Source organism: Nicotiana attenuata, unplaced genomic scaffold (assembly GCF_001879085.1).
Source record: "Nicotiana attenuata strain UT unplaced genomic scaffold, NIATTr2, whole genome shotgun sequence".
NCBI classification, from domain to species: domain Eukaryota; kingdom Viridiplantae; phylum Streptophyta; class Magnoliopsida; order Solanales; family Solanaceae; genus Nicotiana; species Nicotiana attenuata.
The window spans coordinates 229,964-302,052 of NW_017671085.1; the positions used below are offsets into that span (position 1 = coordinate 229,964).

Here is a 72,089-nt window from a genome sequence, read left to right on the forward strand (position 1 = left end):
GAGCCAAGTCAACTTAGCACAAACTGGTGTTTGCAACCACGCCAAGTCAACTTAGCACGAAACTAGTGTTTGCAACCACTAATTCATAAATTAAACCATAAAATTGACCCAAATAACAAACCCCCATAATCAATCTAACCTTAAATCACAACACCCATCAATTACCCACACTATGGTTGAGCCACAACCCTAGCTAATGGGTTTAGCTACTCATGCTTGAAGATAAAATCAAATAAATAGATGAAGAAAAAGATATAATATTAAATTACTAAAGTAAATATAATGATTCAATTGCTAAAACTACGTTAAAGTGCCCAAAATGGCTACAAGATAGCTTTTCACGAGCGCAGCTTATGTCTGATAATAACTAGCTACCCTAAAAATGGAAAAATGTTCTATTTATACTAAGCTGGAAAAACTGGATAAAAATTCCCATGCGGTGTTAGTGCGGACCGCACAAAATGGACTGCGGTCGCACTAGGCTCTTGGACTTAAAATCTTAGCTCTCTGAACCCAGGCTCCGCGGACCGCGCAGAATGGACTGCGGCCGCGGAGGCAGCTAGCGCGGTCCGCACAGAGTCGACCGCGGACCGCTTAGGCTTGATCATAGCACTGGACATCTCTCTGAAGTTGGCTTCCGCGGACCGCACAAAATGATAGTGCGGCTGCGGTGCCTCTGTGCGGATCGCACAAAACCTTCTGCGGCCGCACTGACTTGATGCCTGAAAATCTACTCTCTGAATCTCCCTAGTGCGGACCGCACAAAATGGACTGCGGCCGCACTAGTCTGTTTCTCCTGAGTTTTGTCTTGTCTTTGGTACTTGTGCAGGTTTCACTCCTTTTGAGCCGATCTTTGACATCTCGTCACTTTGTTGCTCAAACCTACAATCAAGCACAACTTATGAGCCTTTCGTGACTATTTTTTAGGAATTTATACTCAAAGCGTAAGCAAGAAGGAGCATGAAACACGTCAAAATCCCCAGTTATCAACTCCCCCAAACTTATGCTTTTGCTTGTACTCAAGCAAACAAAATAAGGCTCACCCCTTAAGGTAAAATCCAAGAATTTTCAGCTATCCTAAAGTAACCTCAACTAGCCTCAATTGGGACTAACAATTGCCCTCAATACAAATGAATCATTAACAACATTTAACCTTTGAAAAACCATGGATCAAGTACGACACAAGAGCATCAAGAGTTGACTCAACACATCAAAGAACTCTTTCAATTACTTTGGTCATTGTGGAACCCAAACTCACACATCCTCAACTTTCCCTAAGCAAACCTCACCTTTAGAATAGTGGCACACAAAACGAGGTTAATGGGAATTCACTCATCTCTCTCAAGGAAAGGTCACAAGTCCGGCTCTAGGTACCATATTCTTGCCCCTTATGTAAGTATCCACTAATGTAAGCTTCATTCAGCTCAAGATCATATAGGGCTTTTGTGGAGTCATTGTGAAGGCTTTTGGTTTAGGGTAGGTCATGTTTTTGTTCAAGTGGGTTCCATCTTCCCTTAAGCACTTCTTTTGATTCATTTGGCACAATTCACTTGACTCTTTGAGTCATTTCACTTCTTTCTAAGGGGTTAGAGAGACACATTGTCACTCTTTCTTATGCATTTCAGACCTTTTCTCCTTTTACAACTTTCCACACCTTTCTTCTTTTTCATTGCTTTCCTTGAATCCCTTTTTATTCTTTTTCACATTGAAATTTCTTTTTGTCTTTTTGCTTTTCTTTCTTTTTCATTGCCTTTCCTTTTCTTCACTTTTGTGCCTTTTTACCACTTTGTTGCAATCCTCATCTCTCCCCCCAAACTTATACTTTTGCCATGTGCTAAAGGAAAGATTTNTCTACTATGATCAAACTACAAAATATAATTGCAACTAAATTAGACTAAGAGTAAATTGCTACAAATTGTATCTAACGGTTTAAAAGGCACTAGGGTAGTGACCTTCACCTAGGTGGCTAATTGACGGGTAATTGCATCTAAGGCACGATTGATATGATTGGGGAAATATGTTATAACCGTTGCTCAATACTACCCACTCTACACCTCTCGGTAGAAAGAGTGGTTTTGCCCAATTGACTCTCGAGAGACCAATTGGGTATGCATGATTGCCCGAGCAACTAGGGTTCAAATCGGGTAATTACTCTCTCGAGGTTTAACCCTTTAATTGGGACTATCAAATCTCTTGAGTCCATCCCAATTCCTTGTTGAGTCAATTTTGGAGACTTAGGCTCTCTTTCTCAAGAAGAGCCAAGTCAACTTAGCACAAACTGGTGTTTGCAACCACGCCAAGTCAACTTAGCACAAACTAGTGTTTGCAACCACTAATTCATAAATTAAACCATAAAATTGACCCAAATAACAAACCCCCATAATCAATCTAACCTTAAATCACAACACCCATCAATTACCCACACTATGGTTGAGCCACAACCCTAGCTAATGGGTTTAGCTACTCATGCTTGAAGATAAAATCAAATAAATAGATGAAGAAAAAGATATAATATTAAATTACTAAAGTAAATATAATGATTCAATTGCTAAAACTACGTTAAAGTGCCCAAAATGGCTACAAGATAGCTTTTCACGAGCGCAGCTTATGTCTGATAATAACTAGCTACCCTAAAAATGGAAAAATGTTCTATTTATACTAAGCTGGAAAAACTGGATAAAAATTCCCATGCGGTGTTAGTGCGGACCGCACAAAATGGACTGCGGTCGCACTAGGCTCTTGGACTTAAAATCTTAGCTCTCTGAACTCAGGCTCCGCGGACCGCGCAGAATGGACTGCGGCCGCGGAGGCAGCTAGCGCGGTCCGCACAGAGTCGACCGCGGACCGCTTAGGCTTGATGATAGCTCTGGACATCTCTCTGAAGTTGGCTTCCGCGGACCGCACAAAATGATAGTGCGGCTGCGGTGCCTCTGTGCGGATCGCACAAAACCTTCTGCGGCCGCACTGACTTGATGCCTGAAAATCTACTCTCTGAATCTCCCTAGTGCGGACCGCACAAAGTGTACTGCGGCCGCACTAGGTCTGTTTCTCCTGAGTTTTGTCTTGTCTTTGGTACTTGTGCAGGTTTCACTCCTTTTGAGCCGATCTTTGACATCTCGTCACTTTGTTGCTCAAACCTACAATCAAGCACAACTTATGAGCCTTTCGTGACTATTTTTTAGGAATTTATACTCAAAGCGTAAGCAAGAAGGAGCATGAAACACGTCAAAATCCCCAGTTATCAACTCCCCCAAACTTAAGCTTTTGTTTGTCCTCAAGCAAACAAAATAAGATCCACCCCTTTTAGGCAAAATCCAAGAATTTTCAGCTATCCTAAAGTAACCTCAACTAGCCTCAATTGGGACTAACAATTTCCCTCAATACAAATGAATCATTAACAACATTTAACCTTTGAAAAACCATGGATCAAGTACGACACAAGAGCATCAAGAGTTGACTCAACACATCAAAGAACTCTTTCAATTACTTTGGTCATTGTGGAACCCAAACTCACACATCCTCAACTTTCCCTAAGCAAACCTCACCTTTAGAATAGTGGCACACAAAACGAGGTTAATGGGAATTCACTCATCTCTCTCAAGGAAAAGTCACAAGTCCGGCTCTAGGTACCATATGCTTGCCCCTTATGTAAGTATCCACTAATCTAAGCTTCATTCAACTCAAGATCATATAGGGCTTTTGTGGAGTCATTGTGAAGGCTTTTGGTTTAGGGTAGGTCATGTTTTTGTTCAAGTGGGTTCCATCTTCCCTTAAGCACTTTTTTGATTTATTTGGCACAATTCAGTTGACTCTTTGAGTCATTTCACTTCTTTCTAAGGGGTTAGAGAGACACATTGTCACTCTTTCTTATGCATTTCAAACCTTTTCTCCTTTTTCATCTTTCCACACCTTTCTTTCTTTTTCATTGCTTTCTTTGAATCCCTTTTTATTCTTTTTCATATTGAACTTTCTTTTTGTCTTTTTGCTTTTCTTTCTTTTTCATTGCCTTTCCTTTTCTTCCTTTTTGTTCTTTTTACCACTTTGTTGTAATCCTCGTCTCTCCCCCCAAACTTATACTTTTGCCATGTGCTAAAGGAAAGATTCGGGTGCCAAGAGAGGGTATCTTTTAGAACGGGTATAGGCTTGTATCGTGGTTCTTGTAAGAAGAAGGTCTAAGGCTCAAAGGGTTGACTAGGGATCTTATCATGGGTAGGCTATGGAATTGTTCAATCTATCTTTTGGATCAAGGAGAGCCTATAGTCATGTCTTAAGTCAAAATTCACTTAGGATTTCGCCTCAACAAACATTCAGGGCAAGTTCTAGACCAATGGCCCGGGACTTGGACTTGCAATTCAATTACTCACCACACAAGCTAAGAGATTGCTAAAGATATAGAGTCGGTGGCCCACAACGACCTTAGATACGATTTGAGCACACAATGGTCCCGAAAAACCACTTGATGATTATTGGTCAACACAAGAGTCTCAAGGCCACGACTTTCACCATCCTAAACACAATAATTGTTTTTCACTATAAGATCAAAGGCAAATGTGCTAGGCCCAAGTGAAGCTTTGCTTGAGGTACCCTTAACTATAAACTACTAAAAATAAAAAGAAAAACAGACTCAAACCCTTAAGAAGGTTGTCACGCCATCTACCATTGGGAAGAGCCACCCGGTTCACACAACACTCCACCTTTGGAAAGAACCGTGGCATTAAGAAAACCAAAGGCTTATTGCAAATTTCAAAAACAAGAAGCTATGAATCACAATTAAGAAGCTAAAAACAAATTTTTTTTGCGGAAAATAGAATAAATATATGCAAGAGGGGATTTGAATATACAAAAGACGGGATGAATATATATAATAAAATATAACTTTATATACAGACCAAAGGAAAGATAAAAAGTGGAATAAAAGTAACTAAATATAAAATTATATACAGACCAAATGAAAATCAAGAAAGCATAAAATGGTATCAATATATATACAGTCATCCAAAAACAAAAATGAAGGGCGCACCCCCTCGAATAAAAGCTGGCATTGTCCCCAATGCCAACTAGTCCAAATAAGCACCAAAAAGAGAGAAAAAGGATATAGAGGGCTCCCTAAGCCGTGTCTGTCTGCATCGGATCATGGGCGGTCCCTGGGTCCTTTGTGTGCTCGGGAACCTCAGACTGGCTCCTGGTGGTTTGCTCTGCTGCAACTGGGACCTGGGCCTGGACCTCGACAGGCTGTGAAACTGGTACATCCTGTGGCTGACTGGAGGAAGCCTCCGGTGGGTCCACCAACTGAATGATGGCATCATCTGCTCTAGGGATCGTCCTCCTCCTCTTTGGAGGCCTCTGTGCCTGTTCTGGCTGTGTATCTGCTGCTGGAGCTGGGTCCTCAAACAACAAGTCTAAAGGCAGATGGTCTGCCTTCAATATATCCACATCCGCCCGCAGCTCCTGCACGAACTCCTTGGAGGCCCGTGTCTTTCTTAGCTTCCTATGCTCCTTAGCAAGCTCTTTGAGAGCCTTGTTATATGAATCCACTACCTTTGTCAATGCATCCTGAGTATCGAGGATTTTCTTCTGGTTCTCAAGAATTTCCTTCAAAGCATCCTCTATTGATTGGGGTACCTGTGGGGCTGGTGGAACTGACTGAGTTGCTACAGTAGCACTCAATGTGGACAACTTAGATGACGCAGTGGACATCCAATTGTCGATACTGACAAGGGCCTGGCTCAGTCGGTGGGCAGTGATGGGGTGGGCTCGGCTAGATGGAATCTCCGGGCCTGCTGATGTGGAAGGGCCAGGAGGAATGGCTGCAGAAGTGGAAGGTCCGGGAGGCAAATCGGCAGCAATGGAAGTGGGCTCAGCAGGGACCTCTACCACAGCTGGCTCCTCAGACTGGCCAGTTGGGGCAGAAGTCGGGGCTTTGTAGTTCTTGTCCTTGGGGTTGTCATTCCCATTCAATCTATACCAGGAGAACGGGGTTGTTGCCTTGACCTTGACGTCATAAGGCTTCTTGGCCACCTCCAAGTCCCGAAAGTACATGGTGAGAGTGCTCGGGAAAGGGTAGTTCCGGTCATGCTCCACTCCCACTAACGAAATAATGCGGCACATCACATTTCCCACATTATGGGGTACCCCTCCATAATTGAAGCAACCAACACAGCCCGGTGGAGAGGAAGAGTCTGATCATGTGTAGTAGGGTCCAACCGGCTGCAAACAAAGGTCTCCCAGCCCCTAGACTCAAAGTTCAGGGTCCTCCTCAAGATTCTCACCCCAGCAGTCAACCACTCAGGGACAGTACCTGGGATTGCCAGGTACTGAGCTAACCATGGGCGGACCTCCTCGCCCATCTCCAACTTTGCCATATAAAGAGTCTCATCCTCCTCATTGAAACCCAAATATTCATTAAGGTATCTCCCATCAAACAACACTTTCTTGTTACAGACTTTGGTCACTTTGGAGCCCTTTTTGATGTGGGCTACATTGCAATAGAACTCTTTGACCATGTGTTCGTTGGCATCTACACACTTCTCCATAAACAGTTCCCAACCTACTCTAGTTCTGAATTGTCTCTGCAGGTCAGGGTTGTGGGGTAATAGATCATTGTCAATGAAACTCCGCTCCGGTATCAACTTTCTCACCGGCCACCACTCCCTAAACTTGTGGTACGCTACCTCACTCACGAACCTATCCCGCCAAACCTCCGGCTTCCTAGTTCGGGCAATGCCTCCCACCTAAGGTTCACCACCCTCAGCTATCTCCTCATCCCCTTGTACTTCCTCTTCACCTCCGACTGCACCCTCCCCAGATGATGAAGCTGTGGGAGAGGTGGAGTAATCACCACTGCCGGCTGCTGAGCCCTCAGACGACTCAGTGGGAATATGCTCTGGTGCTTGGGCAGTGGGTAATTGTGGAGGGGTATCTCTCAGCCTGAATCTCTCCGGCCAGTCTTCAACATATTCTGGCACGGAGTCTGAAGATATTTCCCTTGACGGTTGGTACTCACTCCCCGAGGAATGGGAAGCAGCTCCGTCTGCAGCTTTTATTATCTTCCTAGTCTTTTTTATGTTTTCCCGAGCTTGGGGAGTGAATTTCACCATCTTCTTCTTTCCTCCCCGAGAGGGTTCTCCTTTTCCCGGTTGTTTTGAGCCCTTTCTCACCATTGTATGCAAACATCATTCAATGTATTTGTTTGTATCAATCAAGGCAGTTCAAATTATTGCAGCAGAATAAATTGCAGAACAGAGAAACACAGTGTTGCAGACAGTAGAAGGAATTACCCAGTGCGGACCGCACAAAATGGTAGTGCGGCCACCCTAAGGCCACCGCGGACCGCACACAATTGACCGCGGTCCGCACAGGTATAGGGCCCCAAAAACAAGCTCTCTGAATCTCACCAGTGCGGTCCGCATAAAACCAACCGCGGTCGCACGGGGCAAAGGTCACTTGGACACACAGATGGCACCGCGGATCGCACAGTAATGACCGGGTCCGCGGTGCGTGCCCAGACATGGAACTGAGTTAGGCTTCATTAGATTTTGCTTTTAAGTTCAAATTTTTACCTAATTAGGGTCCCTACTCAATTACCCAGTCCATTATACTCACCATGTCCACAAAAATTGCCATTTAAACTAACCTATTCTAACAATTAGAGAAATATGAGGAGAAGAAGAACTACCAGTTAAGGAATATGAAAATAAAATGAAATTACACAATTAAACAAAGATGAAATTGAGTGAAATGTTACTAGATAATGAGATGAAGTGCAACTAATCAATGTAAGCAAGAGTTACGATTAAAATGCTCAAAATGAACAGTAAAAGGGGGCTCTGAGAGTTTAGGGCTCGAAAAGGGTAAAAGGAGGCCCTTGGGGTCTATTTATAGAGAGACCCCTGGGGCCATTCTCACCTACCAGTGCGGCCGCACAAAATGGACCGCGGTCCGCGCTGGTTTGTTTTGATCAGTTTGATTAGTAACCTCTGCGGTCCGCATACAATGGACCGCGGCCGCGGTGGTCCACCGCGGTCTGCACCAAATGTACTGTGGCTGCGGTGGCGAACTTCAGAGAGCAATTTTACCCTTGCCAGTGCGGACCGCACAAAGTGTAGTGCGGCCGCATTGGAAATTTCAGAGACTGTGCAATTTCTTCAATTATGTCCTGCATTGTATCAACTCAATCCTGCAACATCTCACAACCAGTTAGCCCAAAAATCAATCCTCTACTACAAAGAAAATCAAAGAAAACAAAAAGAAAAACACATGGGTTGCCTCCCAAGAAGCGCTTGATTTAACGTTGCGGCACGACGCGGGTTATCATCACATCATTTGAAATGAACAACAGCCACCATATGGCTATCATCAAACTTCCCAAGATAATGCTTGACCCGGTGCCCATTCACTCTAAAAACTTCACCACTTTTGTTCTTCAAATCTAGAGCACCAAACGGGGTCACACACACAACTTCAAATGGCCCACTCCACTTGGATTTCAGCTTTCCCGGGAACAACCTTAACCGAGAATTGAATAAGAGCACCAAATCACCAACTTTGAAATCCTTTCCCCGAGCATATTTGTCATGAAGGTACTTCATTTTGTCCTTATACAAGGACGAACTAGAGTATGCGCGGAACCGGAATTCATCAAGTTCATTGAGTTGTTCGACACGAAGATTGACCGCAACATCCCACTCAAGATTAAGCTTCCTCAAGGCCCACATAGCCTTATGCTCCAACTCCACTGGTGGATGACATGCTTTCCCAAACACCAACCGGTACAGTGACATACCAATTGGGGTCTTGTAAGCGGTCCGGTAAGCCCATAGAGCATCATCTAACTTTTTAGACCAATCGGTCCTATTGGCATTGACAGTTTTGGATAAAATGCTCTTGATCTCCCTGTTAGACACTTCAACCTGGCCACTTGCTTGAGGATGATAAGGCGTAGAGACTTTGTGGTTGACACCATACTTGGAAAGCAAAGCATCAAAAGCTCTATTACAAAAACGCGATCCTCCATCACTAATAATTGCCTGGGGTGTACCAAACCTTGTGAAAATGCTCTTCTTTAGAAATGCCACCACACTCCTAGCTTCATTGTTGGGCAAGGCCACGGCCTCATCCCATTTTGACACATAATCAACCGCTACAAGAATGTAGGTGTTACCACACGAGCTAACAAAAGGGCCCATAAAATCGATAACCCATACATCAGAGATATCCACTTCAAGAATTGTGTTTAGAGGCATCTCATCTTTCTTGGAAATACCGCCCGCTCGTTGACATTGATCACATCTTTTCACTAGATCACTTGCATCTTTGAACAAGGTTGGCCAATAGAAACCACAACCTAGAACTTTCGAAGCCGTCCTCACCCCTCCATGATGGCCACCATAGGGGGAGGAATGACAAGCCTCCAAAATACTCAATTTTTCTCCCTCCGGGACACACCTTCGAATCACACCATCCGTGCAAATCTTGAACAAGTATGGCTCATCTCAATAGAAATCCAGACTATCCCGTTTGAGCTTCTTCCTTTCGTTAGAAGAGAGCTCACACGGGATGAAGTCAGTCACAAGAAATTAGCAATGTCCGCAAACCATGGCATATCACACATCGACACAGAAAGTAGTTGCTCATCGGGGAATGTATCATTGATCTCCAAGCCATCACACGGCCTTCCTTCCTCCTCCAAGCGGGATAAATGGTCCGCAACTTGGTTTTCACTACCTTTTCGGTCCACTATTTCCAAATCAAACTCTTGAAGAAGTAATACCCATCTCATCAACCTTGCCTTGGAGTCTTTCTTGGTCATCAAATACCTAAGGGTGGCATGGTCGGTGTGCACTATGACTTTGGCCCCCATAAGATATGGCCGAAATTTTTCCATGGCGAACACAATAGCTAACAATTCCTTCTCCGTCACCGTGTAGTTCCGTTGAGCTTCATTCATAGTCTTGCTTGCATAGTACACGGGATGAAATATTTTGTTCACTCTTTGACCCAAAACTGCCCCAACCGCAACATCACTTCGCATCTTTCTCTAGCAACTTGCAAAGGGGATTCACAACCTTCAAAAAATCCTTGATAAACCGCCGGTAGAACCCCGCATGCCCAAGGAAAGTTCTCACCCCTTTGACAGAAGTGGGGGGAGGGAGCCTTGAAATCACCTCAATCTTGGCTTTGTCTACTTCAATCCCATGCTTAGAAATTTTGTGACCCAACACTATGCCCTCTTCAACCATGAAGTGGCATTTTTCCCAATTAAGAACAAGATTCGTTTCTTCACATCGGGCCAAGACTCTATCCAAATTCCTCAAACACTCTTCAAATAAATCACCAACCACACTAAAATCATCCATAAAGACCTCCATAATGCCTTCCACCATGTCGTTGAAAATAGCCATCATGCATCGTTGGAAGCTCGCCAGAGCATCGCACAACCCGAACGACATCCGAGAAAAAGTAAATGTACCATATGGCAGGTAAATGTGGTCTTCTCTTGGTCCTCCGGAGCAATTAAGATTTGATTATAACCCGAATATCCATCCAAAAAGCAATAAAAAGCTCGCCCCGCAAGGCGATCAAGCATTTGGTCAAGGAATGGCAAAGGGAAATGATCCTTGCGGGTCACCTTATTTAGCTTCCGGTAGTCCATGCAAACTCTCCACCCGGTGACGGTCCAAGTGGGAATAAGTTCATTGTTGTCATTAGTCACCATAGTCATTCCACCCTTCTTCGGTACACATTGCACCAGAGAAGTCCATGAGCTATCGGAGATTGGATACACCACACCTGCATCTAGCCACTTGATCACTTCTTTCTTCACCACTTCTTGCATTGCTTCATTGAGCCTCCTTTGATGTTCCAAGGAGGGCCTTGCATCATCCTCCAAAATAATCTTGTGCATGCAAAATGCGGGGCTTATTCCCCGAATATCCACCAGAGTCCATCCAATTGCCTTTTTCCGCTTTTTGAGCACCGCCAATGTGGCCTCAACCTGCATGTTAGTAAGGCAAGAAGAAAGAATAACTGGTAAAGTTGAATTAGAGCCCAAGAATTCATACCTGAGGTGTGGAGAAAGTGGCTTCAACTCCAACACCGGTGGCTCCTCAATTGATGGTTTGGTTGGTGGAGTTTTCCGATTTTCAAGATCCAAAGACAATTTTCTTGGCTCATAGGAATAAGAGCCCATCCCATGTAAGGCATTGACACACTCCACTCTGCTTGCATCATCATTGACATCAAGATTTAAGAGCACGGCCTCAAGGGGATCCTCCACGTTAATCATAGAACTTGTGTCATCCACGATCACAGCTGTGACAATGTCCACAAATGAGCACACCTCGGTGCTATTGGGTTGCTTCATGGATTTGCAAACATGGAAGACGACCTTCTCATCCCCCACACGGAAAGTTAGTTCACCAGCTTCAACATCAACCAATGTCTTCCCCGTTGCAAGGAAAGGTCTCCCTAATATGATCGGAACCTCATAGTCGACCTCACAATCCAAAATCACAAAGTCGCTGGCAGGATAAATTTGTCCACCCGGACAAGCACATCATCAACTATACCCAAAGGTCGCTTCATTGATTTATCTGCCATCTGTAATCTCATGGAAGTTGGCCTTGGTGCCCCAATACCTAGAGTCTTGAAAACTGAGAAGGGCATTAAATTGATGCTTGCCCCAAGATCACATAAAGCCTTGGCAAAGTCTGCACTACCAATAGTGCAGGGGATAGTAAAAGCACTAGGATCCTCTAATTTCGGGGCCATTGAATGTACTATGGCACTAACTTGGTGGGTCATCTTGATAGTTTCACAGTCCATTGATCTTTTCTTTGTAACCAAATCTTTCATGAATTTCGCATAACCAGGCATTTGCTCCAAAGCCTCCACCAAAGGCACGTTGATGGATAAGCTCTTTATCATGTCAATGAACTTTTTGAATTAATTCTCACTTTTCTGCTTGGTTAACCGTTGAGGATAAGGCGGAGGTGGTCTAGGTAAAGGTGCCTTGGATTTGGGCACTACCGGCTCGGGCATATCAATCACGTGTTCCCTAGACGGGTTCACGGTATCTTGAGTTTCCACCTCGGCCTCATCAATGTCAATCCTCACTTTATTGTTCACCTTATTCTCAACCACATCTTCAACTATCACCGGTACATCATTTTCCCGCAACTCAACATCATCATCCACAACTTGCTTATCTTTTGAGGCATGCACATCACCGCCTCTCCCACTTCTTGTTGTAACCTCCATCATATGATTGTTCCCACCCTTAGGGTTCACTACCGTATCACTTGGTAGAGCACCCTTAGGGCGAGTATTCAACGATTGAGAGACTTGGCCTAATTGCACCTCTAAATTCTGGATTGAGGTATTGTGGGAGCCAATTGAGCATCAGAATCTTGGTTCTTCTTCATCATTTGTTCGAACATCATTTCTATTCTTCCCATGTCATTACCCAAAGAACTAGATCCTTGAGATTGAAACGGAGGCGGATTGTTCGGTTGTTGGTACATTGGGGGCCTTTGAAAGCCTTGCCCCCCGGTTGCCTTGGTTTCCATTGTTGTTCCACCCGCCTTGACCATTGTTGTTCCAATTGTTGTTATTACCATTTCAATTCCCTTGGTTGCCTTGATTGTTATTCCCCCAATTACCGCCTTGGTTGTTGTTGTTCCAATTACCACCACCTTATTGTTGATTTCCCCAATTGCCTTGGGGTCGCCATTGTTGGTTTGAAGAATTGCCTCTATTGCCTTGAAAGTTGTTAAGATATTGTACCTCTTCATTTTGCTCATCATACCCATCATTTTGAAACCCATCACATTCATCACCAAATTGCTCGGAATTCCCTTGGTTTTGTTGCCACATTTGCCTTCTCTTGTTGGTAAGCATACTAACACCTTCCATAGCATTCACTTGGCGAGGGTTTTGGACTTGTTGCAACTGTGCCTTAGCCAATTGGTTCATAGTAGTTGTCAACTCCGCTATAGCTTGTCCATGGTCATGTAACTCCTTATGCAAATGAATAACCGTAGGGTCACCTTGAGGAACATTGGCCCTACTTTGCCATGCGGAGGATGTATCCGCCATCTCATCAAGAATCTCGCAAGCTTCGTCATAAGACAACAATTACCCCCGGCCAATTGATTGACTATGCATTGATTTGTAGTATTGATGCCCCGGTAGAAGGTTTGTTGAATCGTCGCTTCGGTCATATCATTATTGGGGCATTCCTTCACCATTGTTCTAAACCGCTCCCAAATCTCATGCAAAGGTTCCGTGGGTTCTTGCTTGAAAGCCAATATTTCATCTCGAAGTGCCACCATGTGCCCGGGTGAGAAAAATTTAGCAATAAATTTATCCGCCAACTCATCCCAAGTTGTGATGGAATGATTGGGGAGTCTCTCTAGCCAATCCAATGCTTTCCTCCGAAGTGATAATTGGAAAAGCCTCAACCTAAGAGCATCTTCGGACACGTTCGTCTGCTTGCTACCCCAACATGTATCCACGAACCCTTTTAGATGTTTGTAGGCATTTTGATCCGCAGCGCCCGTGAAATACACACGCTGCTCAAGTAAGGTCAACATCACATTAGTTATCTAAAAGTTGCCCGCCCGGATTCTGGGTGGGACAATAGCACTCGCATAGCCCTGGTTCGGTAACACCCGCGGAACCGCTCTTGGAGGTGGCGGAGGAGGGTCTGGAACGTTTTCATTAGCATTGGCTTGGCGGCCTCGTCGTGGTCCTGGAGGTACAAGAGGCACCTCATCCTCTCCAATTTCATCAACCTCCTCCCCCGCAAACACATTTCCAAGAGGGTCATTAGCATTTAAAGCCATTTGGTACCTGTAGTAATCACACACAAATTAGTAACAAAGAAGGAAGGAAGAAGAACACACAAAACTAACTAAATAGATAGCCAAAACCGTTAGCTCCCCGGCAACGGCGCCAAAAAGTGATCGCTGCCAACTCAGCACCACTAAAAAGTAGCGAGAGAAGGTCGCAATAGCTTTTACCCGATTTATGGGTCGGGATCGAATCCACAGAGAGCTAGGATTGGGTGTATGCTCTTAATTGGTCTTCTATTCATTTTTGGGTTTTCTTTATATTCTACTATGATCAAACTACAAATTATAATTGCGACTAAATTAGACTAAGAGTAAATTGCTACAAATTGTATCTAACGATTTAAAAGGCACTAGGGTAGTGACCTTCACCTAGGTGGCTAATTGACGGGTAATTGCATCTAAGGCACGATTGATATGATTGGGGAAATATGTTATAACCGTTGCTCAATACTACCCACTCTACAACTCTCGGTAGAAAGAGTGGTTTTGCCCAATTGACTCTCGAGAGACCAATTGGGTATGCATGATTGCCCGAGCAACTAGGGTTCAAATCGGGTAATTACTCTCTCGAGGTTTAACCCTTTAATTGGGACTATCAAATCTCTTGAGTCCATCCCAATTCCTTGTTGAGTCAATTTTGGAGACTTAGGCTCTCTTTCTCAAGAAGAGCCAAGTCAACTTAGCACAAACTAGTATTTGCAACCACTAATTCATAAATTAAACCATAAAATTGACCCAAATAACAAACACCCATAATCAATCTTACCTTAAATCACAACAACCATCAATTACCCACACTAGGGTTGAGCCACAACCCTAGCTAATAGGTTTAGCTACTCATGCTTGAAGATAAAATCAAAGAAATAGATGAAGAGAAAGATATAATATTAAATTACTAAAGTAAATATAATGATTCAATTGCTAAAACTACGTTAAAGTGCCCAAAATGGCTACAAGATAGCTTCTCACGAGCGCAACTTATGTTTGATAATAACTAGCTACCCTAAAAATGGAAAAATGTTCTATTTATACTAAGTTGGAAAATCGGACAAAAATGCCCCTGCGGGGTCAGTGCGGGCCGTACAAAATGGACTGCGGCCGCGCTAGGCTCTTGGACTTGAAATCCTAGCTCTTCGAACTCAGGTTTCGCGGACCGCGCAGAATGGACCGCGGCCGTGGAGGCAGCTAGCGCGGTCCGCACAGAGTCGACCGCGGACCACATAGGCTTGATGATAGGCTCTGGACATCTCTCTGAAGTTGGCTTCCGCGGACCGCACAAAATGATAGTGCGGCCGCGGTGCCTCAGTGCGGACCGCACAAAACCTTTTGCGGCCGCACTGACTTGATGCCTGAAAATCTACTCTCTGAATCTCCCTAGTGCGGACCGCACAAAGTGTACTGCGGCCGCAATAGGTCTGTTTCTCCTGAGTTTTGTCTTGTCTTTGGTACTTGTGCAGGTTTCACTCCTTTTGAGAAAATCTTTGACATCTCGTCACTTTGTTGCTCAAACCTGCAATCAAGCACAACTTATGAGCCTTTGGGGACTATTTTGTAAGAATTTATACTCAAAGCGTAAGCAAGAAGGAGCATGAAACACGTCAAAATCCCTAGTTATCACCCACCTGGAGAACAAAGGGGAGCAGTTCAAGTTTTAAGGAAAACAGTTCAAGTATTGGAAATCAGGCGCCCACCTGGAGAACAAAGGGAAAGCGCAAGGTTCAAAGGAGTTCAACAATCAGGAGCTCACCTAGAGAACAAAGGGAAGCAGTTCAAATTTCAAGGAAAAGCAGTGCAAGTGTTGAAAATCAGGCGCCCACTTGGAGAACAAAGGGAAAGCAGCAATGTTCAAAGGAAGACAACAATTAGGAGCCCACCTGGAGAACAAAGGGAAGCAGTTCAAGTTTTGAGGAAAAGCAGTGCAAGTGTTGGAAATCAGGCGTCCACCTGGAGAACAAAGGGAGAGCAGCAATGTTCAAAGGAGTTTGGCAATCAGGAGCCCACCTGAAGAACAAAGGGAAGCAGTTCAAGTTTCGAGGAAAAGTAGTGCAAGTGTTGGAAATCAGGCGCCCACCTGGAGAACAAAGGAAAAGCAGCAACGTTCAAAGGAGTTCAGCAATCAGGAGTCCACCTGAAGAACAAGGGAAGCAGTTCAAGTTTTAAGGAGAAGCAATGCAAGTGTTGGAAATCAGGCGCCCACTTGGACAACAAAGGGAAAGCACCTCAGAATACAATTCAAGTCAGCAATAAAGGAAGCTCACCTAGAGAGTACAAGTCAACAGAGCCGCAAAAACTGCAAGATCAAGTTTGAGGAAGTATAGATAGGATTCTTGTAATTCATAGATCATAGTTTAGTCTAGCTTCTTTTAATTTTGTCCTGGTGTAATAAGGAGTTCAGTAAGCAGTAGCAGCAGCAGCAACAGTGAAATCACAGCTTCCTGGTAGTCCCGGCTACCAAAACTCCCCGAACTACACTAACCTGATTCCTTTATAGCCAAAGATATGTAGGCAACCTCAGAAGTAGGGCGCGGTCAAATATTTCAAAAATGCTTCCCACGGAGTATTCAAACGGGCAAAAATCGCTCGTATCCGCTCACTTTATCTACTCTTCATGTTTTCGAGCAAATAGGGGCAGTTGTGAGCACGTGATTTTTGCCCTATATGAATTACTCCCATAAATTCAAGAAAATAATTTTTTCCCATTATTTGCAATTTTTTAGAAATTTTTGTAGAATTTTCTTAATTATTTACATTTGTCTGTGCATGTTTAATTTTTATTAAAATCATAAAAACTACAAAAATACCCTGCATTGCATTCGGGATTTATTTTTACATTTTTAGGTTAATTAGTAAATTAGTTGTTTTTATAAAAAAAATCACAAAAATGGCTCACTTTGCATTTTTTTAACCTTTTAATTTTAAATTTGTAGTTCTTCTTTTAATTCAGGAGTCAATTAATTTTTGTAAATACTACGATGGGTAACTAGTTTAATTTGGTAAATAATTTTAATTTAAGAGTTAATTTGGGTTGTTAATTAATTATAAAAGGAAAACAAAATAAAAGAAAGGAAATTGTGAATTTGTTTTAAAACCCGAATTTGGGCCAAGCTAGTATTCTGAAGCCCAAACACTTCACCCATATCACCCTTAACCACGCCCCAACCAAGCCCAACCGGACCAGCCCTTGAACCCGCCCCATTTCCCTCTCTAAATCCCAGCCCAAACGTTGTTCCCCCCAAAACCCGTCTCGGACCCGGCCTAAACTCCACCTAAACCCGGTCCAAACCCCCAGCCTAATCAAACGACGTCATTTTTGACCTCTCATCTGAGTCGTTGATCCCACTCAATCGGACGGTCCGGAACTGACCATTGTTTTATTATATATGTGTCCTAACCTAGTCCACCCCCCTCCCGGTTTCATCTCCTTCAGATCATCGTCCCCATATTCAAAGACAAGAACCCTAGCGCCGCCCTAGTACTCCTCACCATCTCCGGTGGCGGCGCAACCCTATACCATCCCAATCCGCCTCAAGATCACACCCCGGAATCCTCTCTATCCCCTCATCTCAAATCCCTAACTCATTTCTTTCAAATCATCACCAAGACTCTCGAATCTCAGATCTAAGGTCCACACCCCAAACCCTAAAAACCCCAAATCTCCCAAGTCGTCAAGTTTCAATGAAGGATTAGGGTTGAAATTGGTTTTATTCGTCTGTTCTCAACGAGAACACACGATTAATGCCAATTTCGGATAAGATCCTTTCAAGTCCACTGTCCCTCCGCTCATTCTAGGTATTTTCGGCCATTTTTCTTTCTTTCATCTTTCGTTTTATCCTCATCCTCATCTTCTCCTGATTCTTTCTTTTTTTGCTTTCTTGTTTTTTCTATTTTTCAAATCGTTTCTGTATGAACGCCAATTTTAGGTTATTTTTAGTCAGTATTTTTTTTTAGTTTATTTGATTCTGTTGTTTAATTTTGCTTCAATTCCCTCCTATTCTGTTTTCTTTGGATCCCTGGCTTCAGGAGTTTCTTATAACTCTGTTGGCCCTTTTTCCCCGTAGGTTTAGTCTTTAAAAATAAACGTTGGGCTTTGTAGGTTAGAAACCTAAAGAGGGGAAGGGTAAAATATTGGTCTGTCAGGCCCAGGGTTTTGGTTTGAATTTTGGGTCAGCTTGACCCGTGTCTGGTTCATGAGGGTAAATAACAAGGGGTACAAGGGTATTTGGGGGATTTTAATTAAGATAATCTTTAAAAACTAAATGGGAAGCTTCCCGGAAAGAGAGGGTTGGGTAGTTTCAGAATTGATTTTAAATTTCAGGGTTAAAAGTGAAAAAAATAAAAATTGGGGAAGGGGTAATTGATAAATAATAGGGCCATTTCTGCTGCCTTAGGGCTTTTTATAAAAGGCATGTTTCCTTCATAGCCGGGGGGGGGGGGGGGGAGGGAGAGAATTACAAGACTGAAATAATTTAGAAACGGCTAAGATTCTTTCAGACTCTAAAAATATTGAAAAGTTTTTAAAAAATTTGCTTGATTTTGTTCTTTGAGTTCCCTGTTAGTCAGAACTTTCAAAAGCTCCAAAGAATTGTACTCATCTAGGTTCAAAATAATTTGAAAGAACTTGAATTTGCTAAGTTTACTGAGATGATTCACTGCTGCTATTGATTCCCCACTCTCATTGCTTTTCTTTTGACTTCCAGGTATCTTTTGGACCATGGATAACATATGAGATGTAAACATGCAAATTGAAATGTGGATATATGATGAATATCAGTGTCTTTGTTGAAGTTTACTTCTTTATTCTTCAATCTCATTCATAACCTGTAATATTTTAGTTTTAGGTGCATTTTTGTTAGTCTGTTTCATGTTATGGATTTGGTGTCCCATTGTTAAGCTGAAATTTAAGTTCTCTGGGTCTTTTGTTAATTGGTAGTTTGGTTTAAACTTGCTATGGGCGGGGAAAATGCTCCAGCTTATTTGCAGTAAGGGTTAAGCCATATGTTGGATTACTCTTGGTCTGTGTTTGAGTATGTTTAAAGTCGACTTGATGTTTAGATTCAGGTTTGTCATAGGACAACTTCATAGGGTTTTTGTTGCTATTGTGTGTGTCAAAAAGGGTTTAATTGAGGTTTAAACTTCATACAATTGTTTACAAGCTAGTTTGGGATTGAATTAAGGTTGAATGATGTACAACTTTGTTTTCCATGTCATTAATGCAATTGAATTCAAAACAATATTGCTTTTAGAAATGTAATATGGTTTAGTAGTGCTTAAAGCTTTTCTATCATTTTGCTGCGTACTGGATAAAGTCAATGAGGCTCAGTTGGTATCCTTGAATTTTAAGTGTCGTTTGCGTTTGTGTGGACTCGATCTCGAGTTCCTCATTTTTTCAACCTTTGCTTTTCATGAGGTTTGGGTTTCATTCGGGCCTAGACCTCAAGGCCACTTCGAAATGGGGAGATGTATGGCCTTGCAGCTCTTTGGGTCGGTGTTTGAGCCCAGGTCCCTATTTAATGGGCTGCTGAAAATGATCCGTACGATAAGCTTGGCCCAAACGCCTAAAGGCCCAGCACTGTAATTAATAGTCGTGCAATCAATAGCTTCAAATTGCGTTTGTTTTTAAAGTAATTCTTGTAATTAGATTGAGGTGTGCCATCAAAATTAACCGATGGCCCTCACAAATATTAATTAGACATTAATAATGAACATTCATCGAAAAACCTTTAGGGCCGTTTAAAATACTATTGTGATTGTGTACACGTTCGCGTGACACAATTACAATTCTAAAAACCAATTCGGGGTATGTGTTCGCGCAACTTCGATCAAACTTTTTCCTAATAATACAATTGTTTCAATAGGCCACTAATTAAATTTAGTTCATATAACTCGAGGCGTGCCATCCATCATTTAATCATACATGGCCCTCATATTAATTTTATAACTTAGGTATAAAAATGACAAATGTTCGTAGTTTGCCTTAGGCCCGTTTAATATACTATCGCGGTTGTGGACACGTTCGCGTGACATGATTGCGATTCTAAAATAAAATCGGAGTATGCGTTCGCACAACTTCGGTCAAATTTTTTAAAATAATAAAGCGTTATTAATTGTGGACACGTACGCGTGACATGATTTTTGACGTGCCAAACAAATGGGTACACGTACGCGTGATCAGTTTTCAAGATAATTTTCTTAACTATAAAACGGTAAAAGGGTAAATACACATATGTTCTAAAATAAGTAATTAGATATTTTTAAGCCAAGTATGATCAAAGCGGCAGTGCTAAAACCACGAAACTGGGAGTGCCTAACACCTTCTCCCAGGTTAACAGAATTCCTTACCCGGATTTCTGTACTCGCAGACATAAACAGAGTCAGATCTTTTCTTGATTCGGGATTCTAAACCGGTGACTTGGGACACCATAAATTATCCCAAGTGGCGACTCTGGATCTTAAATAAATAATCCCGTTTCGATTGTCACTTTAAAATTGAAGAACTCCCTTACATCCTTCCAGGGGGTAGTAAAAAAGAGGTGTGACATATAGGAGGAACATGTCCGTTAGATTGGAGGATAAATATGTTAAAATGGATAACGATGGGGGTAGAAAGTGTCGAATAGTATAACGGAGGGTTCATATAACTAATAATCTAATAGTATAGGGACAAATATAGTCCTTTTCCGAAAAAACAAAAGACTATTTTCCATCCCCACTGTCCTTCTTAATCCCTCGAGTAATTACGCCCCACTCATTCCCCTTTCGTAATTGTAATTTTTAGGACATTTGAGCCTTTGGATTTTTATACACATTAAATCAAATTAGAGCGTATTTTTTTTTGTGTTCTTTTTCTTGGGGAGGGGAGCTTGTGTCTTCATGAGCTTTGAGTGTTTATGAGGCAAATTCAAAGAGGTTGAAGGTACTTATGGTGAGTTCGTTGCTCTATTATTTTTGGAGAAGATCATTTTGGATGTATGTGGAGGTAAATTTTGTTAAGTGAAATTATTATATGACAGTCATCGATGAAGGTGAAGAGAGTTGAAATTAGTGGTTAGTGAGTGAGGCGTCGTAGACGTTGATGGTGTCATGATTAGTGTTGAGGAGGTGAAGGCATTGAAAGTAAATTTTTCATACGGTTGGCGAAAGATGGCACAACAACATAGGTATTTTATGAGAAACGACTCATTTGTGATGACGATTGGAAGATGGTAATGGTGATTATGTTATTCAATGCTTCATAGCTCAAATTTTGAGGGAAAAAAACATACGTTTTAACATATATTTGTAAGCAAAAGTGTCTGTATGACACGTATATTAGTTACGTTGCATGCTTTTTTCTCTCTAATAATAGAGATAATATATGCACTAAAAATCTCAAATTGTTATAAAATAATAAAAGAAGAAGAAGAGTAGTGCAGAGAAAAGTAGAGGGAGAGAATTCTTATTGATTTGGGATGATTTACAATAGGGTAAGACCCCTCTATTTATAGGGAGAGAGTGACTTAGCCACCAAGTAATGAACCCTATAATCTCTCTAAATATAGACATTCACCATAAATACAATTCTATTTATAACACTCCCCCTTGAATGTCTATTCAACAGATAATGTGCCTCGTTAAAACCTTAACTAAAATAAAACCTAGTGGGAAAAAATTCTAGAGAAGGAAAAAGAGTACACATATCTAACAATACGCCTTTTGGTTGCCTCGTTAAAAACCTTGCAAGGAAAACCCAGTGGGACAAAACCTTGTAAGGGAAAAAGAATACAACGCGTATTAACTCCCCCTGATGAGAGCATCAATTCACATCCTTAAGCATTTGAATTCCAATCTTGTGCACCATCTTCAAAAGATCTTTGGTAGAGATTTGATGAATAAAAATCAGCCAAAACTTGAATGAATATATTGCACCTTGAAATCATCATTCTTGATAGAGATGAATTGTCTTCATATGATCTTGTTGGAATCGTCAGTTCAATATCTTCATATAGAGGTGAAAACTCTTGCTATCATATTATCATGCATATAGTTATAGCAAGACACATTTGTGCACAAATTGCACTGAGGAAGTGGTACTTCAAGATCAAGAATTGTATATGCTTCAAGCAACTTAAATCCTTCATGGATTGTCATATAAGTTAAGTCGTATAAGTCATATAATAGACTTTTGATGCATATCGAGTTTTCATGTCATGCTAGACATATAAGATACCAAAAACTGATTGCACATACCATCGACTTTATACTTTCAAGTGTTTGAACTACATGTCCAAAACTACATGTCTTTCATATGAAACCAATTCTATTTGAATTGTTTCTCTAGACTTAAGATCCTCATCCTCATATATATTTTAGCGCTATTATAGATGTCGTCGACAAACATTTTATATCGGTTCCAACCTCCTTATTTTTCATAAAGACATAACATAGAGATCTCTTCATTCATATATTCAGGTACCTGAATCTCTCATGAGATTTTATGAAGTGTTATGTCATGTGATCTTCTAGATCAATTGCCTCCTTTATTTTGATCATTTAGATCATTTGCTCATCTTCTCTATCAAAAAGTTTATTCGAAACCGATTTGTCTATACGCTTCAAGCGTACCATAGACTCTGTCCTTCTAGGACTTAATAGGAGCATTTGCAATGAGAATATAGTTACTTTCTTTGGGTCAGCAAATGCGTCTGGCATGCTTTGCAATATATTGCAACTGAATTATCCTTTTATGAACTTCAAGTTCATATTATCTTATTCGAGGATCTAGATGTATAATTGATAATTCATTCCACGTAACCTTTTCTCAACTGTTTATCATGTCTCCCTCTCATGTTAGAAAAACTAACTTTCTTCCTCAATTTTGGGAACCCATCTTTGTGCATTATGGTGTTAATCAAAATATACACCGCACATCAATAATAATAAGATGGAATTCTTTGGTTCCTGACCCTGAACCACTTGTGAGGGGAGAAAATAATATACTTTCGTATATAACGTATATCAAACTGATATAGATAACTTTGTTCTCATAAGCAATAGTTTAGCTATTAAGTGGAGGCACTCAATAATTCATTTTGCTAAACCAACTGTGATGTAAACCAACTTATCAAGATGAACTATCTTGAATAAAAAAGCTGGAAATTATGCTCTAAATCAAATTATTGAGCAAGTTACCTCGCAACACCATGTTGCGGGTTAATAATAATCGCACATGTAACCATCTCATAGATGCATCTTATGTGGTATACATGGCAGGTGAATGGGCCCGTATTCACCTTTGATATTTCCAGTATTTATGGGATTCAATCCCAATTTTAGTTGGTCCATTAAATAATGAGAACAAGCAACATAAGAGAATTCGTAAAGAACATTCTAGTTCTTTAACATTTACCCATGTGAATTCTCTATCATATTTGCACATCATACTTAAATTGATATGGCTAACCCAATTATGCCAACTGAATAAATTATCAATATTGATAAACTTCAGATTTACGCCATGACGTGTGCAATTATCAATAAACTCCAAGTTTATTATGATATGGGTTTTTATATCAATAAATATCCACTTTATTGTGGTATTCTTTTATTTGTGTAGTACAAACTGGAGAATAAAACGGGTAGCTTTTCAGATACATATTACCCCGCTACAAGATGTAGTAATAGAAGATATTAAATCTTTCCTTTATTTATAGTCTCGATATAATCAACCGCTTTCGCATATACTTTGGAAACTGAACAAGTTTCTCTGAGACTTACTACAACACAATACCCTTATTGGTAATTAATTGTGTTTCTCCAAAATAGTATAATTGGCTCTTGCAGAGTTCTCAATTAATTTTGTAGTACCACATATTCATCAACACCCATATGGTGAATATCTCCTTTAAAGAGAAAGTTATACCATTGTGGTTATGGTCAAAATTATATGCAAGATCTGTTTCTTGCATTACCGTTGTCTTTTAATAATCACAATGCCAAAATATTTTGGCGTACAATAGGTACGTGACCAATGACCATTCATGCCATAATAATGATATTATTTTCTTATATCATCTCAAACCTCCTTCTAGAGGTGAGTGTGATATATACCACTAGCACGCTCATATTCTTCCAAAAATGAATATGTATTCTTAAATCAGATGTTGTCACATTCACATCATGAATAGACCATAATCATCTATATGTGCTTTATAAAATCTCATGTCAAATCGATGACAAATATTTTCACAAGTGGGGGATTATCTTGAGAATCCTTATTATTCTCATTATCACAATGATGACGATTATAATTTCGTCTATTGCCACGTCCACATCCATTGATACATTCATAGTGATAATTTTGTCTTCTTTCAGACTTATCACATACTGCTATCACATTCTCTTAAGGGAATGAGAATGGAGCAAATTCAATGGGACGGGTTTCCACTTTTTGTGCCCATAATCATACGTGAATTTGATCATGGCAAGACATAAAAACTTTTACCACTTCAGGTGGTTATAATTTCTTACAAACTCCATTAGAGTTATAATCAAACTTTGTTGTCTTTGCTTGTATATAAAATCAAAGTATAGAATAAAAGAGAAAAATACGGTAAAATACTTACCTTAAATCCAGAATTTAATCATGAAGGAAGTTCATGGAATAATTGACAATCATTATGCTCAATCCCAAAGCTTCTACTCAATTGGTTAGAGTCTCGTGCTGATAACGTGTTATAAAATAATAAAAGAAGAAGAAGAGTAGTGCAGAGAAAAGTAGAGGGAGAGAATTCTTATTGATTTGGGATGATTTACAATAGGGTAAGACCCCTCTATTTATAGGGAGAAGTGACTTAGCCACCAAGCAATGAACCCTAGAATCTCTCTAAATATAGACATTCACCATAAATACAATTCTATTTATAACACAAATATTTATTTTAGGTAATACAATGTTGAAAGTATTGTTCATTGTAAAACTAGAGCGTTTTATCATATAGGTAGTCTAAGTTGATCTCCATGAATTTATTATGTACTTCGTATTTAATTAGAATGAACATAGACATCTACAAACCACCGCACATTAAATCGTGTATTCTTACATATTCAAACTCAATCATTAAAAAGATGTATATGCAATCATATTTTTCTTCTTATGTCCGAAATCATATGCATAACTAATCCACATTCGCACCGCGTACAACCAATTTGATAGATTTAACCCAGTTATTAACCAATTATATCAATGTTAACCTCTACTTTATTATTATTTTTTTATTTTTTTGCCTGGTTTAAACATTAGTCTTACCCCAAAACACAAGGACCAAAATTGAGTATTAGCAAAAATTGGGGGCTCAAATTGTACCCACTGTCTGTGATTTTCCTTTTGCCAACTCACATTCTTTGCAACCAAAGCATGCAAAAATTGCTTGAGAAGTCCTCATATTAGAAAGTTCAATCCAGAACTTGGTCAGGATTTTGGACTTTGTATATTTATACACAATATACAAAAAGAAAAATAAAAATAAAAATAAAAATAAACTTGAAAAAAAAAGAAAGAAATTAATACCCACCTCTCGCTTTATCTCCTGTACTATATGTATACAACAAAACCAAAAACAGAATAGAGAACTACTTTTTCATCGACATTCACGCGTACACAGATCGTTTTCTCTTCAAACAAACCCTAGCACCAAAAATCTCCCAAAAAAAATTCCCCCTTTTGATCCAATTTTTACTTCTTATCTATTTTTTTGTAATTAATTCAACCAAAACTCCTTTTTTTTTAAAAATTTCTGAACCTAACTGATGATGTCGTTTAGGGTTTTGATGAAGAAAACACAGTGATGTACAATTCGGATTCGGGTTGTTGTTCGATTTATATGGGTAAAAAAGAATGCCGGAGTTGCGGAGTGGGGTTGTACGTAAGCGCGGTGGAGCTCAAGTAGCAGCGACGAAAAAGAAAAGAGGCGGCGGTGCTGTTGGTGGTCGGTGTTATATTAAGACTCGGGCTGCGAAGGCCAAAGAAGCAGCAGCTGCAGAAGCTAATAAGGTGGTTGTGGCGGTCGAGGTGAAGGAGAAGGAGAGAGTAGAGGTAGAAGAAGTTGAAGAGGAGGAAAAGATGGGGGATGAGAGTGGCGGTTTGAGTGCTAATAATAATAACAATAATAAAGCGACTGCACAAGAAGATGATAACGCTAATCTTTTTCCTGAACAGGTGTGTGATGATCATACATTTCTACCTCTGAATGTCCAGAGGTGGATCCAAAATCTGAACTTCATGGATTCCATTTGATTTACTGTGTTTGAAATATATTGTTATGCTTTTTAGTTAAATTTACACACATACAAGGTCTGAGCTAGTGAGGTTTCATATAGCCGACCCGACTTGTTTGGTATTGAGGCTTAGTTGTTGTATATAGAAGGCCTGAGCCAAAGTTACTGGTTTTAGATAACCCCATAACTTTAATACTACATCTGCTCCTGGTTGGGGACTTGGGGGTTGGTTATCTGAATTATTTATATGCTTTATGCACGCATCATTTTATAACCCTTATGCTTTATGCGGGCATCATTTTATGTCCATTATGCTCTATGCGGGATGAGAAGTTCTAACACTTTTTATTTGTACTTGCATAATATTGGCATGAGATGAGTTTAATTGGAGTAACATGGTTAGTGAGTATTCATGTAACTGCCCCTACTTGAGATGTAGTTGTTGTTGTTATGCTCTATGAGGTGTAGTGGTGGTTGTTGTTATGCTCTATGAGGTATAGTGGTTGTTGTTGTTATGCTCTATTCGTGCATCATTTTATTGAAATACTCAAGATTTGTCTTCTAAACAACAAATGTCTGTCTAATTTATATATGTCGGATCATCTTTGTTTTTTGTTAGTTTGAATAATTTTGATGTTGCAGCTTCTTGTGCGTCTTTCAAGGGATTTTGTGTGTTTTGAAGCATGAAGTGACCTATTTCTCTGTTAATTTAGGACCATTATCGGGAAAAAGTAAAATTGGTATTTTGTAGACCTCGAGTGCATTGTTCTCGACTGCATAGATGTCATTGGTCCTACTCACATACATGTTTTGTATGTATTTGGTCAGTAAGTACGTGAAGTAAATAAGGAGAACACTAGCATCTGAGCCCTAGTATTTATGAATCCTAACAAAAGGGACTTATTAGATCGAGTGTACCTGTGTAGTTATGCCTATTATATTAGGTGAAATTGCTTGATCCAGACCTAGGACGTGCATTTCCCTAGGATTCCCAAGTGATTCTCATACTCACTAATGCCTTCTTTGGGTGAAACATGACATGCGTGAAGCACTTCTACTACTTGCAAATTACACTGCTAGATATTGAGCTTCAATGTGGTTGTGCTGTAAGAAATTTTCAAATCTTTGGGATTAAATGTCAGAATTCTACTCATTTTTTGGTTTCTGCATGATATCTGCCTTTAGGTGCAAGTAGGAGGATCACCCCTTTATAAGGTTGAAAGGAAGTTAGGTAAAGGTGGTTTTGGACAGGTGTTTTTGGGTCGTCGTCTTACTGGCGGGAATGAGCGTGCTAACGGTCCCTTGGCTATGGAGGTAATGTGGTTGCTTATGAATCCTCTAGATTTTTTTTTTCCTTCCTGGCATCCTTTTTGACAAGGCTAGTTTATCTGCCTACAAGTGATAGTTGTGTAATCCACATTGGCTCTCTGTTATGGCTTTAGGTTGCGCTGAAGTTTGAGCATAGAAATAGCAAAGGCTGTAGCTATGGTCCTCCGTATGAGTGGCAAGTTTACAAGTAAGGATGTGATACTTTTGAAATTACTTTGTGCTTATGATGAAATAAATTTGCAGGACTAAAACATGTGCTTTTTGTTGAGCAGTACTCTTGGTGGCAGCCATGGAGTGCCCAGAGTGCATTATAAAGGAAGGGCAGGAGACTATTATGTTATGGTATGTTTACGGAGGCAGATTTGCTATACTTATAGTAATTATGGAGGATAAAATAATTTGTTTTGTGGATATTCATTTTTAGGAGAAGCATCAGCATTGTGAGTGTGACAACAATTGCGACCTCTTTTGGCATTCTAATTTCAGCCTTCATAGAGAATTAAATATGCATAATATGCAGATGGCGTGATGTATTTCAAGTTATTAAGGCAGTCTCATTTCTGCGCTTTACTAGCTAAGAATTAGCTTTAATGTTCAATGGACGTCTTTAGTTTTTTTATTATTCACATATTCAGCCAGTTCTCTTTCAATTGAATAATCAAGACTGGTTTGGTAGTTACTTTCTTTCTTTTTGGGACTGAGTGGATTGGTCTCAGAATTTGTCTTTGAAGAATGTCCTCTCTTTTATTTACATTTGGTAGAAGTATCAATTTCCTTTAAAAATTTTACTCCGTTAATATAATAGTCTCTTTATCTTTTCTTCTAATAGTCCTTGTGTAGTAAAAATATCTGCTAGAATCGTCCATGACTTTAAAAAAGTCATATCCATGTTCTTGCTGTTGAAGGTGGTTTTGGAAGAAAAAAGTTTGAGTTCTTGAAATGGGATAAAATTTCTGGGACATGCCCAAAGAGAAAAAGGAGAAACATTTTCGGCTGGAGGAGTTACTAGCAAAGTTGTTGTTAATGATTAGGACCTTTTTTAATGTGAATGCAGGTCTATATGTTTTTCTGGAAAAGTGATTGCGGTTTTATATGTTACGTGAGTGCTATGTACGATGATGTAAATTGACCATATTATTATGCATGCAGGTTATGGACATGCTAGGGCCTAGTTTATGGGATGTATGGAATTCCTCTGGACAATCGTAAGTAGCTAACACTATTATAATCATACTTGTTGAATAATTTTTTTTGTTTTCCAATTGTCAGACCTCTTCACGGAAGTACTGTTTTCACATTCTTTCAGTAATTAATTATTTTTATGATAGTAGAGATACCATAGTTCATTAAGTCACCAATTGCTTAACATGAATTATGTAATAATGCCAATATAGAACTTAAAAAGGACCTTGATATACTCATAAACTGGTGTTTATAAAATGGACCTTGATATCCTCACACGCTGATGTTTTTCCTTGATAGCGATCAGCTCACATTGGTGTACAGTATAGATTCTGTTTTTCCGAGGTTTATTTCTAAGAACAGAAAAGATACTCGACAAACTTATTGTTGTCAATTAATCTTTTGTAATTGTTCTCATGGAGTATTGGAGAATAAATTTTAAGATGTGCAACTCTAACATGCTTCTGTTGGTACTTTAACATTATAAAAAAATTGCTTCTGTTGATATTTTGTTAACTTAATTCTTAGGATGCGCAAATAGAAGATAAGCAATGGGTGGTGACAGGAGTATGTCATAGACTCATTAATTTATTAAATGAAGCATTCATAGTGTCATTCAATTGAGTAAACATCATCTGTGCACCCAAAGGATCCGCTGTATCACTTCACTTCATTCCTATGTGTTTTTGTATAAGGTATAATTTTATTGATGCGGCAGACTTTGGGTAGACAAATTGTTTACAAAAATAGAGATCTTACACCCTATCTGCCATTTCTTCTTACTATTAGAGCTCCAAAGTTAACTAGAATTAAGTTGGTTTGTGAGATTATATGCCAACTTCAGAGCTCTGCTCATAAATCCTACTTTTGCAGAATGTCTGCAGAAATGGTGGCCTGTATTGCAGTTGAGTCTTTGTCAATTTTGGAAAAGCTGCACGCAAAAGGGTATGCACACACTCTTTTCCTTTCCTTTCCTTTCCTTTTTGTTTTGGGGATAAGTAAGGCTGTGAATGCGCTCTCCTTGCAATCATGTTGGTTCTTTCTGTTGCTGAAAAACTTGAACTACTTTTAATTTGGGATCTCTGTAGTTTTCGCTGAATTCTTCAAAGTGATTGTTTTTCTTGTCCTTAGATACGTGCACGGAGACGTAAAGCCAGAAAACTTTTTACTTGGCCAGCCATCAACGCCGCAAGAGAAGAAGTTGTTTCTAGTTGACTTGGGACTGGGTAAGAGAACTTAGTTTTAGGTTTTTGTTCTGTTGATTTGATAATCCTTATTACTGATTACTTTATCTACCAAGTACAGCCACAAAGTGGAGAGACACTTCAAAAGGGCAGCACGTCGGATATGATCAGCGTCCCGACACATTCAGGTGTTTCATGTTCTGCTATCCTCTGCCTTAGTTTTCTTACATATCTATCCAATATTAACTCCTATCTATCAATTTCAGAGGGACTGTCCGGTATGCAAGTGCGCATGCTCACTTGGGAAGGACTGCCAGTAGAAGAGATGATCTGGAATCACTTGCATACACACTAATTTTTCTTCACAGAGGGAGGCTGCCATGGCAGGGTTATCAGGTATCTGCTTCACCTGCTTCTGTCAAGTCGTTATACCGCAAGACAGTTTGTTTCAGTCATATAGCTTTCCGGACATCTCTTTTTACAAGTTCATCTTTTGAGTTTCAGGGTGATAACAAATCATTTCTTGTCTGCAAAAAAAAGATGGCAACATCTCCGGAGATGCTGTGTTGCTTCTGCCCTGCACCTTTTAGAGAATTTCTTGATACAGTAATTAACCTGAAATTTGATGAAGAACCAAAATATTCAAAGTTAATCTCTCTATTTGGGAGCTTGCTTGGAGCTGATCCTGCTATAAGACCGATCAACACTGATGGTGCCCAAAAGGTAAGTACTCGAACTTTGATGTAAGCCGCAGTATGTTTGAATTATATTACAGGCCGTCCATTGGCTCATTATGTAATTATTACAGGTTATCCAGGTCGGCCAAAAGCGGGGGAGGCTGACTTTAAATGAGGAAGAAGAGCAGCCTCAGAAGAAGGTTCGCATGGGAGTTCCTGCGACACAATGGATATCAATTTACAATGCCAGAAAGCCTATGAAACAGAGGTAGCTATTTCACATGATTGGTCTCTTCTTGTAAAGCAGTTGATAAGTTTTTGTTGGCAGTGAACATTAATCCTCGACTTTTTCACCTCAAATGGGGGATGCGGGTTGGAGGTGGTTTTTTTTGTCAAGTGAGTATTTTATGTAGTTGCACTGTAGAATAGAAACATTTTAGTATCTTAGGAAAATGAACAGAAACATTTAGTATTGACCAAATTTGATATTTACGTGGAGAGGAGGAAATTTAAGCTTCTGCCAGTATGAATTTTGAACTCTTGGAAGGCTAGATATGGTGGTAGAAGAAATAAATATCCGCCAAACTTGCTACCTTAGTCAATACACGTTGACATATTTTATTAAGAAGGATGAGTATCCTTTGCCTTCTTATGGCATAATCACTACATGATGATAGATGATATTTTTTGTATTCATTTTTGCTCCATGGTATCAGGACATAATCCTTTTTGATTCAATTCATAATGGTGATTGAATAATCATCCTTTATTCACCACTTTCTTTACTTAATACACCATGGCTTTTTTAGGTACCATTATAATGTTGCAGACCAAAGATTGGCACAACACGTGGAGAAAGGGTCTGTGGATGGTTTGTCTATAAGTTGTGTAGCATCGTGTTCCAGCTTATGGGCTATTATCATGGATGCTGGAACGAACTTCACCAGCCAAGTTTATGAGCTGTCGCCTTTCTTCTTGCACAAGGTAACTAGGAGTTTCATGTAGACTTCATGTGCTGCTGAGCCATTTAACATCATGTGTAATTATCTTATCTTTCTAATGCATGTTTACAGGAGTGGATCATGGAGCAGTGGGAGAAGAACTATTATATTAGCTCTCTTGCAGGTGCCACCAATGGAAGCTCTTTAGTAGTAATGTCAAAAGGTGAGTTTTCTTTAACATGCTGTAGGTCAATTCTCTCCGCTTGTTTTGATCTTTTACCTGCCTTTAGACAATTTAGCTAGATATCTTTTCTTGCCTTGTATTTTGAAATTGGTAATTTTGGTAACTGATATAAACTTAGGTTCATCTTACAATTTTTCTACCATGCCGGAAATGTGCTTGAGACAAGAGTTATGGTATTGTGCCCTGTTGGAATCATATTAGTATTTGGTGTCTGTTTGTTTCTGCATTATTCTATTAAGTAGATATTTAGATTGCTTAGTGCCTATGGTTCAGTAGGTCACAGCATAATTTTCCATTGGGCTGTTTGTATTGCTGTGCCGGTTATGCTTTCTGTTGGTTCGTTTTGTTTGGTCCCTTTGAAATTTTATCTTGCATTGAAAAACTAACTCTACTGCTGGACCTAGATTTCATATCCTCCATTTTACCGATCAGACTATAACATGGATCTGTAACAAATTAAGCGTTTGCTGCTGGGGCAGTTGTTTTCTAGTGTAGTTCTGCTATCAAAAGCTTTTTATGTTCTCACAAGGCAAATCAGAAGGTATTAACTTTATTTTTATATATATAAAAGAAGGTATTAACTTTTTATCAGTTTGTATAATCCTTTCAGTCTGATGTGATTTTAGATGATGGATTACTTCTTTAGATGCTAAAACATTGCTCTACATGCAATGGAAATTTAGCCTTTTTCTCTTGCCAGTTTGAACTTTTTATTCAAGTCAAAACATTGCAAGATAACAATCATAGGGTGTTTATGCTTCCTCTCTCAGGTTGTTACACCAACTAAAGTAGTTCAATTGAGATACGCGAGTTTATTGCCTGAATCTGGAGGTTTTAGTTGGTGATATGTAGAAGCTATATCACTAAGTTGCATTATTTCATCTAATTGTTGTGGAGAGTATTTCTTCCTATGCAAAGGCAAATGCAGACTGTTATGCCAGCGTTGAGCTTTTTAGGTTGCAGCTCTAGGTTCTGGTCTTTCTTTTATCTTTTGTATATCACAATTATGACATTTTCTGCAGGCACACAGTTCACTCAACAGTCTTATAAAGTGAGTGAGTCGTTTCCCTTTAAGTGGATAAGCAAGAAGTGGAAAGAAGGGTTCCACGTGACCTCCATGGCAACTGCTGGCTCTAGGTGGGCTGTTGTTATGTCACGCAATTCAGGCTTCAGTGACCAGGTTGTTCATACCCCCCCCCCCCCCCCCTCCCCTCTCTCTCTCACACACACACACAAAAAAAAACAAATTATCTAATATGGTTTCGTGATGTTATCTTGATCTCTTCTATCCCATGCCATCTTTTTTCAATATTTCTGTGCTATTATAGCCTTGTAAAGTTGTTGAATAAATTTCCCACGAAGACAGACACTTGAAAGGAGAAGTGCAAATCTTCCAGTCAGGTTTTTTGATGGTAATAAAATTATAGTTTATTGCTGGAGGAGCTAAAATGGTAGTCTCATTGAAGTTGTAATTTCTCGAAGGAAATGAAGTAGTTTTGTTTAATGTCCTCACTGATTCCTCCAAATATTTCGAAAAATATATAGTTCGTTTACGTTGGACCTTGCAGTTTTGTTGGATTAGGCTAATGCCTGGTTATGTATCGTAAACAAAGTGTTTGCATGGAGATCAAGTAATAGAAATGTTTCATTCTTTGACATATATGACAATTTAACTTAAATTTTATCCTGTAAACTAATTGTTTGTCAAGTGCTCTTCCCACAATAGCAATAAAATTGTTGGTTTGTTAAAAACTAAAAACTAATTGTTTTTTTTTCAAGACATACAGAGAGTTAGGCAGCATACATATTCATTGCTATATTCTGTCAAATGTGGCTGCCGGAATTGAACTTAAACTTGGCACTTGGCATGTATAAATACACAGTTTACACAGAGCGATAGTCCTCATCTGAAGTTGGGTGTACTATGGTTAGTTTCACTATCATTTAGATATGGTTAGAAGTAATTTTTTTTGGTTTATATCAAATAAATATTTGGTAGCAACAGCTTCTTATCTTATCCATAATAAGGAGAAGAAATTTAAAAGTTATTCGAGTATATTTCTGTTGCGAATAATTATTTTGACAAGTGAAATATTGTTCACATGAAAAGAGGAATGATCAGGTGGTGCACCACTGGCAAAGCGAACATAATTTTTAATCTGAAGATGACCTTGATTTGGCATTGAAAGAGTATAAACCTAACAACAGCTAATCCATGTTACTCTCGGGAGTTGACTCTAGAATCTAAAGAGCCACTTTTAAAGATACATAACCTTTTCTTTTCTTTTCCTGGTTACCTCGAATAAGGTCAAAGCTGTTAAGTGCAATGGTTGTTGTCATACTCGCTTGATTTGAATGTCAATGGATCATTGCATGACTTAGTTTCTCTTATAGTACCATTTGTTGTAGAGAACTTCGATCATCTGGTAAGACGCCCTATCTCCCAAATTAGTGCTAGCTTTAGTAACATTTAGATTGTTTATGTTTAATAGGTGGTAGAGCTCGATTTTCTTTATCCCAGTGAAGGCATTCACAAGCGGTGGGATAATGGTTATCGTATTACTGCAACAGCTGCTACGGCAGACCAAGCTGCCCTTATCCTGAGTGTGCCTCGCCGAAGACCTGGTGATGAGACTCAGGAAACTCTGCGAACATCTCAGTTTCCCAGCACACATGTCAAGGTAATTCTTTTGTGAAACTGTTTTCTCCTCTGCTTTGCCTAAATTGTTGATGGGCTAAGAAAAGAGTGAGCATTACTTGCTGGCTTATGCTATTTTAGCAGATTTTACCAGTATTATATTATCCATCATGAAGGTTTTTGTTATTCTTATTATGAACTTCCGGGAAATCTTTGTAAACATATTTAGTAAAATTCTCTCAAACTTTCATCCATGCCTTGTTATAATATGTAGTATATCTTAATATTCTAGTTAATCATATATAGTAGACCTTTTGAGATCTTATGTTAATCATAACTATCAGTAGGTTCTCTAAAGCTAGAGGTTCTCTCAGTCACTTTGTTATCCCTACCTGACCTGATGTAAGTGTGACACCAGCACCCAGTCTTAGTTGCGACCAGTTCGTATTGCCTCTATGAATCTTTTGCTTTGACTAGGTTCTGTTATTAGAAAGGCTGCAGTTCTCAGACTAATATATTACGAGACTTTATCATCTTCATTTTATTATGAGAAAGTTAAACTTGTGCAAACTTCGGTTTCGTTGCAGGAGAAGTGGGGAAAGAACCTCTATCTTTCTTGTCTATGCTATGGGCGCACTGTATCTTGAAAAATTTGTGACCAATTGTTGTAAACCTGACAATGTATTGTATCTCCTCTTTTTCTTTGTTTCATTGTCAATTGTAAAATCGATGGCAAGGTCAGATGCCTTTGAATGTCATGCACAGGAAATTTTAGTTGTCCTAGCTGTTTATGTTAGCTGGTATGTATAGCAGCTTTTTGCTATGATGTCTCTGATATCCAAAGTTACAGAAAAATTGTCTGCAGCAAAACTAATCGTTTAGATTTTGCAGCAAAATTTCATCGTGTGCTCGTATTGCTGGAAAAAGTATTGTATTTTAACCTATTGACTCTCTTGTTCGGTGGCATAGTTGTTTCCTGATAGTTTAAAAAAAGGTAGCTCAATTCAAAGAGGATGAGTAGGATCTTATTGATAGCAGGATCATTTTCATAACGTAGTCATCGGCCTTTGTAAGAGGTGTGCGTATCCAATTTAGCAGGGTTAAACTCCAAATGTGAAAATCTCCAGTTATATTGACATCTCCTAGATGTCTTATTTTTGTTTGTGTGACAATTATAAGATTGAGAAGATAATAAATACTAAAAGAGTATCCTAAAATCCCCCTAAATTATCACGTAGTCAGTTTTCTGCTTAAACAATTCGGTGTTCCCAAAACCTCTTGAATTATATTGCCCTTCATATTAAAATTCCCCCCATTGTATTTTTAGTGGTGCGTCTAGTACGTGCTCCTAATTGTCTTAAAACGTGCCATGTAAAGTGCTCCTAATTGTCTTAAAACGTGCCATGTAGCATTACATGTGGCTATTTAACTCAGTCTAAAACATGTCTATTTAAACTATTTTTAGTTCCCAAAATTCTCCCGAACAATATTTCCCTATATATTGAAATTTCATGTTGGACTTTTAAAGGTCAAATGGTTCCCAAAATTCTTCCGAACAATATTTCCCTATATATTAAAATTTCATGTTGGACTTTTAAAGGTATGTCTGTCTAACTGTATTAACTGGTTTGTACAAAGTTTTATATAGTTTACTCATGATGTATTACTCTCGGATGATTAATTAATTTTAAGAGTTTTGGCCAAAATAATATCTAATGTATTGTGTTAATTTTAGGTTTAATTGTGATTGTACTTTATGCTAGACTCCCAATTGATAAGTCCTTATTTATATTCACTTTGTAGACAATAAAAATATAAATAAAGACGTATAACGTTGCATTCTTAAAAGTCATCTTATATTACATAAAAAAATTACACAAAATAAAATTTCGCAAATAAAATATTATTTGGACATCAATTACATTCTCTAATTCTAGATTACATAAAGAAGGTTCAAGAGATTCAACTTTATTCTACAAGGTGTTGAGTTTAATAAGAAGATTCAAATTGATACTCTTTCAAGTTTCAACAATATGTAGGGACATTTGCATCTATACCCGTTTTTTGTGCCACATTTTAACTTGTGCCCGCTTTGCAAAAAAAATTGCAAGCGTACCCGCTTTTTCACATAACTTCAGCCCACGGGGCTGAAGTTTTTCTTTTGTACTGGAAAACTTCAGCTGAAGTTTTTGTCTTTGTAACCGAAAAACTTAAGCAGTTTTCCAGCTTAAGTTTTCCAGTTATAAAATAAAAACTTAAGCAGTTTCCAGCTTAAGTTTTCTAGTTGTACAATAAAAACTTAAGCTCTAGAGCTTAAGTTTTCCAGTTATAAAATAGAAACTTAAGCAGTTTCCAGCTTAAGTTTTCCAGTTATAAAATAAAAACTTAAGCAGTTTCCAGCTTAAGTTTTCCAGTTATAAAATAAAAACTTAAGCAGTTTCCAGCTGAAGTTTTCCAGTTATAAAATAAAAACTTAAGCAGTTTCCAGCTTAAGTTTTCCAGTTATAAAATAAAAACTTAAGCAGTTTCCAGCTGAAGTTCTTATTTTATAACTGGAAAACTTAAGCTATAGAGCTGAAGTTTTCCAGTTATAAAACAAAAACTTCAGCTCTTTCCAGTTATAAAATAAAAACTTCAGCTCTAGTTTTCCAGTTATAAAATAAAAACTTCAAGTTTTTGTGTTGTAACTAAAAAACTTCAGCTCTAGAGCTGAAGTTTTTGTGTTGTAAATGGAAAACTTCAGTTCTAGAGCTGAAGTTTCTATGTTATAAAATAAAAACTTCAGCTCTAGAGCTGAAGTTTTTGTTTAGTAACCCGGAAACTTCAGCTCTAGTTATAAAATAAAAACTTCAGCTTTAGAGCTGAAGTTTTTGTTTAGTAACCCGGAAACTTCAGCTCTAGAGCGAAGTTTCTCAGTTATAAAGGGAAGCTGAAGTTTTTTAAAAAGTGGGTACGGATGCAAACAAAAAGACAAAGCGGCTACAGGTTAAAGAGGGTCGCCCAAATAGGGCCCCCCGTGCAATTTTTACCAATATGTATAAGACATGAAAAAAGACTAAAACAAGAAAGAAAATAAATTATTTTAGAGGAAACAAGAGAGGAGAAATTTTTTCAGAGGAAACCCATATGGACAAAAAGGTTATAAAAAGAAGAAGGTGAAAAATAAAGAAGAAAAGTGAAAAATAAGGAAGAATGGTGAAAAATGAGGAAGAAAAATGGATATAATTGAAATAAGGAGAATATTTATTAAAAAAATAAATTTGAAAGAGGGTTAGTCTAATTAGCCATTATTTTCTGTCAGGTGGGCTATTTTGATGTCTTTTTTCAGTTGTCACGCGCTCCCAAGCGAGTATTTACACACGTTATGCTAGGTCGGCAACAATGAGGTTTTAATATGAAGGGCAGTATAGTTCAGCGGGGTTTTGGGGACACCGAATAATTTAAGTAGGAACCTAACAAAGATATGATAGTTTATCGGGGTTTTAGGGTATTAACTCATACTAAAAGTATGCTGAAGTAAACAACCTTAAGTAAACAACTTTTATTTGCTTAATCGCTTCTAATCCATAATTTTATTCTCTGAAATATAGCAGTGATAACAAAGAAAGTAACAATATCATTGTGCTACAAGTCTACATCTATCATTATCATTAAAATTTTAAGGTAACTTAAGAGGTAATATTGGCCAACCAAACATATTATAAATGCCTAAAACGTTTTCTACCAAATACATTAATATTTTTTCTAATACTAAAGAACAATTACACTGTTATGAGACTAAACTAAATTAAAAAGTATATTTAGAGAACTGACAGAATATTCTGACAGAGATGTAACATTTATTTTTTCTTTCAAGTGTATAAAACATATACGTAAATTAATCATCTGAGAATACAATCAGCTATTAACAATAAAGAACGACAATTATTTAATATTTGGGAGAGACATTTTTTTTTGTTATGGTTATTAAGGATATATAGGAGTCAGCAATACAAATTGAAATGCATCCTATGGTAAAGTTCAAAAACAAGTTAGTACTACTCCCTCCGTCCACAATAAGTGACCAATTTGCTTTGGGCACACCCATTAAAGAAAACTAAATTCTAGACAAAAACAGTTAGTGTGACTAAACTACCCTTCATTAAATGTTGCACCATAGTTATAGTAGCACTTACTGCTCTTCTTAAATGTGAGGAGTAAATGACTTTTTAGGGATACATACATAAGAGTAATTTTGAAAAAACAAATTGAATTTTTTCTTGATTATATAAATGGACACTTATTTTGGACCAAAATAAAAAAGCAAATTGGTCACTTATTGTGAACCGGAAGGAGTAGTAAATAGTATTAGGCCATCTCGAACCCTCCCCTATTTCTCCATAATAGGGGCAACTTTTGCCATAATGGAGCTCCAACCCTCCCCCATTTTTGCCTCCAAAATGGGGGGATGAATAGTGTTCCTCCAAATATGGGAGACACTGTTCATCCCCCCATTACTATTCATGCATATTTTATTATTATTTTATTACTTTTAATGTATCTCTTTATATATACCTAATTATGTTTATGTAATATAATATTAATTTTACTTCTTAACTTTGGCGTATAATTTTGATAAATTAATTTTCGTGCATTTATTATTTTTGTGTAAAATTGTAAGTTAATTTTATTATAAGTTATATTTGTACAAAAAATATATAATCATCTCAAAAAATGAATGGTGCAAATATAAAATATTAGATGATGCTAAAATTGAAAGGTGTGAATAGAAAATATTAGATGTTGCTAAAATTGAAAATTGAAAAGCAAAAATTAAAAATACATTAAAATTGAAAATACATGAAAAGTGAAAATACATAAAATTAAAATACATAAAAATTGAAACTACTGTAAATAGCATAATAACATAGTAGGGAGGTCTGTCGTTTCCATATACACCAAAATCATTATGGTATTGAGTGAATGGGGCCGAGGATTGTTGTGGTTGTGACTGTGGATATTGTTGACTTCTTTTATACATTATTCGTTGTTCTTGTCGCATAGATTCACGACGAGTCGGATCGACAATAGAATTCACATCCATCATTAAAACTTTATTTTCTTCTTTCATTTCTTTTACTCTTAGTTTTTCTTTTTGAATAGTCAAAACTTCTTTTTTGCCTCGGTTGCATTATTCATCGCCTCAACCAACCGATTATTTTCTGATTGGATTATCTTCATATAATCTTCATCAATTTTTCTCTTCATTTTTGCCTTCGTCACCCCACTAGGCATGTCACGACCCAAAAGTCCCTCCGAAAGAGTCGTGATGGCACCTAGTCTCTAAACTAGATAAGCCTAACATAAACTGAAATAACATTGATGCCTTCTAACTTTAAATTAACCAACTCTGAATAATTCCGAAATTTTCCAAAACCGGTGGTACAAGTCACAAGCCCATCTAAGAGTAATTACACAAATAATACATCTCTGCCCCGAAACAAAAGAGCAAATGAAAATAATTACAAATGAAGGTGACTCCGACACCTGCGAACGCAGCAGCAGGTTATCGTGATTCTCCACTGTGACGACCCGCACGGCTACTATCGATCGATACCTGGGTCTGTACACAAAAAAATATACATAAGTGTAGTATGAGCACACCACGGCGGTGCCCAGTAAGTATCAAGACTAACCTCGGTGGGGTAGTGACGAGGAACAGTCAGGACACCTACTGGTCAATTAAAATTAACAGGATATGATAATAAGCATCGAGATAAAAATAACGAAGTAATATCAACTACGGAAAGAAAAATCCAAGTACAAACAGTATAAACAATAAAGGGAGAACACGGATAGCAACGAACGGAAATCACGTAAATCAGATAACCCAAACAACTCAACACTGATATAACAGAGATAGAGACAAGTAAGAATGTATCCAACTAAAGAAAACAATGTCAACTCAATCAATCACATCATGTTTAATACACCATCCCGACCGTTTCAATCCTCGATTTCTCATATCATAATCTCAACTTTCGAACTTTCAGCACAAATGGCACCTCGTGCCCACATATTTTCCATCTCACTCTTAACAACCAAATCCCCATGATATACAGTACCGAATGTCCTTACAAACGCATTTAAGATGTTCAAGAAGTCCTATTTACTTAATATAAATAAAATTTGAATTCCTAAATAAGTTTGGAAAATCGGCGAGAAAGATGAAGTTATTTTTAGAAATCATTCGAGTAAGAAAATACATCTTTAAATTTAAAACACAACATCGGAAGAATTATTACCTTTAACAGAGGAGATGATAACTTAAAACTTAATAGAAATTTCTTTATAAGTAAAATACAACCCCAAATTAAGGGGATATAATTGAGAAACTAATTGGATTAAGGATGTAACAATTATTGAAGTTTGAAGTAGTGGAACGTATAAATAAATATATATATAAATACGGTGAGGTATTATAAATATTGTGGGTTCTAACACAAAGGATCACAACAATAAAGGAATTTAACAGTTTGAACATTTGAATTGATGACAACAACTAAACATAGCAAACCGAAGGTGCACGACACCAAAATCTAATCACTAACAAGGAAAAGAAAACCAAACATAGAATTTCACTTTCATTTTATTTATCTCGTGGCAGGCGTGCCACCCGCTCCCATTTCACTTATCTTGTGGTAGGCGTACCACCCGCTCCCATTTCATATATCTTGTGGTAGGCGTACCACCCGCTCCCATTTCATTATATCTTGTGGTAGGCGTACCACCTGCTCCCATTTCATTATATCTTGTGGTAGGCGTACCACCCGCTCCCATTTCATTATATCCTATGGTAGGCGTACCACCCGTTCCTATTTCATTATATCTTGTGGTAGGCGTACCACCCGTTCCCATTTCATTATATCTTGTGGTAGGCGTACCACCCGCTCCCATTTCAATTTTTCATCATCAGTTATAAAAGAATCCCGGCAAGGGAATGATAAGGAAACAACAATAACCCGGCAAGGGAATAATAAAGAAAACAACAATATCCCGCAAGGGAATAATAAAGAAAACAACAATATCCCGGCAAGGGGGTCAACAACAAGAATAAACACGTCACGGCAAGGGAACCAACAACAAAAATTTAAATATGTCCCGGCAATGGAATCAGCTATAACCAAACTTGTACCAACAATTAACTTCACAATGAAACCTCAACTACACAACAAGATGTAATAAGCACGTGATAACTACACCGACCACCACAACAATTGGACATGTAACCTATTTGTACGAAGTCATAGAGGAACTCACAACCAAGAAGTATCAAAACAATAAGGAAGTCAATCACTTCAATTAAGGCAATTTAGGGTCAATGTAACACGTAACAATTAGAGGAAAGCTAACAACATCATATGGAGCATATAGGGGCAATTTAAGCAACTAGAAAACCCAATCATAACGGGATACTTTCCACATAAGGACCTAAGAACCCTATAGGCAAATTTTCCACAAATAAGTCCGAGCACACACTCGTCACCTTGCATGCATGGACTACGATTAGCATAGAAGACTCAATTCCTAAGGGGAAGTCCCCACACAAGGTTAGGCAAGATACTTACCTCAAAAGCGACAAACCGATACTCTAAAATGCACTTCTCGGGTGAAAAGACCTTCGGACGGCTCAAATCTAACCAAATTAACTTCAAAGCACAAATACAACACATAAGAAACTATTCCGGATCATAAAGTTTCAATCTTTACAAAAATATAAAAATCGACAAAAAGTCGAACCCCGGGCCCGCACCTCGGAACCCGTCAAATTTCACAAAATCCGATCACCCATTCCAAAATGAGTTCAACCATACAAATTTTATCAAATTCCGATACCATTTGGTCCCTCAAATCACGGTTTTTCTTTTTAGAACTTTTCTTCAAAAACCAACTCCTTCCCCAACCCCAAACACAATTTAAATGATAAAAATAAAGGCAAATTCATGAAATATATTTAATTATAGTTGAAAAATACTTACCCAATTGTTTTGCTTGAAAAACCCACAAAGAATCGCCCAAAACCGAGCTCTAGAACTCCAAAAATGTTAGAAATGGCCTAACCCTCGATTTGGAAAACTTATATTCTGCCCAGATATTTAAAGCATCGCGAACGCGGAGGAAGTCTCGCGTTTGCGAAGAACAAAAATGAAGGATGCCCAGATGTTCTTCGCGAACGCGGAAGCACGCATGCGAACACGAAGAAGGAAAATATTATGGCCCAGAGATTGCTCTTCGTGAACGCGTGAAATTGTACGCGAACGCGAAGAGTGAAATTGCATAGCTACGCGAACACGTGATGGGGGACGCGAACGCGATGAGGAATAAATCAGAGCTTCGCGAACACGAGGAGAGTTAAGCGAACGCGAAGAAGGATCTCCAGGTGATTAGCAACAAAGCTTCGCGAACGCGAAAGGCCTTTCGCGGACACGAAAGAGGATACCAGAAGCAGAAAACAGCAATTCAAAATAGGAGAAAAATGACCCGAAGCCCATCCGAAATACACCCGAGGCTCCCGAAACCCCGTCTAATCACACAAACAAGTCATATAACCTAACACGGACTCACTCGAGGTTTCAAATCACATAAAACAACACCATAGCAACGAATCAAACCAAAGATCAATCTTATGAATTTTCAAATCTTCAAATATCAAATCTCATGCCGAAACCTATCAATTCAACTCGGAATAACGCCAAAATTTGCAGACAAGTCCAAAATCTGCTCCAACTCTCGGAATCGCATTCCGACCCCGATATCACGAAAGTCAACTATGGGTCAAACTTCTCCTTTTTGCAAACTTCAACTTTTCCAACTTTCGCCGAAATGCCTCAATTTACCCTACGGACCTCCAAATCTGAATTCGGACGCGCGCTTAAGTCCAAAATCACCACACGAATCTGTTGGGACCACCCATGACCCATTCCAGGGCCGTTTACTCAAAAGTCCAATTCCGGGCACATTTTCACTGTTTAAACTTCTAAAACTAGGTTCCTTCTCCCAATTCAATTCTGATTCATCCGGAAACCGAATCCAACCATGCACACAAGTCGATATACCTAATGTGAAGCTGCTCGAGCCCTCAAACTACCGAATCGGGCGCAATTACTCAAAACGACCAGTCGGATCGTTACAAGGCAGTTGGATATGCCATGCATATTTGGGTATGCCCGGCACCAATAATGACAATAATGTTTTAAAGTCATCACATTTGTTTTCCGATCTTGCTGCAGGTACTGCTCCTCCCGCCCATTATGTTGAAACTACGGTAAATAGCATAATAACTTAGTAGGGAGATATTTAGCTGACGGTATATATCTAAAATGGTCAACCCTTGTGCAAACTATTCGTAAGCCACGTTCGGCAAAGAAGAAATATCTTGCGATGAAACAAGAATCATGTCGAAAAGATGTTGAACGTGCATTCGGAGTTTTGCAACAACGTTTTGCAATTGTTGCGGGGCCATCACGTTTTTGGCAAAAAGAAGTGCTACATGATATAATGACTACATGTATTATACTGCACAACATGATAATCGAGAATGAGCGTGATCTTAATGCACCGATTCAAGATGATTTGGAAGGTCCACCTCTAACAGTAGAAATGGCAGTAGATGAAAATCAACGATTTCAAGAATTTTTTAGCTCGACATAGAAGAATTAAGGACAAAGATGCTCATTTTGTACTTCGTAGTGCATTAATAGATCATTTATGGGAGAATACTAGAGGTTGAAGTTGAATATGTATGTAGTATTTCGAATGAATTTTATCGTTATGTAATATGTATTTAATTAATCTTGTATCGCAATGATTTCACTTTTATTTGAATTATTAGTTAATCTATAATAATTGCTTACAAATTATATTATTTAAAATTTTATAAAATTATTTTAATGGAAATTATAAATTAATAAAAAAAAAGGATAGAGTTTGTTTAATAGAAATTAAAAAATAAAATTAAAATGAAAGATAATAATATAATATAGAAGAGAGAGAAGAATATAAAAAAGAATATTCTCTTTTGGGGGAAAAAATGGGGGAATGATTGGAGTAAGTTGTTCCCAAAATGGGAAAACTCCCATCAAAGGTTGGAGATGTCCTTAGAAAGTTAGTAACTTAGCTTGAGAAAGTTTGAGAGTTTGGGGGAGGAGTCAGTCATCTATCTAAACTTTAGGGGGCAAAAAGGAATTAAAAATAACTTAAATACTCATAAAAAATTAGAGGATAAGAATCCATGTTGGAACATAGATGAGGCAGATGGTTGTTGTTTCCCTCTCTTTCATTCATAAAAAACCAACAAAACCCAATATTTTACCCATCTTGATATTTTTTTTTAGCTTTAAAATTTCAAAAATCATCCCAAAAATCTTAATTACTCAAAGAGTATATGTAGAAGTTGAGAGATAGAAAGAAAGAACAAAGAGAGATGGCTTCCCACCTCTCATTTCCCACTCCCTCAGCTCTCCACAGCTCCTATTTAAACTCCAAATCTTCTTCTTTATATAACTGTAAGTTGATACATAACTGGATTTTTAGTGTGAATTAGTTAAATGTCATTTTTTGTTCAAAATTTGTAGTTTCATGACCATACTCTGTAAAAGGGCAGCCGGTGCACTAAGCTCCTGCTATGCTCGGGGTACGGCAAGGGCCGGAGCACAAGGGCCTATCGTACACGTGAACTCCTGGTCACATGGCGCTTCAAGGCTCCCCTTCCATGACCATACTCTGTATACAAATGAAATCTCAGAGTGGGGTTTTAGTCTCTATATGTTGTGTCTTGGTTTAAGGTCATTTTGGTTGAAATTTTATATTTTTTTCAAGACCCTTTTGATTAGGGTGGAATTCCAGGTACCAAGCAGTTTAAGTTGATAAACAGTTGAAATATAATTGGGAGATATTTATTTGTTTCTTTTTTGGACTGGTTAATGTCATTCTTGATTTTCCTTTCTGATTGGGGTTCTTTCTTGTTGAAAGTTTTTGAATATCCTTTTTGATTTTTGGCCTGAAAAATATTTGTGGGACTTGAGAATAATGTTTTCCTGGAAATGGCAGCCAATTTGAAGAAGAGGGTTGGGTTTCATGTGAGCTGCAGCTCAGAGAATGAGAGTTGTGCTTCAGCTTCTTCTGATAATTCACAAGAACCTGTGGTTGAAAAGGTTTGTAATTTACAACAGCTTCCAATCGGGAGCTAATATTTTAAAATCAATGAATTATTGATGATTTTTGGAAATTCAGCCTTTCTTTGGGGTGCAAATTTTATGTCTTATTCCTCCATTAATAGGAAGACCTGAGAATGGGAATTTGGATGTTATACATGTTTGGGAAATAGATTGCATGTTAGTATTATTCAATTATATAATCATTTATGGTTGAAATTCTGAGGACTTTAACAATCAATTTTATCTGGGATACGTCGATTTCCCTGTAAGTTGCTGGCTCTAGCTTAGAATTTGGTTAAGCTTGATATTCGTGAACATTTGTCAAGCATTTGAATGAGGACTTAAGGAGGGGTTGATTCTCACAAGGACATTTGATACTTTAACATCAGAGTGGCAGGAGTTGCTGAACCTAGTAGCTTTTATCCAAACCATGTATTTGTCTTAAGAAATCTATGGAATTATACGCAGATTATTAATTTAGAACCATGTATCTTAAAAGGACTAGAATTCCGAATACATAAGCTTCAAATTCTTGCTCCGTCTCTAGGCTAGCAACCGGAAGGAGCTAGTTCTCGATAGTAATATAGTGGCATAAATGATGTAAAACTTAATTTTCCTCTTGTCTATTGTTATGCCCGATGCAGAGTGTTGGGCTGTCTTGCTTAAGTTGTCGACGTGAAACTCGTGATGAGTAAGGCCTGCTTCCTTTAGCCCAACAATCACATCATAAACTTGCTACCAACATTAACTTCTTCTGTAGAGATTATAACCACTCACTTCCTTCAAATGGAGAATCTTGAACCTGGGAATATAATATGCTCTTCCTCATGAGGAGTAACCTTTAGAAGAATCGAGGCTATTATCATATTGTTGGGCTTTACATCTCTAGCTAAATGGCAGTTTAGTCTTGTTCAACCATAGTTGCTTTACATCTGTGTTTCGAGCTGCCAGCTGCTCCAGAGTGAACCAGATTGAAAGTGCTTCCAGCTGTAGTTGGTTCGCATTAGTGACAAATATGTGAAGGTGAAATCAACGTAGGAGAAGTCAGTTATAAGATCCATAATAAGGGAATTTCAAGGCGATACTGATTGGAGAGCTTGTGAGTAAACGGGTGGCTGGTATTCAAACTGGCATTTTTGAGTGTGGTTTGTAAGGTGGCATTGCTCATTCAACTTTAGTTTCTTCGGGTTTCTATATGTCTTGTCATGAGGCCTATGCACCCACGTTATGATTGTTACTAGCCCATGAATGCAGATTTAAAGATGCCAAACCTCTTCTGCCAGTGCTTTAGGTTAGTATAGAAATACCAGTTCTAGCTGCATAAATTTTGTTCAATATGCTAAATAATCCCTTTCTTCTCCTGAAATTAATTTGTTGAACCATATGTCTCAATAAGGATTTTCTGCGTCGAGCAATTGGCTCTTGGTGCGGAGAGAATCCGGACAAAACCAATGACACGGAAAAACCGAGTGAATGGAAAGGACAAAGTATTGAATCATCAAAAATTTGGATTTGCAAATTAGATCCGCTTTTGAGGGGATTCATGTTTGAGATTACTTAGGAACTCTTTTATTATACTCCTGATTTCGTTACACTTCTCATCTTTGCCTGTGTTTATGTACTCGTGACAACTCAAGCTTAGACCACTATTTCTTTTATTTACTTTGGACAGCTGCACCTGTCCAAGATGAACGATGTGGTTTGAAGTACTTGGGTCAACCTCTCTAATCTTCGAGTTGATTTGGGCCGTTGATGTCTCCCTTTTCTGAAAACAGAAATTATATATTCAGAAGCAGTTTAGAAATATACTTTAGAACACAACTTCTAATTGAAATATTTAAAATGTTTGAGACCATTATAGTTAATAAAAGACGTTGTTTGACTCTCCAAATAGTAATAGTATCATATAAGAGAGGACCCACTAACAACTTGTTTGGATGGTTGTTACATATCGTTTCATAATGTATCGTATCGTATTGTATTATAGTATTATATTGTATGTTCTGATGAATAACATTTTGAAAGATTGTACCGTTTATCGTTGTTTCATGATGTCACACACCAATATGAAAAATAAACTTACAATATTACAAAGAAAAGGTACATGGTAGAATTATTATATAAAAAGGCAGGATAAAGGATAAAATAAGATAATTTAGTAATAAGGAAGGGCAAGATGGGAGAAAAAAATAAGGTAACGACGCGGCTACACCAAATCGATCGTTACATAAGGTGATACTTTTCGCCGTTGTATAACAACGGATTTAACAATACGATACAATAAAATTTAAATAACAATCAAAATAAACGTGCAATACAATAGGTAACAACCACCCAAACAAGCTATTTTGTCTCAAACTGGTGACAATATGTTAGGAATGATGCTACAATCACATTATACTGTTGATTCAAGATCTGTTGCTTGTCAAAACAGGGATCTCAGACGTCAATCTCACGGAGATGGTGTCTTACTTGCCTATGCTCAGCTGGAGCTCTGATAAGCGCTTCTGGACAGAAAGCAATTGCCTTAGATGGAAATGAGAGAGCTTCCTGTCGGAATTGTGGGGGTAGTGGCGCTATAATATGTACGTCTAGATTGTTTTACGTCTTGTCTGCTTCATCACATATTAAATATAGCTATTGAAATGACTATACTAAGGAAATATATGAAGTAAAATCTTGTCAGTTATGTTTTAAAATGATTTTAAATTTCAGATATATACAAAAAGTTATAATTTTAAATGTCTCCGGAGCTAGTTTTCTTTTTACTAAATTTTAATTACTTATTCTTGATCACCAAAAATGCATTCATAACGTTTTTTAACAATTAATTTATCGGTTTAACAACTTTATTTATTGTCTAGTATTGCCTTCTTAAAGAAAGAGTTCAAGTGCATGCCTTAGCACCTTTCACCTATACTAAAGCGCCACTTAAGCAATGTGAGGCGCTCAGTCTGGCTTTAATTGAGATTCCGGGCTTAAGCTCACCTTAAACGAGCCTTAACAACACTGAGTATACATATATTATTTTGGTGCTATTCTACTTTAAGATGTTCATCTGTTTTCTATTTAGGTGATATGTGTGGTGGTACAGGAAAATGGAAAGCTCTAAACAGAAAACGAGCCAAAGATGTTTACGAGTTCACTGAATGCCCCAATTGTTATGGTATGTTATTATATCTAACCTCTATATCTTGAAGCTATTCTCTCTATCTGTGAATGTGTTTCTGGCTTTTTGAGAAATAAGTTCCTCTAAACATCTGATGCTTGAGTACCCATACCTTCATTACGCTTTATTCTTGTAAATGGAGCTCTTTTAGACTTGCACTGTAAAATTCCAGTTTATCTCACTTACCAAAATATACCCGAATATTAGTGCAAGTCAGTCTGTGATGACAGCTTTACTGCTTCTTTTTCTTGGCTTTTTGATAAAATCTGTGATGACTACTTCACACATGTTACAACATCTTCGTCGTTATCTAGTTCAAAGTTCAAACAGCATGATTTTGGGCAGTCTTTCCAAAGGCCCCTTCAAATATCCTCTTGGAACTTGTTCTGAGTTTGCACGTCTTATAAAAAATATATGGAATATTGTCTTATATTTCTCTTCTTGAAAATTTGACTGAGTGTATTCTGATAGCTGGTATCAGGCAACAAGTCTGTTAGTTCGTAACATGAAAACGGTGGCTTGGTTGCAGCATTTAGTTCAAACTTGATTCGACATCCATAGTCCGAGACAGGATGTTGGATGTGAATTGTCAGGGAATGAATTCAAACTTGATACGACATCCATAGTCCGAGACAGGATGTTGGATGTGAACTGAAAGGGAATGAACCTGCATAAAACCAAAATTTAAATATTGCATAAGATGTAGGGTTTCTTTATTGCATCACAACCCAAGAATGGCTCCTTTGCAATTTAGTTCTTCGATATTACCCCAACAATGGACAGTCTCTTTTACTTGATAATCGTTCGCATTGAGATTTTTGCTTTCGAAATAATTCATGTTATCTATCTTGAATACTAACATAGCAACATTTATCTCATCGACTACGCAGGGCGAGGAAAACTTGTATGTCCTGTATGCTTGGGAACTGGTCTACCAAATAATAAAGGTCTTCTTAGGCGTCCGGATGCAAGAAAGTTACTTGATAAGATGTATAATGGGCGGCTGTTGCCAAACTCCTAGGTTAGTCTGCAATTTTATCCTAATTCATTTCTACTCTTATCAATCCTGCTTTTCGCCTTGGCTTTTGCTATTTGGTGTTCAAAATCAGTTTACATTCCAAGAAGAAGTCAGATTGAACATTTTACGCATAGATTCTCAAGTTCTGCTTTTCTCTTTTAATGGTAAACTCATCTGCTCTAACCTTGTGTTTTGTTACCTTTCCTTATTTCCTCAGGTTGAAAATTGTAATTGGACAAGGACAATGACAGCAGATTAAATTAACTAAGGATGTCACAACTTCTCTATTGTCGCGCATATATAGAGTGTACGTGTTAGAACTCTTGTACTAGCTCCCAATTTATCTTTATACTTGATTATATCCACTTTTTTGTGTGTATAGTACATGCTGATTTGTAGAAGTTTTTTGACGTACTCCGATTGATTTGAATTTTCGTAGGTCCATAGGAAACAACTAGCGACCAATACTCATTGCTTTGCCATCACTTTTGAGTTCATTTTATGGTGTTTCGAGGTCATGTAATACGAATTTGTGATTATATCCACTTTTTCATGTGTATTAGTACATGCTTCTGTAGAACTTTTATGCCGATGATTGGCCTGAATTTTCATAGGTTGATAGTAAATTGTCTAGTGACCAATACTCATTGCTTCGCCATGACTTTCGTGTTCAAATTATGGCATTTCGAGGTCATGCAATACGAATTTGTGATTATATCCACTTTTTAGTATGTATTAGTACATATCGATTTAGTAGAATTTTTTTGACGGACTACGATTGGTCTGAATTTTCGTAGGTCGATAGGAAACGACCTATTGACCAATACTCATTGCTTCGCTATGACTAACGTTGCTTTTTGGCGTTCCTGGTTCTGTTTTTGATGTTTCAGGGTCATGCAACACGCATCAATGATTGTATTTACATTTTCGTGTGTATTAGTACATGTCGATCTTCTAGAACTTGTTTTTGGTGGACTCTAATTGGCTTGAAATTTCGTAGGAAACGATCTAGTGACCAATACTCATTGCTTCGCCATGACTTTCGGATTTATTTTTTGGCGTTTCGTGGTCACGCAACACGAATTTGTGATTATATCCACTTTTTTATGTGTATTGGTATATGCGTATTTTGTAGAATTTTTTTGACGGATTCTAATTGGCTTGGTATTTTAGATCAATATTCATTGCTTCGCCATGACTTTCAAGTTCATTTTATTGCGTTTCGAGGTCAGGCAAAACAAATTTGTGATTATATCCACTTTTTTCGCGTATATTAGTACATGCTAATTTTGTGTAAAGTTTTTGACGGACTTTGATTAGCCTATATATTCATAGGTTTTTAGGAAACGACCTAGTGACATATTCATTGCGTCACCATGACTTCGAGTTCATTTTATGGCGATTCATGGTCATGCAATACGAATTTATGATTATATCCACTTTTTCGTGGGTATTAGTGCATGCTGATTTTGTAGAAATTTTTTTGACGGACTCCGATTGGTATAGGAAATGGCCTTGTGACCAATACTCATTGCTTTGCCATGACTTTCGGGTTCATTTTGTGGTGCTTCATGGTCATGCAATATGAATTTGTGAATATATACATATTTTCATGTATTTTACGCGATTTTGTTGAATTTTTTAGACGGACGTTGATTGGCTTGAATTTCGTTGGTCCATAGAAAACTATCTAGTGACAAAAACTCATTGCTTCGCTATTACTTTCGGGTTCATTTTATGGCTTTTCGAGGTCATGCAACATGAATTTGTAACTATATATACTTTTCGTGTGTGTTAGTACATATTAATTTTGTAGAATTTTTTTGATAGACTCTGATTGGCCTGAAATTTTGTAGGTCCAAAGGAAATGACCAAGTGACATACTCATTGCTTCACCATGACTTTCCGGTTCATTTTATGGCATTTCATAATCATGCAATATGAATTTGTGATTATATCTATTTTTTCTTGTGTATTAGTACATGCTGAATTTGTAGAATTTTTTTGAGGGACTCCTTGGCTGAAATTTCTTTAGTCTATATGACACGACCTAGTGACCAATACTCATTGCTTCGCCATGATTAATGTTGCTTTTTGGCATTTTAGTTTTTCTTTTTGGTGTTTTGGCATGCAACACGAATTTATAATTACATCCACTTTTTTCGTGTGTATTAGTACATGTTAATTTCTAGAAATTTTTTGGCGGGCTTTAATTGGCTTGAAATTTTGAAGATGTATAGGAAAAGGTTTAGTGACCAATACACATTGCTTCGCCATGACTTTCAGATTTATTTTTTGGTATTTAGTGGTCATGTAACATGCATTTGTGATTATATTCACTTTTGGTGTGTATTACTAAATGCTAATTTTGTAGATTTTTTTTGACAGACTGGCATGAAATTTCGTAGGTCCACAGGAAACGACCTAAGTGACTAATATTCAATTCTTCGACATGACTTTCCAGTTTATTTTATTGTGTTTCGAGGTAATGCAACACGAATTCGTGATTATATTCACATTTTCGTGTATATTAATACATGATGATTTTGTAAAAGTTTTCAGACAGCCTCTCATTAGCTTGAATTTTTGTAGGTCTATAGGAAACAGCCTCATGACCAATACTCATTGCGTCATCCTGAATTTTGGGTTCATTTTATGACGTTTCATGGTCATGTAACACAAATTTGTGATTACATTCATTTTTTTGTGTGTATCGGTACATGCCGATTTTGTAGAATTTTCTTGACGGACTCTGATTAGCTTGAAATTTCGTACGTCCATATGAAACACCTTAATGATCAATACTCATCTCTAGGGGTGTTCATAAAAACCCGAAAAATCGAATCAAACCGAAAACCAAACCAAACCGACCAAAAAAATCGATACTTTTTGGTTTGGTTTGGTTTTGGGTTTGAATTTTAAAAATCGATCAAAATTGGTTTGGTTTTGGTTTTAATCAGAAAAAACCCACCGACTATAGGAGTAGCTCTATTTCAAATTTGTTATTACACCTATATATATGTATATTTTTATATAAAGTTTCAAAAATTTAGTGATAAATGTTAATAGTTTGCACTTTTAGTATAGTTCTTTACCTTTACATTCTAGTTTGATTGGTAGTTTTCTTTTGTTAAGTGTAGAATCCATTTCGTGTTAAAAATAATATATTTTTAATTGAGTCCTTAAATTATTCATCACTATTTGTTATTGTTGTTGTTGTAGTATTGTTATTTGATTCAATTATCATCAATATATCTTGGTAAATAATAGATTTCTCAAAGGACAATTGATTTGATAGTGTTACGTTGAAAATGTGGTCTCCGAAATATGTGTTTGGTAGTGTATGTCTTATATTTAAGAAAAAACCGACAAATAACCGAAAAAACCGAAAAACCGACATAAACCGAAACGAGAAAAACCGACTTAATTGGTTTGGTTTGGTTCTAATATTTAAAAAACCGACTTATTTGGTTTGGTTTCTTTTTAGGGAAAAACCGATCCAAACCGAACCATGAACACCCCTACTCATCACTTCGTCATGAACTTGGGTGACTGGCTCCGAATTGCCATAAATTTTGCGGGCCCAGCAGAAACGACCTAATGAACAATAGTAATCGCTTATTCATGATCGTTCCTCGTTTTATGGCATTTTAGGATCATAAAACAAGGATTCAAGATGACTTCCCATTTTTCGTGTGCTAGTCCATGCCATCTGTATGAATTTGGGCGAACGACTCAAAATCGCCTAAATTTTACAGACGCATCAAAAATGACATAATGAATAATAGTCATCGCTTCGCCATGATCATTCCTTGTTTTTTGGCGTTTTAGGGGTATAAAATAGAAATTTAGGATGATTTTCAATTTTTTGTGTGCTATAGTTCACGTCATCTGCATTATTTGGGCGAACGACTCCGAATCGCCTAAATTTTACAGACCCATCAAAAAAGATATAGTGAACAATATTCATCGCTTTGCCATGACCGTTTCTCGTTTTTAGGCGTTTTAGGGCCATAAAACAGGAATTTAGGACGATTTCTGATTTTTCGTGTGCTATAGTCCGCGCCATCTGGATAAACTCGAGCAATAAACTCCGAATCGCCTAAATTTTGCGGGCCCATCAGAAACAACCTAATGAACAATATTCATCATTTCGCCGTGACCGTTCCTTGTTTTTAGCATTTTAGGGTCGTAAAATAGGAATTCAAGGCAATTTTCGAATTTTCATGTGCTATAGTCCACGCCATCTGCATTAACTCCGGTGATCGGTCCCAAATCGCCTAAAATTTTGAGGGCCCATAAGAAATAACCTAATGAACAATAGTCATTGCTTCGCCATGACCGTCCTCGACTTTTGACGATTTAGGGCCATGAAACAGAAACTCAAGAAGATTTTTGATTTTTTGTGTGCTATAGTCCACGCTATTTGTATCAACTCGGGCGACCAACTCGGAATCGCCTAAAAATTTGCGGGCATATAAAAGAAGACCTAATGAACAATAATTATTGCTTCACCATGACCGTTCCTCATTTTTTTTTTTGGTGTTTTAAGGCTATAAAATAGGAATTTAAGATGATTTTTGATTTTTTGTGTGATATAGTCCACGCCATCTGCATGAACTTAGGCACCGGCTCCGAATTGCCTAAAACTTTATGCGCTGATCAGAAACTACCTAATGAACAATAATTATTATTTCGCCATGACCGTTCCCTATTTTTTGGTGTTTTAAGGCTATAAAATAGGAATTCATGACGATTTTCGATTTTTCGTGTGATATAATCCACGCCATCTGCATGAACTCAAGCGACCAGCTCCGGAATTGTTTAAAATTTTGCGGGACCATTACAAACACCTAATGAACAATAGTTGTCGGTTCGCCATGGCCGTTCCTCGATTTTTGGCGTTTTAGGGCCATAAAACAGGAATTTAAGTTGATTTTCTGATTTTTCGTGTGCTATAGTCTACACCTCAAAAAGACCTAATGAACAATAGCCATCACTTCACCATGACCGTTCCTCATTTTTTGTTGTTTTAGGGTCATAAAAAACAAGAATTCAGCATGATTTCCGATTTTTCGTGTGCTATAGTTCACGCCATCTGCATGAACTCGGGCGATCAGCTCCGAATTGCCTAAAGTTTTGCGGGCCCATCAGAAATGACCTAATGAACAATACTCATTGCTTCAACATGGCCGTTCGTCATTTTTTGGTGTTTTAGAGTCATAAACAGAGTTTCAGAATGATTTCCGATTTTTGTGTGTTATCATCCATGATATACGCATGAACTTAGGCGACCGACTCCGAATTACCTAAAATTTTTTGGGCTTATCAGAAATGACATAATGAACAATACACATCGCTCCACCTTGACCGTTCCTCGTTTTTGGCGTTTTAGGGCCATATAGTCCACGCCTTTCTGAACTTGGGCGACCGGCTCCGAATCGCTTTTGCGGGCCCATCAGAAACGACCTAATGACCAATAGTTATCGCTTCTCCATGATCGTTCCTCGTTTTTTATTGTTTTAGATACATAAAACAAAAATTCACCACAGTTTCTGATTTTTCGTGCGCTAGAGTCTATTCCATCTGTGTGAACTAGGGCGACCAAGTCGCTTCGCGATGACCGTTCCATGTTCTTTAGCGTTTTATGGCCAAAAACATGAATTTAGGACGATTTCAGATTTTTCGTATGCTATAGTTCACGCCATTTGCATGAATTCAGACGACCGAATCTGATTCGCCTAAAATTTGTGGGATAATCAGATTCGACATAATTAACAATAGTTACCACTTCGCCATGAACGTTCCTCCTTCATTAGCGTTTTAGGGCCATAAAACAGAAATTGTGCACGATTTTCGATTTTCCATGTGCTATAGTCCTCAAGCGACCGGTTCAAAATCACCTAAAATTTTGTGGGCCCATCATAAATGAGCTAATGAATAATAATCATCGCTTTGCCATGACCGTTCCTCGTTTTTTGGCCTTTTAGGGCATAAAACAGGAATTAAGGACGATTTCCCAATTTTCGTATGTTATAATCCACGCTAGTGCTAATTGCATGAACTCACGCGACCGACTTCGAATTTCGGCCGACTCCCATATTTTCGCGTGTTATAGTTCACGCCATTTGCATGGGTCCGGGCATCTAGACGCGAATCGCCTAAAATTTTGCTAGCCCATAAAAAACGACCTAAGGAACATTAGTCATCGCCTCGCCATGACCGTTCCTCGTTTTTGGCGTTTTAGGGTCATAAAACTGAAATTCCGCCCGATTCTCAGATTTTCGTGCGCTATAGCCCACGCCATCTGCATGGGTCCAGGACACCGTACTCGAATCGCCTAAAATTTTGCCGGCCTATCAAAAACGACCTAAGGAACATTAGTCATCGCCTCGCCATGAACGTTCCTCGTTTTTTTGGTGTTTTAGGACCATAAAACAGAAATTCCGTTCGATTCTTAGATTTTCGTGTGCTAGCCTACGCCATCTACATGGTCTGGGCATACGGACCCGAATAGCTTAAAATTTTATCGGCCCATCAAAAACTACCAAAGGAACATTAATCATCGCCTCAGACCGTTCCTCATATTTGGGATTTTAGGGCAAAATAACTGGAAATCCACCCGATTCTTAGATTTTCGTGTGCTATAGCCCAGGCCATTTGCACGGGTCCGGGCGATCGAGCTCGAATCGTCTAAAATTTTACCAGCCTATCAAAAACAACCTAAGGAACATGAGTCAACGCCTCGCCATGACCTTTCCTTGTTCTTTAGCGTTTCAGGGTCATAAAACAAGAATTCTCATGATTCCCAGATTTTCGTGTGCTATAGTCCACGCCATCTGCATGGTTCCGGGCATCCGCACCCGAATCGTCTAAAATTTTGCCGGCACATAAAAAAGAACCTAAGGAACATTAGTAATCGCCTCGCGATGACCGTTCCTCGTTTTTGGCATTTAGGGCCATAAAACCAGAATTCTGCCCGATTTCCAATTTTTCGTGTGCAATAGCCACGCCATCTGCATGGGTTTGGGGGACCGGATTCGGATCGCCTAAAAATTTTCCGGCCCATAAAAAATGACCTAAGTAACATTAGTCATCGCATTGCCATGAACGTTCCTCGTTTTTGGCGTTTTAAGGCCGTAAAATAAAAATTTTCACCCGATCCCTAGATTTTCGTGTTCTATAGACTACACAATCTGCATGGTTCCGAGCGTCCGGACGTGAATAGCCTAAAATTTTACCGGCCCTTCAATAATGACCTGAGGAACATTAGTCGTCGTCTCGCCATGACCATTCCTCGTTTTTAGCGTTTTAGGGCCATAAAACTTGAATTTCGCCCGACACCCAAATTTTTGTTTGCTATAGCCCACGCCATCTACATGGGTCCAGCCGACCGGACTTGAATTGCCTAAAATTTTACCCGCCCATCAAAACGACGTAAGGAACATTAACAATTGCCTCGCTATGATAATTCCTCATTTTTTGGGCCATGAAACATAAATTTCACCGATCCCAAGATTTTTTCGTGTTTTATAGCCCACGCAATCTGCATGGTTCCGGGCGTCCGGACGTGAATCGCCTAAAATTTTTTCGGCTCTTAAAAAATAACCTGAGGAACATTAGTCATTGCCTCGCCATGACCGTTCCTTGTTTTTTGGCATTTTAGGGCCATAAAACAGGAATTCTGTCCAATTCCCAGATTTTCGTGTATTGTAGCCCACGCCATCTGCATGGGTCTGGGTGTCCGGACTCGAATTGCCTAAAATTTTACAGGCCCATCAAAAACAATTTAAGAAACATTAGTCATCGCCTCGCCGTGACCGTTCCTCATTTTTGGCCTTTTGGGGGCATATAAACTTAAATTTTGCCCGATTCTCATATATTCGTGTGCTACAACCCTCGCCATCTCTATGGGTCTGGGAGACCAGACTCGAATCGCCTAAAATTTTCACCGCCCATCAAAAATAACCTAAGGAACATTAGTCATTGTCTCGCCATGACCGTTCCTCGTTTTTTGGCGTTTTAGGGCCATAAAACTGGAATTACGCCGAGAATACCATCTGCATGGGTCAGGGTGATCGGACTCTAGTCGCCTAAAATTTCGCCGGCACATAAAAATGACCTAAGGGACATTAGTCATTACCTCGACATGACCGTTCCCCATTTTTGGGCCATAAAACAGGAATTTCGCTTGATTCCTAGATTTTCGTGTGCTATAGTCCACGCCATCTACATGGGTCTGAGCGACCAGACCCGAATCGCCTAAAATTTTGTCAGCCCATATAAAATAACCTAAGAAACATTAGTTATCGCCTTACCTTGGCCGTTCCTCGTTTTTGGCATTTTAGGGCCACAAAATAGGAATTCTGTTCGATTCTCAAATTTTCGTGTGCTATAGCCCACGTCATGTGCATAGGTCTGGGCATCCGGACTCGAATCGCCGCCCATCCAAAACAACATAAGAAACATTAGTCATTCCCTCACCATGACCGTTCCTCTTTTTTGGCGTTTTGGGGCTAATAAACATAAATTTCGCTGGATTCTCACATATTCGTTTGCTATAACCCTCGCCATCTGTATGAGTCCGCGCCACCAGACTCGAATCACCTAAAAATTTTACGGCCCATCAAAAACGACCTAAGGAACATTAGTTATCATCTTGCCATGATCGTTCCTCGTTTTTTGGCGTTATAGGGCCATAAAATTGGAATATGCCGAGAATGCCATCTACATGGGTTAGGGCGACCGGACTCTAATTGCCTAAAATTTTGGCGGCACATCAAAAACGACCTAAGGAACATTAGTCATTACCTCGACATGACCGTTCCTCATTTTTTAGCATTTTAGGGCCATAAAATAGGAATTTCTCCTGATCTCTAGATTTTCGTGTGTTGTAGCCCAAGCCATCTGCATGGGTCCGGGCGACCGGACCTGAATCGTGTAAAATTTTACCGGCCCATCAAAAACGACCTAAGGAACATAAGTCACCGTCTCGCCATGACCACTCCTCATGTTTGGCGTTTTAGGGCTATAAAATTGAAATTTCACCCGATTCTCAGATATTTGTGTGCTATAGCCCACGCCATCTCCATGACCCGGACACGAATCGTCTAAACTTTTGTCGGCACATTAAAAATGACCTAAGGGACATTAGTCATCGCCTCAACATGACCGTTCCTCATTTTTTGTCATATTAGGACCATAAAACTGGAATTTCACTAGATTCCTAGATTTTTGTGTTTTATAGCCTACGCATCTGCATGAGGCGACCAAACTCGAATCGCCTAAAATTTTGCCGGTCCATCAAAAACGACCTAAGGAACATTAGTATTCGCCTCGCCATGAGCTTTCCTCATTTTTGGCGTTTTAGGGCCATAAAACAGGAGTTTCGCTCGATTCCCAGCTTTTCGTGTGTTATAGACCACGCCATCTGTATGGGTGCGGGCGACCGAACAAGATTTGACTAATATTTTGCTGGTCCATCAAAAATGACCTAAGTAATATTAGTCATCACTTTTTCATGATCGTTCCTCATATTTAGCCATTTTAGGGCCCAAAAACTTGAATTCCTCCTGATTCTCAAATATTCGTGTGTTATAGCCCACACCATCTGCATGGGTGCAGGCGATTGGACTTGAATCGCCTAAAATTTTGTCGACCCATCAAAAAAGACCTAAGGAAGATTAGTCATCGCCTCGCCATAACCTTTCCTCGTTTTAGCGTGTTAGGGCCATAAAATAGGAATTGCGCCTAATTCTTAGATTTTCGTGTGGTATAGCCCACGCCATCTACATGGGTCCGGGTGTCCGGACTGAATTGCCTAAAAAAGTTTCCGCCCATCAAAAACGACCTATGGAATATTAGTCATCGCCTCGCTATGACCGCTCCTCATTTTTGGTGTTTTATGGCCAAAAAACTAGAATTTCGTTCGATTCTCAAATTTTCGTGTGCTATAGACAGGCCATCTGCATGGGTCCGGACGACCGGACTCGAATCGCCTAAAATTTAGCCACCCCATCAAAAACTACCTATGGAACATTAGTCATTGCCTCGCCATGACTGTTCCTCGTTTTTGGCATTTTAGGGCCATAAATCCGGAATTCCGTCCGATTCTCAGATACTTGTGTGTTATAGCACGCCATCTGCAAGAGCCCGAGCGACCGGACCCGAAACTCCTAAAATTTTGCATGCCCATCAAATATGACCTAAGGAACATTAATCATCGCCTCACCATGGCAGTTCCTCGTTTTTGGCCTTTTAGGGCTATAAAATAAGAATTTCGCCTGATTCCTAGATTTTTTTGTGTTATAGCCCACACCATTTGCATGGGTCCGGGCGACCGGACTCGTATCGGCTAAAATTTTGCCGGCCCATAAAAAATGACCTAAGGAACATTAGTTATCTCCTCGCCATGATCGTTCCTCATTTTTTTTTCCTTTAAGGCCCTAATACTGGAATTCCACTCGATTTTCAAATTTTCGTTTACTATAGCCCATGCCATCTGCATGGGCGCGGGCAACTGGACTCAAATCGCCTAAAATTTCGCTGCCCATCAAAAACGACCTAAGGAACATTAGTAATCGCCTCGCCATGACCGTTCTCGTTTTTGGCATTTTAGGGCCATAAAATCGGAATTTCACTCGATTCAGATTTTCGTGTGCTATAACCCACACCATCTGCATGGATCCGGGCGCCCATACCCGAATCGCATAAAACTTTTCCTGCCCATCTAAAACGACCTAAGGAACAATAGTCATCGTCTCGATATGACCGTTACTCGTTTTTTGGCGTTTTAGGGCCAAAAAAGGAATTGCGCCCGATTTTCAAATTTTCTTGTGCTATTATAGCCCATGAAAATTGCATGGGTCAGGGCAACCGAAGCCGATTTTGCTAAAATTTTGCCGTACCATAAAAAATGCTCTTAGGAACATTAGTCAAGGCCTCGCCATGACCGTTCCTCCTTTTCTAGCATTATAGGGCCATAAAACTGGAATTCCACCTCCTAGATTTTCGTGTGCTATAGCCCATGCCATATGCGTGTGCCCGGGCATTCAGACCCAAATCTCCTAATATTTTTTCGGCCCATAAAAAATGACCTAAGGAATATTAATCATCTCCTCGCCACGACCGTTCCTCAATTTTTGTGTTTTAGGGCAAAAAACTAGAATTCTGCCCGATTCTCGAATTTTCGCGTGTTATAGCCCAGGCCATCTGCATGGGTCCGGGCGACCGGACTCGAATTGCTTAAAATTTAGCCGGTCCATCAAAAACGACCTAAGGAACATTTATCGTCGCCTCGTCATGACTGTTCCTCATTTTTGGTATTTTAGCGCCATAAATCAGGAATTCTACCCGATTCCTAGATATTCATGTGCACTAGCACACTCCATATGTATGGGTTTGGGCGACCGGAAACTCCTAAAATTTTTCCGGCCCATATAAAACGACCTAAGGACCGTTCCTCATTTTTTGGCGTTTTAGGGCCATAAAACTAGAATTTCATCCGATTCCTACATTTCTGTGTGCTACCATGCCATCTGTATGGGTCCGGGCATTCGGACCCGAATTGCTTAAAATTTTAAGAGCCCATCAAAATCGACCTAAGGAACATTAGTCATTGCCTCGCCATAAGCGTTCCTCGTTTTTTGGCGTTTTAGGGCCATAAAACTGGAATTCCACCTGATTCTCACATTTTCTTGTCCTATAGAGCAAGCCATCTGCATGGGTTCGGACCCGAATCGCCTAAAATTGTGTCGATCCATAAAAACGTGCTCAGAAATATTATTCGTCTCGCCGTGACCTTTCTTCATTTTTAGGCGTTTTAAGGCCATAAAATTGAAATTTTGCCCGATTCATAAATTTTCGTGTGCCGTAGCCCACACCATCTGCATAGGTCCGGGCGACTGGACCCGAACTGGCTAAACCCGGACCTGAATTGCCTAAAAGTTTTCCGACCCATCAAATACGACCTAAGGAACATTAGTCATTACCTTGCCATGACTGTTCCTCGTTTTTGGAGTTTTAGGGCCATAAAACTGGAATTCTACCCTATACCCAGATTTTTGTATACTATCGCCCACGCAATCTGCATGTGACCAGATTCGATTCGCCTTGAATTTTACCGACCCATAAAAACGACCTAAGGAACATTAGTCATCGCCTAGCCATGACCGTTCCTCGTTTTTTGGCATTTTAGAGCCATAAAATTAAAATTTTGCCAGATTCCCAAATTTTCGTGTGCTATAACCAATGACATATACATGGGTCGCGGCGCTCGGACCCAAATCGCCTAAAATATTATCGGCCAGTAAAAAAACCACCTAAAGAACATTAGTCATCGCCTCGCCATGACCGTTCCTCATTTTTTGACAATTTAGGGCCATAAAATTGGAATTCTACCCGATTCTCAGATTTTCATGTGCTATATGGCCTACGCCATCTGCATGGGTCAACAACCACACCCGAGCGCCTAAAATTTTGTCGGCCCTTCAAAAACGACCTAAGGAACATTAGTCATCGCCTCGCCAAGACTGTTCTCGGTTTTGGCATTTTAGAGCCATAAAACTAGAATTCCGCCCGAACTTTAGATTTTCGTGTGCTATAGCAATCGCCATCTGCTTGGTCTCGACGAGCGGACCCAAATTGCCTAAAATTTTTTCGGCCCATAAAAAGGGACCTTAGGAACATTAGTAATCGCCTCTCCATGATCGTTCCTCGTTTTTTGGCATTTTCGGGCCACAAAATTGGAATTCCGTCCGATTATCAAATTTTCGTGTGCTATAGCCCACACCATCTAAATGAGTCCGGGCGATGTCGCGCCCCCTTTTTTCCCCCTCGCGCGGAGAGGTCCGGGATTCGACATTCCATGGGGTGTGATAACTCATTTCCTTTTGGGAATTGGGTATTTGAAGAGTCACCACCTAACGGATTATGGTGCGTTAGGGCACCTAGAGCGATTAACTCTTGGATTGGTTTGCATTACTAGAGATTAGGGTAAGGGCTCGAAATAACCTCGAGAGGAAGGTGTTAGGCACCCCTCTTGGTCCACAACTGTGGGTCCTGGCCGAACTTATATTCACAAATTAGTCCATATAAATAAACAGTTGAATCAAATAGGTTGCGAGTAAAGCACGTTGGGTAACTCAAGTAATAAAGATTTTTGAACAAGTTGTAAGCAAAGGTTTAAAATAGAAAAAGGAATTTTGGTAAAGGAGGAGTCCTAGGTTGGTTAGCCTATAGGATAACCCCACACAATGTCCGGTAAACACTCCTCGATGAGGGGCTACACGTGACATTAGTGCGTAGTCATCATATCCCATATCTACCCTTCCCATCCCCTTAGTGGTCATGCAAAGCATGTGTTTGGTCAGCGATCTCTATTGCGTGCTGTTACCCGTCCCTTCTTAATGGCCCTGGAGGGATTTAGGACCTCTACCTATAGGTGGTTCTAGACAGGCCCATAAGGTTTCAAAGGTGAAAATTCTAAGGCGACAGGCAAAACAATTAGGAATTTTAGCACATAAGATAAAAGAAGCAATTAGAGGCTCAAAGTTTCCTCCTCAAATAAGGCACATAAACAGCACGACTCAAGCGCAATTAAGGGCTTTTTATCAAACAGTATCCTGAGGCAGGATGTCTAGGTGAATATGCAGAAGATAAGCAATTTATTTTATAAACTCAGGAGTAATGACCCTAGCAGTTGCCTATTTTTTTTTTTTAAAAAAACCTGTTAGGATCAGAAGAAAAACATTAAGTCATAGAGAACAGTTTCAGGGATTGCAAGTTTTGAAAACGCCCTACAGGCTTGCCTACACGCGGGTCACTAATGACTGCATTTTATAGTAAAAGGGCAGATTTTAAAACAGACTTTTAAATCCCTATGGGCATGTTGTCTAATAACAGATTAAGGCAGTTTCGAAAGAACTCGTTTCAGGGAAAATAAACCATTAATTAAACTAGTTCAGAAGTGAACTAAACGTTAACCGGATTGAGTTATTTAAACTAAACCTAGGCGAGACCTATAGGCAGGATTTGATATTGTTCCCTATAGGCATGATATCTAGGTTTAATACTGATTTTAAAGACTTGCAGGCATGGAAACATACATAAGCACTTGTTGCAACAGAATCTGGATTAAATCCTATAGGCGTGGCATCTATTTGTGAAGCTGATTCTAAGACTTGCAGACATGGAAACATACACAAGCACTTGTTGCAATAGAATCTGGATTAAATCCTATAAGCATGACATCTATTTGTGAAGCTGATTTTAAGACTTGCAGACATGGAAACATACATAAGCACTTGTTGTAACAGAATCTGGATTAAGTCCTATAGGCATGACATCTTTGTGTAAAGCAAATTTTAAGACTTGCAGACATGACTTCTATTACAGAATTATTTGAAACCTATAGGCATGATTTTCTACTTGGTAAGGCAATCAGATTAAAATGTAAAGTCCTATAAGCATGATTTCTACCTGTATTACCCCATAAACATGTAGCTACCCATCCCTTTCACTAATTACCCCAATATTTGTTTACAAGTTATTATAGACCATATAAATGAACTACATAAGTAAATAAGAAAATAAGAAGTTATTCTATAGGGAGCCTTCAATTAGGCCCAGATTTCCAAAGCTTCCAATAGCCTCAAATGCCTCAATTCCATAGACAATATCATAGTCTAGGTGCATCAAAGTTCCCTAAGGATCTCAAGGATCCCGGGCAGTGCTTACACCTAGACCGGGTAACCACAATTAGATAAGTGTAGTGTGGAAGGGCCAGCCTCAGTATGCTAGAGTTCAGAGGGTTCTCAAGAGGATCCCAAGGCAGTACACATACTGGAGGGGGCTGAACTTATTGACTTAGGAGTAGAGTGAGAGTGCTTGACATAGCTTGAAAGGGTCTTAGTGATAAAACAGTGTTAAAAAAGACTTGTTTGAAACAGTTTTGTAGAATAAAAGAGAGGGTCATGCAGTAAAACAGCTTTGAAAGAGAGAGTTACATGATCAAGCAACAGTAAATCAAACATGGAATCTAAAATCACATCAGCAATGTTCACAGGACCAAAACCAAGAGGAAAGAAATTACACACCAGGGTGATGGGGATTGGGCACACATAGAACACATGAGTGTAAACACAGAACCAGCCAAGGTCTTAAGAAGTGGTACAGACATGCTCAAACACAACTGATCAAGCACAGTCACAGAATCAGCAATACTTAAGGGGGTTTAGTAGGATCCAAATGATGTAAGACCAATTCCAGAACCATACAAGTCAAGAGTGTAGACTACACAGAGGGGATCCATACCATAAACCAGATAGTGCAAAAACAGACTACATAAATGGGAAACATGCTTATACTAATCCTAAGGAAGGGGGGTTCATAATATGCTAATTATGTAATCACATTAACTGCAAGTTTCACAGCAAAACCATAAGTAGAAGCAAACTAGAAACCAGATGAACTGAAGCAATAAAAGAACTATGTTGTTGTTGAAACTTGAATTGAAACTAGAACATACCAGTAAATAGGACAGTAAGCAAAAGTAAAGGAGCAGGAGAGCACAATAGCTAGCCTTGGCTTGCAGCCGGCTAACTCAGAATAAGAGCAAGTAGCACAAAGAGCAGAAAGTTTTAAGTGTGAGAGAGAGAGCTTTTGAACCAAAGTGTTTTTCTGTTGTGTTAATGAAAGAGTGTGTATATATAGTTTGAAATCAGGTATCAAATAAGGTAAAAATCAAAGTTCATCAGTAATTATGGGGACTCAGAATCAATCAGTCACGAAATCATGGTAAGTACTCCTTTAATTGAGGAGTCAACTTCAAACGGTAATAAACATTTGGCAAATAAGGAAGGAAAACGTATAAGGCTGAGCATAACAAATAAGGAAATATTTTCTGCATAATACAAGTACACACATGTAATAGAGGCTAGGTTCAACATATTTTAATCAAGGAAAGACTTACGAAATCTATTAATAGCATAATTGACCGTAGAATAAGGTCAGAAAATATTCTACAAGGTTAAAAAATCAGTAGAGATATCATGCGAAATCAGTGAAAGATTAATCATAAAGATTCAAAAGTAGAAAATAGCACCGATTTAGCACAGCTTTACAATAACAAGCACATAGTAGGCAAAAACCAGAACTCTAAGAGGTCGAGTAGGACAAAAATCATATATAAATTAGGGATTCATGTAGAGTATAGTCTGAATTAATAGAATAAGCATGATACAGGCATGAGAAGTGGAGAATCAGAAACATTGGTGAACAAAATAGGATAAAATCACACAATAGGCAGGGATAGCCATAACAAGCAATCATAGGGTAAATCACAGAATCACAGAAACATATAGATTAACTGAACACGTTATCAAAACAAAACTCAGAAACCCAAGATTAGAACTAAGAAATTAGGGTTTTCAACATAGGCAAGTTGAATAGGGAGTAAAATTATAGAATTAGTCGAAATATGCAAGAGATAGAAGTTTTAAACATAAAGAATCGGTTTAACAAAGTTTTAGAAGAAGTTCTGAAAACCCTAATTTGAGAAAAAGGTAAAAACACTTTGAAATTGATGATTCTTGCAAAGAGTTACAAGGATAGTGTAAAACATCAAAGAAACAGACTCAAATGGTTTAAAAATCGCACAGATCTAGGAGTTGTAAGCAAAAATTAGGGTTTCAGAAGAAACCCAAGTATAGATGAAAGAACCTGTCAAAATCTCAAGGATCATAACAACTACAGCAAGATTTTGCTTGAAATCACACCGGAGTGGCCAAGAATAGCCAAATAGCAAACCCTAGATGCATGTCGGCGTGGCCCAGGGCCCTTGAAGACCTCAGAGAAGGTGAGCATGGCCATAGAGGAACCATCGGAGGCTTAGGAGTTGAAAGGAGATCACCGGAGAAGACCGGAGAAGAAGGTCGGCGGTTGAGAGGATATAGGGTTAGGTTGAGTGGTTGAGAGATGAGAGAATACAGAGGCAGAGGAATTTGGAAATGAGATAGGGTTAGGGGGTCGTTGGAATTAAAAAAGGAAAGGATTAATACGGGCCGTTGATCTGAGAGATCAACGGCCAGGATTTAATTGGTGTTGGGTCGGGTAGGCGGGTTCAGGGTTTGGGTCGGGTAGTTTAATATGAAATTGGGCTGGGGTTAGGTTTAATTTAGGCTACAATTGAAATGTAAATCTAGCTATATTTTAAATAGCAGTTTTCCCCTATATAATTTATAATAAATAATAAATAGTTTCTGAAAAATAATTCTATATACTAAAATGATTTAACATATATATTTGGCAGAATGGCCTAAATAGCACCTATACTTGTGCCACTTTGTCATGCCGGTCCCCAAACTTAACAATTTGCCAATTGAACCTTTATACTCCTTCAAACCGTATATAATAAACGCTTATGACAGGAGGCTACAATCTCCTCCACGTTGGCTGCCACGTCAGAAAATAACAATTTGTAGATGCCATGTCACATGGTAAATTAAAAATAATTAAAATAAAAAATAAAAATAAAATTCAAACATAAAAATCATCATGCTTTTCCCGTTTCCTCCGACCACCGGGAATTCTCGCCGGTGAGTTCTTTCTCGTCTCCAATTACCCTGTGCCTTCTCTCACCTGTGTATGCCCCAATCTAGAAATTGATTACAAAGAGAGAAACAAAATAGAATTTTGATTACAATTACTTAGGGAACAAAAACTAGAAATTGGGGTTTGGGGAATTTGAGGAGTGAAATTTAAGGAGTGATTATCCAAATATGTGTTATATATATACAGAGAGAAATAAAATCGAATTTTGACCTAATATTACAGAGAGAAGGGGCTGTACCATTCCATACCTTAGCCTTTCTCTCACCTTCCCCTCTTTTCTTCATCTTCTGCCACATCTCCTCTTCTTCTTCCCTTTTCCTCTTTCTTTGTTTCTTTGCATACAAAATTCTTCTTTCTCTTTCTAATTTTCTGCTCATAATTGCTATGAGAAAAACAAAACAATAAAAAAAAAAGATCAAATGGGTCGAGGCAAGAACTGGGCTTCCTAAGTGGTTTCTTATAAGTTATTTGTAGTGATCAAACTGATATGTTGGTCCTGTTGGATGTTAGTTGTGGGAATTACAGCAATGGTTTGCACTAAGGAATTTGATTTAAAATTTGATTAAATCTCAGATCAGTGTTAAATCAAATTCACTGTTTACACTCGCTTTATACGCGTATATTTTACACATTTTGTCCAACTCAGCTGATTCAATGCCACATAAGCTTGGTCAATGGTCATAAGCGTTTATTATATACGGTTTGAAGGAGTGTAAGTGTTCAATTGACAAATTGTTAAGTTTGGGGACCGGCACGACAAAGTGGCACAAGTATAAGTGTCATTTAGGCCATTCTGCCTATATATTTAACATCTTAAAAATATAGTAGACCAATTTTTGCGCATATAAATATAATTATACTTTAATAAGACTAATATCGCAAATATATACAATTTAGTTTTAAAAATACAAAATGCAACTATAAAAATGCACAAAAAATATTTTAACCATATTTTGGCATAAATATAGAAATTAAATGACTAAATTATCATAAAAATAATTTGAGGGATAATTATTGGAGATATTATGAGTAAAAAGGGAGGAAATAAATCAATTTAAAATCTTTAAAATTGTGGAAAAAATTATAAAAACCTTGTGCATGCTTGTATATGCATATATATGCTATTTTGAAAGTATTTATGCATATAAAAAATATAGGGGAAAATTAGGTATCAACAGGCGACCGGACCCAAATCCTCTAAAAATTTGTCGTCTTATAAAAAAAGAACCTAAGGAATATTAGTCATCGTCTCGCCATAACCGTTCCTCATTTTTTGACATATTAAGGCCATAAAATTGGAATTATGCCCGATTTCCAGATTTTCGTGTGCTATAACACACGCCATCTCTATGTGTTCGGGCGTCTCAACCTGAATCGCCTAAGTTTTTGTCGTCCCATAAAAAACGACCTAAGGACATTAGTCATCGTCTCTCTATAACTGTTCTTCATTTTTCTGCATTTTAGGACTATAAAACTGGACTCGATTCCCAGATTTTCGTATGCTATAGCCCACGCCATCTGCATGGGTCTAAGTGACCAGACCCGAATCGCCTAAAAAATTTCTACCCATCAAAAATGATCTCAAGAAAATTAGTCGTCGCCTCGTCATGACTGTTCCTCGTTTTTTGGCGTTTTAGGGCCATAAATCTAAATTCCGCTCAATTCCCAGATTTTAGTGTGCTATAGCACACACCATCTTCATGGGTCCGGGCGACCGGACCCGAATTGCCTAAAATTTTGCCGACACCAAAAACGACCTAAATAACATTAGTGATCGCCTTGCCATGACTGTTTCTTGTTTTTTGTATTTTAAGATTATAAAACTGGAATTCCGCCCTATTCCCATATTTTCATATGCTATAGCCCACAACATCTGCATGGGTCTGAGCGTCCGAACCCGAATCGCCTAAAGTTTTGCCGGCCCATAAAAAACGATCTAACGAACATTACTCATCACTTCGCCATGACCGTTCCTTGTTTTTTGGCGTTTTTGGGCCATAAAACTAGAATTCCGTCCGATTCTCAGATTTTCATGTGCTATAGCCCATGCAATCTGCATGGATCAGTGACCGGACCCGAATCGCCTAAAATTTTGCCGGCCAATCAAAAATGACATAAGGAATATTAGTCATCGCCTCGCAATGACCGTTCCTTATTTTTTGGCGTATTAGGGCCATAAAACATGAATACCACCCGATTCCATGATTTTCATATGCTATAGTCCATGCTATCTACATGAACTCAGGCGACCGATTCTGAATCACTTGCAGATCCAAGTATTGCTGATAGTGGTGGTTGCCAGTGAGTTGTATCTGGGTTTTCTTGGATATTTCGAGGTAGCACCGTTGTTTTGTTCGCTGGACTTGAAGTCCCCTCTTTTATCTTATGTTCTTACTATTCAGTCTTATAGACAATTTTGTATTTTGGTCAGACTTTGTATTTGGTGCTTTATAGAGCCCATGTATTCGGTGACACCAGATTTTGGGATAGTTGTCTGTTGTTTCACTATTTTGACTTCAGTTATTTATATTATTTTTCATTTGAGACTATTTAGTACTGTTATTAGATTTTATTTATGTATATTGGTTATTGCCTTGCATAGCAAGCAGTGTTAGGCGTCATCTCGGCTTTGGCGGGAGTCTGAGATATGACAAGTGCATTAGTACCTACTGATTTTATATATAAAAAATTGACGGACTCTGATTGGCCTGAAATTTCATAGGTTCATAGGAAACGGCTTAGGACCAATATTTATTGCTTCGGCATGACTTTCAAGTTTATTTTATGGTGTTTCGAGGCCATACAATACAAATTTATGATTATATTCACTTTTTCGTGTATACTAATACATGTTGATTTTATAAATAAAAAATTGAATGGCCTCTGATTGGCCTGAGTTTACACAGGCTAATCATGCTATACAAATTTATGACTATATTTATTTTTTCGTGTGTATTAGTACATGTTGATTTTATAAAATAAAAGAATTGACAGACTCTGATTAGCCTGGAATTTCGTAGGTACATAGGAAACGGCGTAGTGACCAATACTTATTGCTTTGCCAGTTTATTTTATGACGTTTCGAGGTCATGTAACACGAATTTATGATATTCACTTTTTTGTGTATATTAGTACATGCTAATTTTATAGAATCTTTTTTACGGATTCCGGTTGGTTTGAAATGTCTTAGGTCCATAGGAAACGACCTAGTGACCAATACTCATTATTTTGCCATGACTAACGTTGGTTTTTGGCATTTAGAGTTTATTTTTTGGTGTTTCGAGGTCATGCAATACGAATTTATAACTATATTCACTTTTTCGTCTGTATTAGTACATGTTGATTTTGTAAAAAAATTTATTTCAGTTGCTAACTAGCTCCTCCCCTCCTCATATATACCCCACCCCTTCTCTTATTATTATTGTTTTTCTTTTGTTTGAAAAAATGGGAAGTACTTTCTGCCATTATGTGGAAATGATCGAGTTGGCACAACAACCATCTTGGAATATGGGAATTTTGCGAGAGAAACATAAATTTGGTGATCAATTCGCATATTGCCTTCACAGCTCGAGACAATACAGTGAAAGAAGAGAAAAGAGGTTTTTTTTTGTAGTTTGGGATGTAAAATTTCTTTTCTAAAATATGTCATTTCTTTTTCATTTGAACTTTGAGAGTCTGTACCATCTATATTTTTCGATACTGGTGCATTGTGATATTATGCTTATTTTGTTTTAACAATTTTGAAGGAGAAGATCTGTAACTTCACAAAAATTGAAAATCTTAAGAAATAAACCATAAAAACAAAGAACTAAATAACTTAGAATGATCATAACTGTTGGTCTTACATCCTTAACCAAAGGTCTCGAATACCAGCCCTGGATATGGAGTCGCCTTTGTTAGGAGCATTTTACCCCCCAATGCGAGAGTTTCCGGCGCAAATCCGGATTTAGTCGGATCCCAATATGGGTACCGGACACCGGATGGAAAACAAAAAAAAAAAGAGTTGGTCTCATATAAAGTCGACTTGCGGAATTTATATGAGACAAAGTCAGAACTCCTCTATCCGTTGTGCTGCAGAAGTGGTACTGTAAATATATCTACCTAATTAAACAAAACACTACACTATAATTTACAAACTTTGACTAAATCGTCATTCCTTACTAAGTTGGTAAAATATCGTACCATCACTATTTTCTTGCTTCTCTTACTTGGCTTCAGCCAGTCTTGAACGAATTGTGGCAGGATTTGATATCTTGTTAACACTGCATAATAATAATAATAATAATAATAATAATAATAATAATAAAACTTCAAACATTTTTTTAAGATTTTGACTGCAAAAACATAACAAGCATCAAAAGTTGAGTGAAGGAAAATTATCAAGAATGGAAGCTTACCATAAGAGGAGAATTCCGCTAGATGTTGGTTTCTCATAAATCCATTCAGGAGCTAGTTTTTGCAGTAATATGAGTTGCTCTTCAATTTCTCCTGCATTAATGAAACATCTAGATTAAAAAGAAGCTTGCATAAATCTAAAAGGACTAAATGGTTATTATAAGTTATCAATTAGGCTTACTTTTATCAGCAAGCTCCGTCTGTCTGGAAATTAGTCTGTGCATGAGCTCTTCTTTCGTCATGACAGAACGTTTAATAGATTGAAATAGGAAATAAATCATGTCAAAGAGGCGAGGCAAACATGCAATCATCTGTTTGTGCCTTTTTGCCTGAGATATGGCTGGATCTTGCTCCTCTAGTTCCTTACTCTCTTTTTCTCCTATCTGTGGAGTGATACAAATC

The 72,089-nt window shown here is 38.5% G+C and overlaps 3 protein-coding genes across 7 annotated transcripts in view; 2 read left to right on the top strand and 1 right to left on the bottom strand.

Moving 5' to 3' along the window:
* Positions 1-25,426: 25,426 nt before the first annotated feature.
* On the top strand, positions 25,427-35,244 carry LOC109205824 (casein kinase 1-like protein HD16). Its single transcript, XM_019368577.1, has 16 exons — positions 25,427-26,046; positions 27,291-27,419; positions 27,548-27,621; positions 27,707-27,776; positions 28,584-28,639; positions 29,490-29,561; positions 29,748-29,842; positions 29,922-29,988; positions 30,067-30,196; positions 30,305-30,523; positions 30,609-30,745; positions 31,287-31,461; positions 31,551-31,641; positions 32,685-32,842; positions 34,155-34,343; positions 34,888-35,244. The coding sequence occupies exons 1-16, from the start codon at positions 25,726-25,728 to the stop codon at positions 34,945-34,947; spliced, it is 2,043 nt and encodes a 680-aa protein (XP_019224122.1). The 5' UTR covers positions 25,427-25,725; the 3' UTR covers positions 34,948-35,244.
* Positions 35,245-44,607: 9,363 nt separating this feature from the next.
* LOC109205825 (protein EMBRYO SAC DEVELOPMENT ARREST 3, chloroplastic) lies at positions 44,608-52,416 on the top strand. 4 transcript variants are annotated; one of them, XR_002064733.1, is made up of 8 exons: positions 44,608-44,844; positions 45,389-45,492; positions 47,930-48,080; positions 48,569-48,661; positions 49,555-49,685; positions 49,900-49,989; positions 52,071-52,167; positions 52,275-52,416. XR_002064733.1 is itself a non-coding variant. In XM_019368578.1 (6 exons), the coding sequence occupies exons 1-5, from the start codon at positions 44,763-44,765 to the stop codon at positions 49,683-49,685; spliced, it is 561 nt and encodes a 186-aa protein (XP_019224123.1). In that variant the 5' UTR covers positions 44,608-44,762; the 3' UTR covers positions 49,900-50,329. The 4 variants fall into 4 exon arrangements, 1 of the variants encoding a protein (XP_019224123.1); XR_002064734.1 differs by lacking the exons at positions 52,071-52,167; positions 52,275-52,416 and adding an exon at positions 51,539-51,794; XR_002064732.1 differs by lacking the exons at positions 52,071-52,167; positions 52,275-52,416 and adding an exon at positions 50,122-50,340.
* Positions 52,417-71,080: 18,664 nt separating this feature from the next.
* The window catches only part of LOC109205826 (CDT1-like protein a, chloroplastic), a 4,639-nt gene continuing 3,630 nt past the window's right edge, over positions 71,081-72,089 (bottom strand). The window contains exons 5-7 of one of the 2 annotated variants that reach the window (XM_019368580.1): positions 71,869-72,070; positions 71,690-71,780; positions 71,081-71,554 (exon numbers count right to left, since the gene is read on the bottom strand). In XM_019368580.1, coding sequence (XP_019224125.1) covers positions 71,497-71,554; positions 71,690-71,780; positions 71,869-72,070 — 351 coding nt within the window. In that variant the 3' untranslated portion in view covers positions 71,081-71,496. Of the gene's footprint in view, positions 71,555-71,689; positions 71,781-71,868 lie in introns of both variants that reach the window. The other variant, XM_019368579.1, reaches the window with a different exon arrangement.

Bases quoted from the DNA above. Each gene is read 5' to 3' on its own strand.
- LOC109205824 (XM_019368577.1), top strand. From the start codon at position 25,726: ATGCCGGAGTTGCGGAGTGGGGTTGTACGTAAGCGCGGTGGAGCTCAA. The intron at 30,524-30,608 runs GTAAGTACTCGA...TAATTATTACAG, and splicing joins ACACTGATGGTGCCCAAAAG to GTTATCCAGGTCGGCCAAAA. The intron at 30,746-31,286 runs GTAGCTATTTCA...TGGCTTTTTTAG, and splicing joins AGAAAGCCTATGAAACAGAG to GTACCATTATAATGTTGCAG.
- LOC109205825 (XM_019368578.1), top strand. From the start codon at position 44,763: ATGGCTTCCCACCTCTCATTTCCCACTCCCTCAGCTCTCCACAGCTCC. The intron at 45,493-47,929 runs GTTTGTAATTTA...TTGTCAAAACAG, and splicing joins AAGAACCTGTGGTTGAAAAG to GGATCTCAGACGTCAATCTC. The intron at 48,081-48,568 runs GTACGTCTAGAT...TTTTCTATTTAG, and splicing joins GGGTAGTGGCGCTATAATAT to GTGATATGTGTGGTGGTACA.